The 72,089-nt window shown below is 37.4% G+C and overlaps 3 protein-coding genes across 5 annotated transcripts in view; 2 read left to right on the top strand and 1 right to left on the bottom strand.

The window, feature by feature from the left end:
• Positions 1-16,871, top strand: part of ptprz1b (protein tyrosine phosphatase receptor type Z1b) — a 94,880-nt gene extending 78,009 nt beyond the window's left edge. For 2 of the 3 annotated variants that reach the window (XM_059325500.1, XM_059325498.1), the window contains 18 exons: positions 317-461; positions 551-642; positions 747-832; positions 2,755-2,775; positions 4,293-4,389; positions 4,485-4,567; positions 4,816-4,950; positions 9,477-9,608; positions 9,767-9,924; positions 10,379-10,514; positions 10,612-10,758; positions 10,886-10,979; positions 12,364-12,437; positions 12,543-12,671; positions 12,962-13,114; positions 13,228-13,370; positions 13,493-13,628; positions 15,266-16,871. In XM_059325500.1, coding sequence (XP_059181483.1) covers positions 317-461; positions 551-642; positions 747-832; positions 2,755-2,775; positions 4,293-4,389; positions 4,485-4,567; positions 4,816-4,950; positions 9,477-9,608; positions 9,767-9,924; positions 10,379-10,514; positions 10,612-10,758; positions 10,886-10,979; positions 12,364-12,437; positions 12,543-12,671; positions 12,962-13,114; positions 13,228-13,370; positions 13,493-13,628; positions 15,266-15,409 — 2,105 coding nt within the window. In that variant the 3' untranslated portion in view covers positions 15,410-16,871. The remainder of the gene's footprint in view (positions 1-316; positions 462-550; positions 643-746; positions 833-2,754; positions 2,776-4,292; positions 4,390-4,484; positions 4,568-4,815; positions 4,951-9,476; positions 9,609-9,766; positions 9,925-10,378; positions 10,515-10,611; positions 10,759-10,885; positions 10,980-12,363; positions 12,438-12,542; positions 12,672-12,961; positions 13,115-13,227; positions 13,371-13,492; positions 13,629-15,265) is intronic. The other variant, XM_059325499.1, reaches the window with a different exon arrangement.
• Positions 16,872-20,522: 3,651 nt separating this feature from the next.
• LOC131960326 (HMG box-containing protein 1-like) lies at positions 20,523-34,283 on the bottom strand. The gene is made up of 13 exons (XM_059325501.1): positions 34,191-34,283; positions 33,099-33,203; positions 31,064-31,171; positions 30,752-30,953; positions 29,514-29,640; positions 28,426-28,537; positions 27,376-27,485; positions 25,751-25,907; positions 25,527-25,671; positions 25,324-25,442; positions 24,154-24,340; positions 23,925-24,066; positions 20,523-23,065 (listed from the first exon to the last, which is right to left on the bottom strand). The coding sequence occupies exons 2-13, from the start codon at positions 33,187-33,189 to the stop codon at positions 23,048-23,050; spliced, it is 1,518 nt and encodes a 505-aa protein (XP_059181484.1). The 5' UTR covers positions 33,190-33,203; positions 34,191-34,283; the 3' UTR covers positions 20,523-23,047.
• A 1,876-nt stretch (positions 34,284-36,159) lies between these two features.
• pik3cg (phosphatidylinositol-4,5-bisphosphate 3-kinase, catalytic subunit gamma) lies at positions 36,160-59,215 on the top strand. The gene is made up of 24 exons (XM_059326330.1): positions 36,160-36,300; positions 39,246-39,465; positions 40,369-40,540; positions 42,181-42,443; positions 42,552-42,638; positions 42,717-42,817; positions 42,925-43,094; positions 43,233-43,420; positions 43,906-44,013; positions 45,110-45,197; positions 45,297-45,729; positions 46,653-46,751; positions 46,840-46,975; positions 50,380-50,445; positions 50,839-50,982; positions 51,090-51,171; positions 52,326-52,429; positions 52,529-52,675; positions 52,754-52,844; positions 53,475-53,605; positions 55,372-55,483; positions 56,655-56,812; positions 57,021-57,102; positions 57,693-59,215. Exons 2-24 carry the CDS (start codon positions 39,253-39,255, stop codon positions 57,890-57,892), a joined length of 3,375 nt encoding a protein of 1,124 aa, XP_059182313.1. The 5' UTR covers positions 36,160-36,300; positions 39,246-39,252; the 3' UTR covers positions 57,893-59,215.
• Positions 59,216-72,089: the final 12,874 nt, after the last annotated feature.

The following is a 72,089-nucleotide window of genomic DNA, read 5'->3' as shown; positions in this document are numbered from 1 at the left end:
TGAGGAACTGGCAGAGATGCAAACTGAAATAAAAGAGCAGTAAATATTGGACTTACATTAGCCAGTGAGCCAAAAAGTCAAAATGAATGCAAAGGTCATTCTATTTCTTTCTTTTTGTTATTAACTGTGTAAATCAACTATATAAGGCTATTATATCTTAATATTCTCTTTACACCTTGCTGTGCTGCCCCAAGTGACCAAAAAACAATTAAGGCAGGTTTAATGTGTGATAATTTCTCTTTGAAAAGTTTGAGTAACCATTTTATAATCTCACCCATAACTCCACCCTTCTTCCTCCGCCTCTCGTCTCTGTCAGAGGGCAGCAACAGCAGCCACGAGTCTCGTGTCGGGCTGGTGGGAGGCGTAGAGCGGGAGAAGAGGACAGTCGTTCCTCTGGCTGTCGTCTCCACTCTCACCATCCTCTGTCTGCTGGTACTGGTGGGCATACTCGTCTACTGGAGGTACACACACTCGCACAATAGCACACGAACACACAAGTATAAATTTAACCTGTGTACTTCACTTGAATTCTGATTTGTTTGTGTCACAGAAACTGTTTCCAGGCGGCTAATTTCTACCCAGATGACAGTGCGTCACCTAAAGTCATATCAGCTCCATCTACACCCCTGCTGCTGGCTACAGGTAACACACACACACACACACTCATAGGACTTTATTACATTATTATTTACACTACAGAGCCACCATTGGAAGCTTGCAGTTAAGCGTTCATTCTCTTGTTGCAGACGGTCACGAGCCACTGACAGTGAAGCAGTTTGTGAAGCATGTCCTGGAGCTGCACACCACCAACACTTTCTCCAAGGAGTTTGAGGTGTGTGGATTGTTTATGGCTTAAATAAAAAGTCTTCTGAAAAACTTTCTTCACAAGGGAAACATAAACAGCCAAAAGATATTATGAAAAAAGATTGTAGATAGATGCACTGTTGGGAGATCCTGGTTACATAAGATAAAGGGACCTCTTAGTTTTGGTTCATGTGCATACATAGACAGTAACTCATTTGTCATAGCTTCTTAATGCTCTTCCATATCTCTATTAACATCATGTTTTTTAGCAATATATATAAGTTATAGTATGTAACTTGTGCTGTATGCAGAAAGGGTGTTTGGTACTAACCATGGCGGGCTCCAAATTCAAATATGCGAACACATCAAACTGACGACAGGACTTTGTTCAATAAAAGCGTCTTATCTCAAGCTTGTCATATGAATGTAAAACAAGGCTTGAGAAGTGTGGAGTAATGACATAACTTACAAATCCCCTCCGCTCAGTAATGTTTATGTCCCCTAAAATGTCGACCTTGCCTATACTGACTCGTGTCTGCGCAAAGATTATCACTTGTGACAGGGCACTTCCCTAAAACCTGCCTTAAAAAGCTAAATCAGGCATGTCACTACTTCAAAAAGTTAATCAAAAGCTGTAAAAGAAACCTGAAATTTTCACTGTAGATTGGACACAAACACACTTTAACATCGAATCAGATATTATTGAATGTTTCACAACCACTAACACTGTGTCAGCCACTGTCAGTTGCAAGCTAAATATGCTAACTACCATTTACCATAACTTACCATTCTGATACGTCTGCTAGTTGCAGAATTTGTTGCAAAACTGACTCCTTATCTCAGTCTGCATGCACAAACATGTATGACTGAAGGTGCACTGCTTTTTCAGTGGTCAACCTGGCTCCAAGCCAGATCCAGAATTTCTCAATGAAAGAGAAAGAGTAGATGTGCTTTATTTATTTAGTAATTCTTCGTACTTTAAAATATCCCTGGAGGGGAGGGTTTAATGTTGTTACATACACCAGCCACTTCATTAGGTACACCAGTGCAATGTAATGTTATGTAATACAACAGCTCTGCCACTAACTCTACTATTAAAAAGAGTGTAGTTTTTCAGGTTTTATTTACTGTCAGAATTGTAATAATTCTACTTTTTATTATTGAGGTCACAGTGGGTGGTGGTGGTGTACTGAAGTGCATTATATTGGCAGGTGTGTATAATATTATAACACTACCATGTATGTAAACTGGGTAGCAAAAATTTCTGCAAACTACAACTTATATAATGGAGATATAGTTAAATGAATAACTCTCCAATCAAAAGTGAACATTATTATTATTGTGAAAGCAAAATTTCAGAATGGAGATGTTGTATTGGATCCCATTAGTGGACCTAAAAAAAGTGGCCAGTCGGTGTATTTACCCTTTATAACAGTCTGTGGATGCGTTATAACAATAGGTACATCTGCATGACATTCGTCACCTGTTTCCTAGCATGAACCTCCTGAGTAACACACACACATATAGGAATCATTGAAATGTATTTCTCCTGTGTAACTGTCAATGTGCTTTCCCTCATTTTGTTAGTGTTTCTGCTTTTGCTCTAGCTGCAGTAACAAACCTACATTTCACATCAGTCGTAATAAAGAGCTTACATTCAATGAGCACATCACAGACTTGTAAACACACAAAAGCCTTTGCAGTGCTGTACAGTGTAGAACTAAAGGCCATGACTAGTATGGTTGGAAGCTAAATGTCTGCAGCTCAGTTAGGAATATTAGTGTATTTCCCACTTAGCACCGCCTCTGTGTGTGTATCTGAACCCCATATTCCTGTACCTGCACTGACTCCCTGTCTGTCTGTCTGTCATCTTATCCCCGCCTTCCACTCTCCTTTCACCACCTCCACCACCATCGTCGTGCTTTCTGCATCCTCACCACCCTCCATTAGATTGTCAAAGAATCCTATGAGGTAAGACACCTACAGTATCAGCCCTCCCCAGCTCCAGAGGTGTGCCTTTCTTTTCCTTTCTTACAAATCTAAAAGTTTTGTTTAGAATGAAATCTCCCTTGTTTGACACTGTTGATAAACCAGTCGGCTTATAGGCTGTATCATCTGTATTTCAGATGTGATATTGAATGTTAACCTGGTAAATAATATAACTTATTTTTAAATGGATACAGTCATGGAAAAAAATATTAGATCACCCTTTTTCTTCACTTTCTTGTTAATTTTAATGCCTGGTACAGCTAAAGGTACATTTTTAGGACACATTTAATAATAAGAACAAAAATAGCTGATAAGAGTTTAATTTAAGAGCTGATATCTGGACATTTTCCATGGTTTTCTTGATAATAACCAAAATCATTATCAAGAAAACCATTGAAAATGGCTAGATATCAGGGTGGTCTTATATATTTTTCCATGACTGTAGGCTTTTTCATATAATTATGTAAAATGTGATTTTGACTTAACGTCTGAAGCAGAGCTGACTAACTCTGCTTCTTCAAATTTCCGTCTGTATCGAAAAGGCAATTTACCACTTGGAATGTAACTAAGTACATTTTCTCAAGTCCTGTACTCAAGTACAATTTTGAGGTACTTGTACTTTACTTTAGTATTTTCATTAATGTAACTTTTTACTTTAACTCCAGTACATTTAGCTGCCAGCTTAAGTTACTTTTCAGGTCGAGATTAAAACACTGCTCACATAAATGCTTCAAGAAATAATAATCCAATGATATATTTGGAATATATGAAACAATCACGAGTACTTTAACTTTTGATACTTTAAGTACATTTTGATGCTGATACTTCTGTACTTTTACTTCAGTAAGTTTTGAATGCAGGACTTTTACTTGTAGTGGAGTAATTTCCACGTGTGGTATCAGTACTTTTACTTTTGTAAAGGATCTGAAAACTTCTTCCATCACTGCAATTTACAGACAAACTGATATGGAGCCAAGGACCATTATAAGCAAAATTTTACGTGTCTTGTAAATCCATATTTATAATAATTTATAGTAGTGAAATAGAAAAAGAAATCCCACCGTCCCTGCAGATGCTCTCTGTCCCATCTTTGTTGAATATCAGGCTATAATACAGCTCACATACAGTAACATGAGTCTCCTGCATGGATTGTGAAACAGCCTTAGCATATTTAAATCAGGGATTAATGTAACCTGTTATTCTTTCTATCACAAGATCTGTATGTTCCTCCCAACACAATTCATTAATGTAGTTACAGCTTCATTCGCAAGTGCTTATTTCTTTGTTGTTTTGTCTTCACTGTAGACATTTAACTGTTGTATTGCAGTACTATAGGTAGCTGTAGACCAGTAGAATATAAAAAAGGAAAAAAAACTACTTATCAAGAAGAAAAACAGACACATTTCATATTCACTCCGGTCTTAATTGTGCTAATTAGCATGCTTAGCTTCCTCTGAGCGACTAACCGGAGTCTTGTTTGTGTTTATGTTGTTTTTCAGGAGGTGCAGGCGTGCACGGTGGACATGGGCATCACTGCAGACAGCTCCAATCACCCTGACAACAAAAGCAAGAACAGATACATAAACATACTGGCCTGTACGTCACTTTTCACTGATTACCGTTCAATATTTATATATTATTTTTTTTTTAAAACTGCTGTTATAAAGCTGATTAACCCTTTGTTCTCCCAGATGACCACAGTAGAGTGAAACTCTCCAACAGTCTGGACAGAGATGGGAGATGTGGAGACTACATTAATGCTAACTTTGTAGATGTAAGTATCAATCTGTATGAAAGTCACATTGGATGAAAGAGGGCGGAAATCCCTACATTTTGGTGTATAAGTTGTACATATAGAATAAAGTAATTCATTTTGATTTGCTTGATTTTTGATTGTATGTTAATATTTATACTGACACAGGAATGTAGTCAAATCAAAACCAGAACACATGATAGGTCAGGTGTCAGGTCTTGTAGATTCCATCCAGGGTTTTCTTGACTACATAGTCCTTTCCTCTGCAGGGTTACGAGCGAACGAGGGCGTACATCGCAGCTCAGGGGCCTCTCCGAGCGGGCAGGGAGGACTTCTGGAGGATGATCTGGCAGCAGAATATTGGAGTTATCGTCATGATCACCAACCTCAAGGAGAAAGGACGGGTAGGTCATAATAAACTCCAACTTCTAGACAGAAATCAGTGCAGTGACATCATGTACAGTACCAGGCAAAAGTTTGGACACACTTTCTCTTTCAATGTTTTTTCTTTATTTTTTATTATTTTCAACATTGTAGATTTATACTGAAGACATCAAAACTATGAAAACACATGGAAATATGTAATAAAAAAAACCTGTTAAACATACCAGAATATGTTTTATATTTTAGATTCTTCAAAGTTGCCATTACATAGTTTTACTACGTAGTTCCATATGTGTTTCATCATATTTACAATCTAGAAAATATAATAATCTACAATGTAGAACATTTAATAAAAATAAAGAAAACCCATTGAATGAAAAGGTGAAACTTTTGATCTGATGGCTATTTCAGTAGCCATCTAACTTTTGATCATCAAGCTTGAGTTTTCTGACATCGTTTTGCTTGTAGAATATGGAAAACTTCCTCTCAGGGTAAAAATATTTAAACAATAACAATAAAACAACAGATTAAAGATTCCATGGTTGCTATGTTTGTCTCTAGGTAAGTCAAGTACATAAGATCAGAATTTAAACAAAAACAACTTCAACAACAAAAAACATCTTTCTGAACTTTCACTCGACCATTTCTCTGAAATGATCTCGTCAACTCTGAACTTTTTGCATCCTGTCAAGAGTTAAAGAGCCAAAGTGAAAAGTTACAGCGAGAAAAGTGACTTCCATCATGGAAAATGTGAGATTTTAACTTAATCTGCTTTGTTTTCTATGTATTTTCCCGTTGAGATGTTGAGATCTGTCACAGTTTACTGATGTTTAGTCAATCTGCTGTGTTTAAACCCTCCTCCACCCCAGGGCCACTCACACTAGATATTAAAGTGGAAATTAATAAACTACATTATAAATAATGTAAGAGAGGATCATTTTTACCGTAATAAAGCACAAAACTGCATTTATTATATTCAATATAAAGTGATATAGTATATATTTATATAGGCCTTAAAAATGAATACAAAATATGGTAACACTTTACAATAACCAACTAAATAATGTTTATAGATGGTTTATAAACCAATTATTAACATTTACAAAGTGCTATACATATTTAATCTTAAAAAAAATGTATATGAATAATTTAAAAAATCATTAACATACTTAATATGGTGTTAAAAGTGTTAAAATGAGTGCAACTAAAACTATTGATAAAATTAATTATAATTGAATTGTTTGTTAATAGTAAAGAAACTATAAACTTACATTAATATACCATCTATTTGCCATTTATAAATGATGTAGTTAGTTAAACATTAATAAATTATGCATTTACCATTCTAAATGGCCTATATACGGTTTATAAATGATGATTAAACATTAACAAACTATCTGTTTACCATTTATAAATGATGGTTATTGTAAAAATATTTATTTATCATCTAACTGCCAGCCCACATATGCTGATATTTTCAATTTAAATGTAGCCATAAGCTAGCAGCTCTGAAGTGTTTGAGCTTTACAGATATGTAATTTGGTACATTTTCTATCAACATGTGTAACATAATATATGCAGTTTAGTGGTGGAGGAAGCTCTCAGACACACTCAAAAAAATAATACTGCATATTACTTAATTCAATCAATGCAACATTTTTACACTAAAAATATTGAGTTGTTTGAAAGCTCTCAGAGCGGTTAAACAAAACATGAGCAATGAGTAAATTTAAGTAATATTTTCAAGTACGTCTGAATGAATTGACTTGGCTCAATTACCACATAAATTGAGTAAATGTAACTGAAATATTATGTTAACCATATGGAAAACATGAGTAGAAATCATTAAACAAACTGAATAAATATACTCGAAAACATTTGTAGGATATAACTGAAAATTTGCTTATGATTTACTCGAAAAATGTGTTGTACTGACTGATTTTACACTTATTGTTCACATATTTTTTACAAATATTTAAACCATGTAATCTGTGAGTCAAATACTAATTCATTTTGAAGAAGTCAACTTAATTTATATATGGATATTTTACACAAAGATTCCTGTTGGAGTTCTTCTAATAAATTTTGATGTAGTCAACTCAAATACTCACCATGATGATATTCAGCATTTTTTTTAGTATGCATACATATATATTACTGTCACATTTACAGGCTCTTACAGGCTCTTACAGGATATTTTTATATCTTTCCATGAAATTATTGTGACATTGTAATTTATTATTGACTGATAAAGTGAATATCTTCTCAAAACTTGATTAATCAATCTCTTCCAAACATATCACAATGAAAATGAAAGCACAGTTAACAGGATTGTGTCTGAAAACTAAATGATTCCAACTTTATGGGCGACCTAGGAATATATTTTCTGTATGTATGTCATGTTATTCAAAACAGTGATGTTAAATAGTAATAAAAAGGATGTTAGCACTATAAACCGGCAGCTTGAACATCATGCTCATGTAATTCATATGAAGGCAAAATATTATAATGAGAAATTATTATTTGAGATAATCATTCAGATACACATTCAAAATAAAATAAATTCAAATATAAATTTGTTAAAGACAAATTACAGCAGAACTCCACTAATATATTTCTATATTAACAATATAGAAACTAAAACCAAACGTATACAAGACAACAGAGGACTGAGGCAGATTCATAGTTATATGGACTTGATCACAGGAGAAAGATATTTAAACAATAACAATAAAACAACAGATTAAAGATTCCATGGTTGCTATGTTTGTCTCTAGGTAAGTCAAGTACATAAGATCAGAATTTAAACAAAAACAACTTCTCAAATGGTCAAAAAAACATCTTTCTGAACTTTCACTTGACCATTTCTCCTAAATGATCTCTTCACCTCTGGACTTTTTCTTCACCATCCTGTCAAGAGCTAAAGAGCCAAAGTGAAAAGTGACTTCCATCATGGAAAATGTGAGATTTGAATGTATTGCAATGTATTTTACCGTTGAGACATTCAGATCTGTCACAGTTTACTGATGTTTAGTCAATCTGCTGTGTTTAAACCCTCCTCCACCCCGGGGCCACTCACACACTAGATATTAAAGAGGAAATTAATAAACTACATGATAAATAATGTAAGAGAGGATGGTTTTTACCGTAATAAAGCACAAAACTCTGCATTTATTTTATTCAATATAAAATGATATTTTATATATTTATATAACAGGGCTCCAGACTAACTCTAGAAGCACTGGTGCTCTTTACTTAAAATTTTTAGGGGCACAAGCAGAAAATGTAGTGGCACCCCTTAAATCGCCCTGCAACACAATTATTCACATTCACCATTTGAACTATATAAGGCCTACTAATAAATGCTCCCGTAATGAATGAACAACTACTTTAAGAATATGACAAATATTTAATTTTATTTTGAGGATACAAATAAATTAGAATTAAATAAATTACATTTTACATCCTTAAGAATTCAATATGCCCCTTAAATTTTGTGAAAGGAAGCAATAAATTATATAGTATTACATTTTGCTAATTATTTCTGCCTTATCTGCAGACTGAACCGTTGTTTCTTGCGGGTAAAAGGCTGTGAGTAGGGGCAATGCGCTTTTTTTTTTTTTTTTTAAATCATGAATAGTTTTTTTTGCCATCATCAAAGAAGACTGTTACTTAAAGACCCAAATACAGCATGATGGACAGTGAAAGAGATAAGGGGATGAATGAAGGTGATGTAGGGCTGGGCGATATGGACCAAAAGTATATATTATATAAGTATATATTTAGGCTGAATGTAGATATACAATATATATCACAATATTTTTATCGCAAAGTGATAGCAAATGTTCAGTCAAAGTCAAAGTCAAATATGACATGTCACAAGTAGTTTTATTTAAGTGAACATAAATACTGTATAACAGGAGTACTTTTTTAAAATCAAAGCTCCGTAAAGTGCACATTTATATAAAAAAATACTTTAAATAAAAATAGTCTATGAAATAAAATAGGCCAATCTTTTTTCTGTATAAATATATTTACATGAAAAAATAAATAACGAACATTACAAAATAACTAAATATGACAAACCCTAGTAAGGGCTTCATTTATATATAAAGAAAGAAAAAAAATACCTATATCGATATATGTGATATTGTCTAATTCCATATCACATTTAAAAATATATTGATATATCTTTTATATCGATATATCGCCCAGCCCTAAGATGACGTGTTCCGTGCTGTCTATAACGTCACTTCTGGACCCTCCACTCTATGCCATAGGCTGTATAAAATACGTTCTATGCTCACAGACACACACACACACACACACACACACCTCATACATTCATGACATAGACACACACTTTTTACTCGCAAAATGCGAGCATTAGGTTGCAGCCTGGAGCCCTGGTCTTATGGTTTGGATCGATCATGTCAGCTACAGTTAATTTTTTCACATCAGAACAGTGAGGGAAATGTGTTAATTGTTCTCTAGCTCATCTCTGTTGGACATCTGCTCTTGCTTTACCTTTGTCACCTCTCCACAGACAAAATGTGACCAGTACTGGCCGGAGGACAACCAGGAAGAATACGGTCCGTACCAGGTGACCCTAAAAAGCAGCAAGACACTCGCTTACTACACACTGCGAGCGTTCACTGTCAGAGATACCACAAATAAGGTATGTCACACACACACATACACCAACATATAATAATACTGACTAGAGATGGTCCATAGTGGGCTCAGTTCCAATCAGCTCTATTCAAACTTAAATAGAGAATAAAGATAGGATATTTCTTCCATAGCTTTATAATAACAGTCTTTGTGGTCCTCCAGGCTTCTCAGAGGAGAGTTGAACACACAGTCCTCCATTACCACTACACCCAGTGGCCAGACATGGGCGTCCCAGAATACACCCTGCCCGTCCTGTCCTTCATCAGAGCATCCTCCCGGGCGAGGACACAGGAGATGGGACCTGTGCTGGTTCACTGCAGGTAAACTGTGAATGTGTGTGTAGCATCATCCTCTTTAATAACAAAAAGAGAGCTACTGTTTCACATACAGGTGCATCTCAATAAACTAGAATATCATAGAAAAGTTTATTTAGGTCAGTAATTCAATCCAAAAAGTGAAAATAACACATTATATAGATCCATTACACACAGAATGAAACATTTCATGTCTTAATTTAGTTAATTTCTTCTAATTATAATGATTATGGCTTACATTTAATGAAGACCTAAAGATTCAGTGTCTCCAAAAAAATTAATATTACAAAAGACCAATTTTAAAAAGTATGTTTAATATGGAAATGTTGTCTTCTGAAAAGTATGTCCATCTGTATATGACTCAATACTGTTTGACTTGAACTACTGGAAACTGACTTTTCAATCATATTCTAATTGATTGAGATGCACCTGTATGTATTTGACATGTGATGTGCCACAGTGCCGGTGTAGGAAGGACAGGAACCTACATAGTGATAGACAGCATGCTGCAGCAGATCCAGGATCAGGGCATGGTGAACGTTCTTGGTTTCCTAAAACACGTTCGGACTCAGAGGAACTTCCTGGTTCAGACTGAGGTAAACAAACTGACACACACTCTCAGTGATGTCAATGTCCATCTAGTCAGTCCTTCTGACCACAGACTGTCTCTTTGTTTCTGTTGATCCTCTGCAGGAGCAGTACGTCTTCATCCATGACACTCTGGTGGAGGCCATCCTGAGCCGTGGCACCTTGGTGACCTCTGACCTCCTCCACACTTATGTGTCAGACCTCCTGACCCCAGGGGCGTCAGGCAGGACGCGCATGGACAAACAGTTTAAGGTATAGCATGGAGGCATTTTATGGCCCTTTGTTTTAATAAACCAACGCTGGTTTTTGATCATATTATTACCATGCAAGGGTAGACACTGGATTCTAGAAAAGTAAACGGCTCTTTGTTGTGTTTCAGTTGATCAGTCAGCGTCAGGCAAAGCACGCAGACTACAGCACGGCCCTGAGAGACGGCAACGCTGAGAGGAACAGAGCCAGAGCTCTGATGCCCGGTGAGCAGCCTGTTCACAAATGACACATGAACACAACCTTAAAGGGTTTTTTTCTGCTCCTTTTCAAATTGGACTCCATTTTCTCATGCTTATCTTGTGTCTAAGTGACTAATGGGGACAACATTTTTTAAATTGCTGCAGTATTGAGAAAGAAGAAGTTTGCCACTGATGGGCTAAGATTGTTAAGAGGACAGGGGTTCCCAAAGGACCCACATATAGCATCAGCCTCTGGTTAAGACTCCCCTGATGCAAATTATTTTGAAATGAAAGGTACATTATGATGGCAAATATCAAAAATCAACAAACAGCTTCTCACTAAATTTTCCTTATTTTTATTTTAATAATCAGTCTTTCTTCTGTTTTAAACAGTCCTTGTCATTTCTTACAGTAATATTACCAGTAAAAATATTTTCTTTTAGAATTTTAGACCTATTTATTGATTCCATTCAGTGTCTTCAGGTATAGTAGACACACTAAAAATGATCTAGTAAATGAGACAATAACGTTGCCACAAGATTTTAATAAATCAAGTGAGGAGTCGTCTCATTTTGTATTGAGATAGATAGGACCGGAGTTCTTGTGCAGTGGTCGCTGTTGGCGACCCCTGTTGGATTTTTGAAAGGATGCAGGCTTAAGGCACTTCCACATTTGCTTCACTGCTCAGACCGGGAGGTTGCCACCTGGTCTGGACCCACACTTTGAAAAACAGTGTATTGAGACAACATTATGGAAAGATGGAGAAGTCTTGTTGACTAGTTGCCATTGGAAACATGAGTGAGAAGAGTGCCGGTGAAAGTTAGAGAAAGCGTTGCTCTGTGCTTTCTAAAAGATTTTCTATAAAAACACTGGTTATTGTTTGGGACCATCAGATTGGCAAGACGACCATTTTGACCAGGATGAGTACATCCAGCCAAAAAGGAGAAGAAATCCTATACTAAAGCATTTTTCCCAAAGAAAAATGCTTTTCCAAGAGTGGGGCGAGACCTGCTGCAGACAGAGTGGACGTGGGCTAATTATTAACTATCGATAACGGCAACTTCTCCATCTTTCCATAATGTTGTCAGACACATCTAAAGACAAACCTGTCAGTGGCAAGAACAAGTACTTTACCTAAACGCATATTGACGTTGCAAAGTTGCCCCCTGCGATTACATTTTAGCTAATTTTACGGTGTCCGGCTGCAGTGCTCTCAGTCAATACTGGAGCAGTTTAAAAACTGTTATCCCCAGAAGTCACTCAGACACAAAAAGCATGGTTGAAAACTATGGGAATTCCCCTTTAAGTGTGTGGTAGATTGAGGTACATATGACTGTTGTTGTGACTGGTTAGCCTACCTGTGTGGTGAAAACAGGCTCTTGACTCGTGTCTTTGTGTTTTTCTACAGTGGAAAGATCAAGAGTGTGTCTGTCCGCTTCAGAGACAAACTCCACAGGATACATCAACGCCTCCTACGTCATGGTGAGACAACTGGGAATGGTGTTGTTTTATTAAATCGCACTTCTGATGTTTATAAGACGTCAACAAAACATCTTCTGATAGTTTGATGCTGCTGCTGTTTGACAGGGACACCACCACAGTAAGGAGTTCATAGTGAGCCAGACTCCTCTGAGCAGCACCGTGGCAGACTTCTGGAGAATGATCTGGGAACACGGCACACACACTGTTGTCCGTCTGCCAGACACACACTGTCAGGTACAACACACACATACTTTACTCTGCAGCACTTGAAGTAAAATTCTGCCAGTTTTCAACCGGCTTTGTTTCATACAAGTGCAGGTGGTATCAAGCATTTAATTTCATCTGGTGGACTTTAGCAAATGACCTGGAGGCTCTGCAAGCTGCTATCATGGAGGGAAGCCAAACACCATTCATCTGCACATACCCACAATGCAAAGACATAAAGCTGGTTGAAAATTGGCAAAGTTTCCCTTTAATGATTGTATAAAAACACAAACTCTGGCATGTTTTCCTGTTTATGTCAGAGTGAAGAGGGGGAGTCTACTGTTTACTGGCCCAGCAAAGACCAGCCAATGAGCTTTGAGGGTTTCACTGTGTCATACTTGGGGGAGGAGCATGTGTGTCTGTCCAACGACGAAAGACTTTTGGTGCAGGACTTTACAATGCACTCTCCACAGGTAATACACACACAGTCTGCTGTTTATTGCCAGTAAAGGAAGTAATTTGAGATACTGCTGCTGTCTCTCTCTCACATCTCCCTGATTTTCTGCTATTCTCCACCTCTTTGTAGAACAATTATGAGTTCGAGGTGCGTCAGTACAGCGCCCCCTGCTGGCCCAACCCAGACAGTCCCATCAGGAACAGCTTTGATGTGGTCAGCACAGTCAGAGAGCACAGCAGACACTCTGACTGTCCTACAGTGGTGTATGACCCGTGAGTACAACACAGACAGGCATTCATATGACATTTTGTTGATTCGTTGTGAGGGTAAATCTGTGTGTGTGTGTGTGTGTGTGTGTGGGTGTGTGTGTGTGTGTGTGTGTGTGTGTGTGTAGGTTGGGAGGTGCTACATCAGGGCTGTTCTGTGCCCTCACCACTCTGTCCAGTCAGCTCGAAGAGGAGGGAGCAGTAGATGTTTACCAGGTAGCACGGATGACCAACCTCATGAGGCCTGGGGTGTTTAATGATATTGTAAGTAGGAATGTAGCTTATAGTAATCATATGCATAATATAGATAGATAGATAGATAGATAGATAGATAGATAGATAGATAGATAGATAGATAGATAGATAGATACATACATACATACGTACATACATACATACGTACATACATACATACATACATACATACACACATACATACATACAGGAGTTTATTGTCCACCGTGGTGGTCTTTGGCTTCTCCAATATATAAGATACAAACATGACACTATTAAAAACATACAATCTATGAATATACATAAATACACTAATAATACACTACACACCAATAAAAATATACAGCAACAAACAATTGTGCAAATGGGCAGGAACCAGCAGCAGCAGGTGAACACTTTTGATGTGAAGAATCTACAAATATCTGTTTAGCCTTCCCTGCAGTCTGTTGTGCAGACTGCAGGGAAGATTTTCACAAGAATTGTGAAAATCTTGTTCTTGTCCTTCACACTCAAATTACCAAACCAAGAAGTTTTATCAGACTTTAAAATGCTTTCAACCAGTCCCTCGTAAGCCATCTCAAGAATTTGTTGGCTTAACACCAAAGCTTCTCAGCTTCCTGATTAAAAACAGTTGCTGGTTGGCTATCATAAAAAAAACTCAATTTTCGAATTTTCATGAAAACTTAGTTTGATCTAAAATCGTGCCCAGGTACTTAAAATGCTCCACTACTTCCACAGGCTGGTTGTTAGTACAACAGGGGCCATGTTACTGACACCCCTTTTAGTTTGTACAAATAGTTATTTGGTTTTCACACACAAGGTACTCTTTTCTCTCCGTCAACACATTATGAATATTAAAATGACAATGCCGTAAGCAACTTCAGTAGCTGGTAAGGGCTATTTCTAAAGATATTTTTTGAAGTGTTGTTGTGTGAGGGACTTACCCACAGTCAGTGTGTTACCTGCAGTAAATGAATACGGTTGCTTTGGACTTTACAACATCAGAAAAATCAGACCTTACCTAACTCAACATGCTACTCAACTCCTGACACAAGCTGTCATCATCTCAAAACTTGGCTACTGCAACGCCCTCCTGACGGCCTGTCAGCCTCCATAGTAAAACCGATTCAGATGATCCAGAACGCGGCGGCGCACCTGGTCTACAACCAGCCAAAAAGGTCACATTTCACACCCCTGCTGCAGCCCGCATCAAATTCAAATCTCTAATGCTCCCTACTAAGTTGTCTCCGGTACTGCACCCACCTACCTGAACGCTCTAATACAGGCATACGCTACCTCACGACTGTTGCACTCTTCCAATGAAGAGGTTTCCCGTTGGTGGAACCACTACCAGTTCCTACCAGAGCAGGGGCGTCCCTCTCTACCTTTAAAAACCTCCTGAAGACCCAGCTCTTCAGAGCGCATCTTCTCTCCTAGCACCACACCACAACTCTAGTCCTTAAAGAATCCTCACTAGACCTTATTGCTGCACTAATGGCTCTTATCGATCTATACCTTGTTTGTTCCCCTTTTTCCTGTAAGTCGCTTTTGGATAAAAGCGTTTGGTAAATGACTAAATCTAAATGTAAAAACCACTTAAAAAAATCTAAACTATCGCTGTAAAATAAGATATAGTTCAATCTTGAATGTGTGTTTTGCCCCCACAGGAGCAGTACCAGTATCTGTACCGAGCCGTGCTGAGTCTGGTGAGCAGTCAGGAGGACCAGAGAGCACTGCAGAGTCCAGAAACCAACGGATCTGTACCTCTGGGACAGACTAACATCGCTGAGAGCCTGGAGTCACTCATGTAGACTCTCTCTCACACACACACACACACACACACACACACGTATAGGTGGCTGAGGTTTGTCCTGACATGAGATGAGAGCATGTGTGTGTGGTTCAGCTGTGTCCACTGGGCCTGTGGCAGCTTCAGACAGCTCAGTAAAAGTGACAACATTTAGTTATCAAACTGTCAGTGTATGAAAGCTCAGCAGACTCAGCTACAGAATCAGCAGACACAGCTCATTCTGATGTTCACCCTCATGTCAGATAAAGGGACCAACCGGCCATGATGTGAATCATCCTCTAACAGAGAAAAGGTACCATTTTCTAATAGGGCGCTGTTTATAAAAGATTCATTTTAGTTAACTAATAGTGTTATTAATGGTTACTGGAGCAGTGTGTAGGATTTAGGAGGATCCAGTGGCAGACGTTGAATATCCATTATAATGTTTTCATTAGGGTCTAATCACATGAAACTAAGAATTGTTGTGTTATCGTTAGCTTGTCATATCTACACAGGGAGCAGGTCCTATACCGGTTTTCGACCAACGCTAGTTCTTCTGCTGGGCCGATGCCAGGGCACATTTGCAGTTGGTTCAACTTGCGAACCTTCTCAGAACCTGCATGCTTTTCCACAAGCTCAAGAGCCACACCATTACATCTCTCAGCTAGCATAATAACAACAACAACGTCTCTTTACAAATGTTGCTCTTAGCTTGGCGAACCTAAATTGGCATCCAAACACCACTGATACAACACATTTTTTCTGTTCATCTTGATCAATTTGGACAGCGATTATTTTTTTATTAACGCTGAACGTGAGATGTTAATGTGAGACTTTGTTACCAGCTAATGTTAGCCTGCTTATGCTAGCCTGTATCGTAGCCAGTTAAACAAATTAAATTAAATAGATGATACATGTTTTAGTTGGTCTTGTTGGTCATGATAATCCCGCCCCCAGCCCCTGTCGTAAGTGGTTCATGGTTTGAGACCAGCAAAGAGTTGGTGCCTCTCTGGAACCAGTTTTCCTGGCCGAGAGCCGGTTCTTTAGCTGTCGAAACGCGAGGAACTGGTTCAAGATTAGGCACCGGCTCCAACTGGCTCTGGAACTGCCTTGGTCGTAAATTTGTATTAAAGGAGTCCCTCATGTTGCACTATCATGTTTCTACTGTAGCCCAGAATGGACAAACCAAACATTGGCTCTAGAGGGGGCCTTTAGGAGTTTTATGTTACCTGTAGGCCACCGTAGGTTCTCCGTTGGAAACGGAGGGGTATTCAGTTAGTCGCAATGTGTAACCTCACTGCAAGATGCCACAATTATTAAATGGTTTACTAATGCCTCATAGATCAGTTATAGGACTTTGGATTAACTGTGCTGACAGGTTGTGAAACCTTGCTTTCACTGGTCAGCCAGTTCTTTTTGGAAAAATGCTGTGGATGATAAAAGCCAACGTCCATTTAGTTAAATTATTACTTAATTCTTGATAGCTTATGAATTAAGTGAGCATTTATTTATGAATTACTAAGATTTTTAACTGCATTTCTACCAAGTAGGAAGGATCAACACCAGTCAGGTCAGGTAACTGATTTAAAAACACATTACGAAATTACTTATTAACCATTAATAAAGCCATTGGTTACAGTTCAGGAATCCTTTATAACAGATCCATTGTTAGAAAGTGGTACCAAAAAAACTTCACTGCCTTTCCAACAAGAAACTACAAACTTTCAAATGTCAGATCTGTTGCCGGTCAGCATGGAGCCTAAAGCTGCAGAGCTCCAACAAAAACCTTTTCAAAGGTGTTTAAATAAAACAAAATTAAGTTGAAATCAACAAAGAATTTCTACTGAAACATTTCTTGATTGTTTAATTATCGAAATGAAAATTTTCCATTGAATTATTTTCCATTACAGACTACCTTAAATGCATATTTTCTGTCTGTTTTAATATTTCAATAACACTAACTCTTGTCTTCTGGAAGACAGGAATAAATATGATATTAAAAAAATCAATTCGCAAACAGGCAAAACAAATAAACACAAATTAGAAACAACTGAAAGAAAACAGGATGACTTCAATGATGAAAAAGGGAAATGATGCTTAACTCTTGATTTCCTTTATATTTTATGCACTGCATTAACCAGCAGATTTTGGGGCTCAAACTACCACTTATCCTTATTACGATAATATTTTGAATAACCAAAATCTCTTCAGGCCTCACTAGTGACTCTAAACTGACTGCTGGTATTAACTGCTGTTGAGTTTCTCTGTTTGTCTTGTTGCCACTGGCTCCATGGTCTCTGGTACCCCGTGCCTTTTGTAATTCATGTTATTGTACTTTACACCTGTTTTGATACAACAGCCGTGTGACTAATATGCCAAAATAATTATCCGTCATTTTTTTCTCTTAAAGTCTTGTTGCGCTCGTTACTTTTGTACGTAAATGTCGGAGAGGAAACATGTCGCCAGATGTTTTGTCAAAGATACAATCCACAGTCCCTGTAAGCATGACAGGTGGCTGCAAAACGTTGAATTTATGTCAGTTAACAATGGATTCAAATGGTAACAAGTTTTTATAATCAGCTCGAAGAAAACAAATACAACATTCATCTAAGACAGAGGTCACTTTGTTACAGAGAGTTATGCTGCGGTTAAATAGTCAAAGAAATGACTTTGTCTTTTCCTCGCCACCTTTCCTTGATTCCTTTTCCTTGATTTTCCTCGATAGGAAAATGTAACGCTACGTAAAACATACGCTACATAATTATGCAACAGTGTGTTCTCCTTAAAATGTTTATTGAAGTTGATCTGCCATGTAAAAACTACAATATTCTGAAGTTTGTCTGTTTTTACCACATAAGCGTGGACAATCCAGGAAAAATTATGAATTCATTATTAAGAATTGAAACAAAAAAGGAATATATGCTACCAGTCTTAAAAGCAGTGGTGGAATGTTAGTAAATACATTTATTAAATTACTAATCTACATTTTTTAGGTACTTGTACTTTACTTTATTTCCATTTTATATAACTTTATACTTCTACTCCACTACATTTAGCCGACTGCTTTAGTTACTTTTCAGGTCGAGATTGAACATAAAAAAATACGATCAATTTCAAATTATTCTGCATGTTAATAGATCAAAGCATGTTAATAGATCAAAGCATACATTATATTAAGTATTTATCTATCTTAATTATAATTAGCCCAACCTTTACATACTATGATAACATAAATGAATAAAAAATGATAATACATTTGGAAAATATAAAACAATCGGAGTGGGACCATTCTGCATATGAAATACTTTTACTTTGGATACTTAAAGTACATTTTGAACTTTTTGTCCTTTTAACATGTAGTAGAGTATTTCCGCAGTGTAGTATTAGTACTTTAACTTGAGTAAAGGATCTGAATACTTGTTCCACCACTGCACAAAAGTGAAACCAAATGGTTGTTACACTGAAGAAGTTCACGAACTCTCCTGTCCACACATATTAATTGACATGAATCCTAGTGAGTATGATTGTATCAAAATGATAATTATTTTATAAAAGATAGGCGTATTTTTTTGATGATGATTTCATGATCCGTCACTTTAACCTTCCTCTAGTGTTCTGGTCGCCACCGACCCCTTTTAGGTTTTAAATACGTAAAAGTACCACACAACTTTTGCTTATGGCATCAGGACTTTTTTGACTTTGTCAGAAACCTCTAACAAAAAATCAATTTCACTAAATTATAAAATTCTCTGGCGAAAATTATAACGTTTGTGTTGTTTCAGTTAGAATATAAAATTATAAAACAATATTTAGTCAAATATATACAGGTAAAAATTGACCCGTAACACCATAGATGTTACTTTAGTTAATATTAAAATAAAACATTTATTTGAGATGTCTTCTAATACCCCTCAGTAATAGTCAGGTAACTAACAACCTTTTATTTTATATAATCTCTTGAGGTTCATTTTACGATTTTTTAAATTGAAAATGAGGGGTACGCTGCCAAAAAGGCCCACAAAAATATTAAAACTAATCTTTTAATGTATAAGGAAGCCTACCAAGGTCACCAAGAAACAAATTGGATGATAAATAATTGTTTTCAGGGTATTTTATGGATCATTTAAGGGTCCAAACCAACCCGTTAACATAAGAGATAGTAACAGAAAGCTAACACAAGAGGAATGTTAAATGCCACCACCGTGAGGACATTATTTCCTTCCCTTTAAAGGATAATTTAGTGTATCCTGTGCAAAAGGAGATAAGAAAAGAAGCATTACAGCACCTTTCCTTAATGTTTAGAGAACTTAACCACTCAGTCAGGAACCTCCTGAAGCTAAAAGGACTATTTGACCGCAGCCGTAGTGGAGAGAAAGACAAAGAGCTGAACTCACTGATGTTCTGTTGACCCTCAGACCGCACAATCTGAAAACTCAGAATCTGAGAGCCGTGACATCCTCTGCATCCCTGTGCCACTAGCTATGACTGTTCTACTTTAAGGGAGTCCAAATGTTTCCATTGCGTCCGACACGATCAGTCGACCTCTGAATCACTTTCAAACACTGTTGCAGCTTCTATCTGTGGCCGTTTTGCGTCCACTGTGCAATTTGTTGTGATGCAAAACGGCTCAAACCATAGAGGCTCCAGCAACTGAGCCAGACGGTGATTCAAACCAGATCTAAGTGTAAAATGTCTCAACTCTTTCTGTGTAAATATCCCTGAATACATCAAAAGGCCAAATTACTGTATGTTTATACTGTACCTCTATATATTTTCTATTTTACTATAAAAAGTGATTTTCTAGTCATTTACACATATACAGTATAACTGTGTGGATTCTATTTGATAATTTTAGCCTGGACATATTGATCATGTTTATAGTTTTAATGGAATGTTCTCTTTTTATCTTTATGATTACAGTAGCAGCTTAATGTCTACACCTGTATCTCCAGCCGTACACTGGTGCAGTTTGTATATAGCAACAGGTCGAAACAGCAGCATTTAGCATTTGTTTCCAAACTTGTTTATGATTTTAAACTTGTCTCTTTTTTTCGGGAGGGAAAAAAAATAAACTTCTTGTTTCGACCCAAACTCAAACTTTCATTTTCTTCAGCACATAAAGACCCAACACAAGTAGATGAAAGATTTACCATGCGTTTATTTATATTATAATACACTGTATTGCATTGTCTCCCCTGATCAACCTGTACATGACATGATAGTAAAGACAAACAGAAGTTAAATAATCAATGCACAACCATCAAAGGTTAACAAAGATTAAGTCTAAACCAAAAATATATATTTCTATATGATCATATTAATATTCTCATTACACATTATACTGTAGCAGTCACATAAGATAAAGTGTATATAGTGCATGAACAATAAACCTCGTTATGCAGTGAGAATATGAGTGCCCACCCTAGGAATATTTCTCTTTTTTTTTTTAACTATTTCTGTAGAAATGTCAAGCACTTAAACACCAAGTAGATCCCCGTCCTCCCTCACACTCTGCTGGGACTGAACTTGCTAAAGCCTCACACATCTGGGTTTCCACATCTGTCAGTTTTCACATAATGTTCATGTTTGCAGTGGTTGTGTTTGCATGAATAAGTACTTGCAATAATATCACATTACAGAGATGAATCATATCTAGCTGACAGGTGTTTCGCTTTGCCAAATGTCTGGTTCAAGTACAAAACACAATAGATGTCTAGAAAACAGCCATGATGCTGGAGGCTTCATTTCAGGTATTAATGGTTTTAAGCCTGATCAGTTTGGAGAAAATAAGAACATTAGGCGATTCTTTTTTGGGATCAGCATTCATGTACTCGAAACAAAAGGTACTGTGTGTAAGCTAGTTATGTAACATTTCTGTCATGTCTCGTCTTTCACCTGGAAGAAAACCTGAATAATTGAGTCCTATTTAGAACATGGGGTAGTTTGACACTTTGGCCTCTGTTGACACTTTTCACCTGGCAAAACTTTTTTCTTTTCATAAAAACCGAGCTAAACTTCTTCTCCATCTGTTTTAAAAATTAATTAACAATTTAGATCAGACTTTTACTGTCCTTAATGGGTTTTTTCCTTCAAACTATGCAAGAATCAATAACCAAACATTTAGACTTCCATCATCTGAGCCAAAGGTGCTACTTTAAGAGTAGATTATCCATAATATCAAAGTTAAAAACACAACTTTTTCTCTTCCTGTTCTGTCCCAAAACATTTTGAAGTTATCAGTGTGGCCACTACCTGCCCGACAGAAGCTAGAAACTGTTTTGTTATCTTTTCCTATTTAAAATAAAAAAAGAATTTAAAGGAAAGTCATCAAAGCTTATTGGAGTAGATCAAGCTTAAATGTGTTTGCTTGCTTTTCTTGTATATTATTGTATCATTTCATAAGACAAATACTATTTCCATTTCACTCTTTAAAGCCAGTGGAAACGCCTTGAGTGAAACAAGCCTCACGTGTATTAATGTCCTTTGATTAGCATAATTTGATAAAACACAGCTAGGAAATTTGATTATGGCACATAAAGATGTTGGAATCAAGGACACTTGATGATGGCTGATGAATCCAAATCAAATTAGTTCGTGTCTTGCTGTTGTTTGCTGCTATAATGGCAATTTTTTGTAACATACCCATGTGATTCTATATCCTTTATGACAATATGTGATAATTACCCTAAATTCTCAAATAAAAGCAATAAAACAAAGGCCAGGGGAAATTTCTGTTGCTAGTATATATACATCCATTCAACTTAATAAAACCACTGCCTTAAATCTACCAGGAAATTTTTTATTTTATTTTATTTTCCCAACAAACTGTCAGGGAAGTTGATACCAATCTCCATTTTCAAAATAAAGCTCTTCCAGTGAAGTGACAGGATGCTGTCGCCTGAACCACTGGAAATTTTAAAAAGAAAATTGTAATAAGGGCTTTGTCTCTCTTCGAGTCGAGGTAAATAAAACCCAGAGGCCACTATTTGAGAATTCATGGTTTACATGTGTTAATAACCAAATATTACATGAAAGCAATGTTAATATGTGTAGTCTTGTGCAATATAATGTGTGCAAATGCAAGTAATACAGGCAAGAAAATACTCAATATATTTCTTTATATATAATATATAATTTTGGGAAAATAGCTACATTCTCTACTTTAAATGCTACAGCACCACAACTTCCACCTGTTTCAAGCACATGATGAGAAACTGAGTGAAAATGACCAGAATCTCTTTTTTTAGTTATTGTCACAGTCGAAAATAAAACCCAGTTGACCTGCTTAGAAAATGTAATTTGGAAAAAAATATTACTCTCTGGAGGGAGACACTACGGTGCTCTGTGGCATTAAAATGTAATCTTTTATAACTTGATGTAATTATTATAAAGAGATAATAATTGATAGCATTTAAAATGTTACATTAAGCACCTTTTAAAAGCAATAGAAAGAAGTGACATTTTTTAAGAGCAGGTCAAAATGTCTCACTGCTGTGAGAACCTTAAAAAGACTGAATGAAACCCTCACTATAGGAGAAATATATGGAAGCGTTGTGTTAGGTTACACATTGCTCTCTTTGTCTTTTTCTCCTCGTCACGTCTGTGTGTGTGAGCGTGTGTGTGTGTGTCCCACAGTCCTCTTGTCTTCTTGTCTGCAGCCTTAATTTCCCTGACAACCCTGATGGACACAGAGGAGACATTAGACAGCAGTATAAAGCACAGAGTTAAGCTGTGTGCGTGCGTGTTCTTGTACTTCCTAGTGAGGAGCAGAACATGTTTTTAACCAACAGAGTGAGGACATTTTTGTGAAGTGAGGACATTTCAGCCGGTCCTCACTTCTTTAAAGGCCTGTTTGAGAGTTCAGACTCTGTTTTAGGGTGAAGGTTGCATTCATGTTTATGTTAGGGTTAGTGTGAAAGTTAGGTTAAGGGTATGGGCTGAAATATGTGCCACAAGAAACTGAATTTGAATTATTTATATTTGATTTTGAATTGCTTAACTTGAAAAATTGCATTAAAAAACTGAATTTGAATCACATAATTTGAATTTGTATTGTTCAATTTGAATCAGTGCATTGAAAAACTTTATTAAAAATACTAAATCTTCAATTTTCTGCGACGAAGATACACAGAGCGCCTCTTCGGCCAATCAGCACCTCCGTTTTTTTGGTAACATTTGTTGCCACCCGGTTGCCATGGCGCTCTTCAGCCAATCAGCACTTCCGTTCTGTTCCAGCCTCATCCATGGTCAAGCCAGTCTAACTTCTTCCTCCGTTTCGTGGCGAGTGGCAACAAATGTTACAAAAGAAAAACGGAAGTGCTGATTGGCCGAAGAGGCGCTCTGTGTATCTGCGCTCGATTGCTCTGCCTCAACTACCCTACGAAGTTAAGCAATTCAAATTCAAAGATAGATAATTCAAATTCAGTTTCTAGTGGCATATATTTCAGCCCATATACGGGTTAGGGAATTAACTATTCCAATGAGGGCAATCACAAAGATAGAAGTACAAGGATGTCTGTGTGTGTGTGTCTCCTTACAGAGTTGGTTCGTTTGCGTTTCCAGCAGTCTGGGTTGATTCGTTTCTGTTCGTCTGCGAGGGCTTTGGCCTGTACGGTGAACGTCCGCCGCTCCTCACTTCGCATTTTCTTCCACCGCTCCCCGAGGAGGACACTGATCGCTCTGAAACAAACACACACACACACACACACACACATTATTTACGTCAAACAATGAAACGCCACACGTGCAGACACGGGTCACTCCTACCTGTTGTCTTTGCCTGGGTACATCTGTGTGTACTCCACCCTGAATTTCTTGGCAAACAGCATGAAGGCGTTCATTGGCCGCTTGCACTTGTTGGCTGTGGCGTTATTATTACTTCCTGCTGTGCTGGCTGGTTGGCTTTTGGTTGTCGTATGGCAAGGAGAGTGGGAGGCACCTGGACTGTGGGAGCCTGCAGGTTTCAAGAAGATCCATAATTTACAGCTTTGCTTTCTTTCTTTTTTGAATTGCTGTCTCTGTGTTGCTTGAGTGATTTTGAACAGTTCTTTCTTAAAGGGGTAGTTTGGAGTTTTTGAAATGTGGTTGTATGAGATACTTACCCACAGTCAGTGTATTACTGCAGTAGTAACCACCTAAACAAAGGCCAACCCTAAGAATGTTATACCCGTTTATATGTACGTTATATTTAGAATATGTCAGCTGATTTTTGTTGCTATGCCCAGAAGTATCATTTGGCACTACTTTTTCGGAGCCTTAGAACTTCCATGTTCCTACACATAAGTTCACTTATATGCTTTGAGCACTGCCGGTCAAATGCGTAAGAGTACAGTTAAGTGTTATAGTTTGGTCTTGAATGTGTGCTTTGTGTCCACTATTTTTTGTTGTTATCCACAGCCGTTTCAATTGGCACTACTTTTTCTCAACCGTAGAACTCAACTGTATTTCTACGCATTGTGACCGAACATGCTGATCTGCGGCAGTGCATGGAGCACATCAGTGCACTCGTGTAGGAAAATGGAAGTGACGGTTGACACGGTTTTGGATAGCAACAAAAATCTGTGAAAATATTGTAAATATAGCATACACATAAATGGGTATAACATTTTTAAACCTTTGTTTAGGTCAGGGATGGGCAGATTAATGCTGGAGGGGGCCACAATTTTTCATGGACACTGCAACAGGGCCACATATAGGACCGTGCACTTCACCAGATATGATGAAACTGCAATTTTAAATATATTTACAGTGCAGTAAATTAACATATTTCATGCTCAAATGCATGTTTAACACTCCATTATCTACTGCAGTAACACACTGACTGTGAGTAAGTACCTCATACAACCACACTTCAAAACATCCAAACGCTCCCTTTAATGTTTCTGCTTATTCACACAATGGAGTATGTTAAAATGCAGGAGATATGCAGTAGAGTACCTTGTGACGTGTCTCTGTCTGGAGAAACAGCTCCCCCACTGGACTGGGAGGCACGCCGCCGTCTGGCCATGCTGCTCAACACGTAAACGGCAGAGGAGTCCAGAGGAGTGAAGTCATAACTAAGGGGGAAACAGAAAACAAAAGGTGTTTAACACACAATAACCAGTCTGATACTTCAGGTTGACAACAGGTGCGTGTTTTACCTCCTGAATGTGTCAAAGACGGGCGAGTCATCAGTGTGTTTGGCATCCCTGTGTCCTGGAGGAAGGCACACATCTCCCACCTCCATTTCATAGCACGGTATCCCATAACGCACCACGGTCAGGCTCGGGTGAAAAGACGACCAGCCTAACATGAAGTAAGAGAGCAGAACGACGTCAATATCATGTTTTTAACAGTTGCAGTGTTGTCTAGTCGTCCTTCCTACCTTTGACTTTGACGTAGAAGGGGTGGTCAAGTTGGCAGCGGGCGGTTACGGCTGAATGTCCGAATGCCCCGGGGTCAAAGGTCAGCTGTAGGACAGCCTGGCCAGACGACACCGTCTCTGAATGCTCCACCAGCTGCAGACCCTCAGAGCCGTAACTCTACAAAAGTTACAATGAGTTAAAGCAAACAGTGCTTTAACTCATTCTGGACAGTGACACTGGATCTTTTCTTTGACTTCAATTCAACATAATAACAATAAACTAAACTGACATGCTGCTGTTGCTGCTTTCCTTCATAGGATCGCCAAAAATACAGTGTATTATTGTGGCGAGAATCTGTAAAAACAGGCATCATCGTCAAAATTTGAACTTTCTTTGTCTTTGAACAGATCAAAGCTTACAAAAGTTTCCCTTAGAAAAAGTGGTCAAAATTAAACTCAAAATTGTGATATTTCTGTCAAAATCACTTTATTCTACATGTCTAATTTAATATGTCACAAAAAAGTGTTTGGAGTAACTAGAAACTGTTAAAAACATTCAATTCTGTGCTCCTCAGCAACACTGGGAAGTAATGATTCATTCTGCTGAGATGAACGGTCACTAGGTTTGTCACCATAATTACTATATCGACTTATCATTATATATATATATATATATATATAAAAATGGACACTATAGTTTTTTTCTGGATTCAATACATTATCGTTTATATGCGTGACTTTTTGTGTTGTGTTTAAAGTAATGCCAAAAAATACCCCCTATATTTCCCAAGCAGCCATTCCAGCTGTTTATATGTTATTTTAATAATAAAATAATATAATACATAATGATTATCTCATTGCAATGTTTTGTTAACAGAGCCTGAAAATCTTATTTGTTTTGGTTGTAGTTTATTTATTTATGTTTTATTTATTAAGGATATCTTAATATTTATTTTCCACATTTCAATTCCAATGTTTAATATTCTCTGAGATTTAAAAATACACTGCTGTGGAAAAGGATGTAATTATTATTTCGTTATAAACTAAAACAACATCGATACAACGATACTATCGTTTATCGTTTCTGGGAAAATATATCATCCTTAAAAATGCGTTATGGTGACAGGCCTAATGGTCATGTGACAAATATTCACTGAAAATGAGACAGAACTGCAGGCTGTTTACACAGATCAGAGAGGAGAGGACAGGAGAGGCTGTAAGTAGAGGTTGTAAAAATGCAAACAGTTCAATATGTATAGCATTTGGAGACCAATTTTCCCCCAGGATTCATGACACTTGTGTGCACTTGGAAAAGTGTTAATACATTTATAAATTCAATTTTTTTCCAGTTTTAGAAAAAAAATGATCAGAGAAATTGTGTTTTTTCTTTTTTATGATGTATGTTATAACTGTTATTCTGCACAAAAGACATTTTTGAGTTGTTCACACTTCTAGCTATGATCATGCTAATTCCATAAAGGTATTTTATATTGCAGTGAAATACATAGCCACAGTGAGTAAATTGTAAAAATCACCCTGAAACAGCTGCTAGTTCAGAGAGATGAGATGGAGGAAATATAAAACAGAACACTTTGAACTCAGAGGCCTGACACTCTGAAGCAGCCACTATCTTTTGCATAATTCACCTTCAGAGATCTGGATTGTTCCTCATCACCAGAGTCTTCATCAGCAGGATCCAGGTCCTCCACGTCCTGCCACGCCACGTTAGAGCCGCTGTGGAAACGCAGATGAGTGCCTGATGACAGAGAATACAGGTGCATCTTAATAAATTAGAATTTTATAGAAAAATGTATTTATGTCAGTAATTCAATTCAAAAAGTGGAAATAACACATTATATAGATCCATTACACACAGAATGAAACATTTCATGTCTTAATTTATTTAGTTTCTTCTAATATAATGATTATGGCTTACATTTAATGAAGACCTAAAATTCAGTGTCTCTAAATGTTTTTAATATTACAAAAGACCAATTTTAAAAAGTATGTTTAATATGTAAATGTTGGCCTCTAAAAAGTATGTCCATCTATATGACTCAATACTTGGTTGGGGCTGTTTGACTTGAACTACTGGAAATGGACTTTTCTATCATATTCTAATTTATTAAGATGAAAAAAAACCAACTAGGCTAGCCTGTCTTGATAACACATTTTTTAGGACGATATCTTTTCCCAGAAACTTTATCACAATAAATGATAGTATCGTTGTTGTTTTAGTTTTAAAATGATATTAGAGCATAATAAGTACATCCTTTTCCACAGCAAAGAATTTTTAAATCTCGAGAATATTAAACACTGGAACTGAAATGTGGAAAAGAAATATTAAAATATCCTAGATAAATAAAACTTAAACAAATAATCTACAACCAAAACAAAACTTTCAGGCGCTGTTAATAAAAAATTGCACTGAGATAAACATTATGTATTATATTATTTAAAATAAAATAAAAGCATAAAAAGTTACGCATGTAAATTATAATATATTGAGTCCAGAAAAAAACTATCGTGTCCATTTTTATATATTGAACGATAAGTCGATGTAATGATTATGGTGACAGGCCTACCTGTAGCTGAGATATAAACAATAGCCTCAAACTATATCTCACATTTATGTCTTCCCGGGAAAGAAAAAAAGAGTGTAGTAGCAACAAAAGGGTTTCTGTGTGTTTGTGTACCTTTGAGAAAGCAGTGCCAGGCGGTGGGAGGACAGGAGAAGCTCCAGCCCATGTCTTCATCATCAGACAGAGAGGATCTGGTGGACACGGCTGAACCACACTCACTGCTCTTCTGTGGAAACATGAAGCAGCGCTGTGAGGCACGACTCGGGAAGAAACAGCTGCCAAACAGCCAGGAAATGTGCTGTACACACAGTACAGCAGCTCATTACTGACACTGCAAAAATGTGTTGTCTAAAAACAAGATAAAAACACTAAATCTGAGGGAAATGATCTTGCTGCATGGACAGATAATTTCACTTGACAAGATTTCTTAAATTAAGATTATTAAATTTAGAAATAAGCGTGTTGAACACTTAAAATAATAAATTAACTCTTAAAACAAGATAAATTAAAGCTGCAAGCAGCGATGAACTGGCCCAAGCAGAGTGCACTGACAATTATTTGTTTCTTACCAAGATAAAAAAAAAACTTTAGATTTAGAAGTGTTAGATAATTTATCTTGTTTTAAGAGTTAATTTCTTATTTTAAGTGTTCTGTCTGATTCCCTCAGATTTAGTGTTTTTATCTTGTTTTTAGACACACCTTTTTTGCAGTGCAGCACATACAGCTTCACTGCAAAAAACATGAAGCTTACCAAGTATTTTATTCTTATATCTAGCAATAGTATCTTAATTATCTTGTTTTGAGTATAATTTACCTACTGACCATAATTTTATGTGCTTATTTAATTATCTTATTGTTTAAAGACTTATTTTTAGGATTGACTGTTACCTAAAATATTGGTTCCAGTTGAGAGTCTTAGTTGCATGTAGTTTGAATGCTATTTTAAAAGCATTTTCTACCACCAAAACGTGCTTGTTTCAAGTATTTCTGGTTTATTTTAATGTTACTACAGTTGGGTTATTCAAGCCGATATTGCTCAAAATAAGTATATTTGGATTTAATTCAAGACATCATTGGTTTTTCCAGTGCCTAGATATGGTCAAGTCAGTTTCAGAAGCCAAAACATGCTAAAAGATATTTTTTGGATCTTGTGTTGACATGAATGAGAGTGAGCGATGGTAGCAGGTAAACATGAGCTGTACCCTGCTGCGCCGACGCTCCCTGCCATGACCTCTGTGGGACGACTGGGTGCTGCCGGGGAGAGGGGGAGGAGGCCGAGCGTAGGAATGTAGATCACTGCTGCTGCTGGTGAGGCACACAGAAGAGGAGCTGGAAATGACAGGCACAAGAGTGGAATGGAGGCTGTGAGTGCTCGGACTTGTTATAACGTATGTAGCAGAATGACACAAGGCTGCTCAAGTGTTGCATATTTAGAAGAAGTACTGAAGCTAAAAGCCTCAAAGTCACTGACCACACCAAAGTCACTTCCTCTCTGTTTTCTCTTTTTTTTAATAATCTGAGGAATAGTTTACATTCTACAATTATATTTTATGACTGACTTTGATATTTTTCAGAGTAAAAACATTTAAATTGTATGTTTTAGATGTAACTTATTATTGACAAATCCCAGACAGTGAAAATAGTAATAAATAAAAATGATTTACTTTCCTTTTTTTCACAATAGCAGTAACATTATCTATACACAGTCATGGAAAAAAATAGTAGACCACCATTGTTTTCTTCAGTTTCTTGTTTACTTTAATGCCTGATACAACTAAAGGTACATTTTGACATAATGATTTCGGTAATTATCAAGAAAAAACAAAGAAAATGGCTAGATATCAGCTCTTAAACTAAACTCCCAAACTATCAATTTTATTTGTCCAAACAAATGTACTTTTAGTTGTACCAGGCTTTAAAATGAACAAGAAACTGAAGAAAACAAGGATGGTCTAATAATTTCTTCCATGACTGTATATTACATATTATCATATATAGTATTTTTTATAGCAGTTACAGGAAGGGGACACTTTTGTCCACAAAGGGGACCGATTAAATATAAAAACAATTATTGACATAACCATTGACATATCCCAGCCAGAAAAAAAATGGAAAATAAAGTTACTAAATTATTTAATGGAAGTTTTCTTGATACCAACATTTTTGTCCTCTAAGACAACAGGCCAACTTTTTTTTAACATAAGAGAGAAGCATTAAACTGTTCAATTGAGTAAATGTAGAAAAATAATGTTTGATCCCCAGGCCAGGGGGAAATTACTTTAAGAAGAAAGTGAAAAAGTTAGAAAAAATAAGAAAAAAATGAACAGGAGCAACCACAACGTGCTGCATGAAGTCGTGCTCTGTTTGGTTCCTTTATTTGTTTGGATCTGTAACATGTTTGTATTAATAATATTCATGTTTCAGCACGAAGCCCACCAACCTGCTGGTAGGAGACTCCTGCAGTAGGGGACTCTGAGGTCCGGTGGCGATATGAGCCAGCTGAGTCAGCCAGTGTGTGTCGGGAGGCGTGTCAGGTGTGTGTGCGTGTCGCTCCTGGTGTGACACACCCACATGCACCTGGTAGACAGGCGGCGCTGCTGGCTCCGCCTCCTCCTGAACCTCCTGCAGGTCTGGGAGGTCATCTGGGAGGACGAGACAAACATTTTAGTGAAACTTTTGCTGCCGAAATGAAACGTCTGCTTTGAAAGAACTGAAGCCATTCATTTGTGCTGTGATAAACCCGCTGCATTACCGTATTCCATGTACGTGTCACTGGTGGGGAAGCCGGGTGAGGAAGGGAGGCGTTCCTCACAGCAGAGCAGGTCATGTGACTGGTCTGCATCTGTGTCCATCATCACTACTGGAGAGAGAGAGAGAGTGAAACACACGTGATAATATCAATAAAGGGAAGAATAGCTTTAGACAGTTGTTTTTGTTATTCCATTCCCACGAGTAATGTCTCACATCTTATGAATTATTAGTATATTAAAGTAGGGCTTCAGTGATTAGCCTGTTAGGAAATAGTTATATGGAAAGATCAACTACTTTAATGACGTCATTGGCTTTATTTCGGCCTGGGTTCAGAAACCACATATTTTAATGGTGTTTTAAAAACAGTCATGGAAAGTATTATTAGATCACCCTTGTTTTCTGCAATTTCTTTTTTCCATTTTCCATGGTTTTCTTGATAATTTTGGTTATTATCAAGAAAACCATGGAAATGTGCCAGGCATTAAGATGAACAAGAAATTGAAGAAAACAATGGTCTAATAATTTTTCCATGACTGTATAAGGATGCAGATGTTGACCAGTTATTGAGAGTCTACCGACACCTAAAATGTACAAACATTTGCACTGAACCTTATCAAACATGTAATGAAACCCAATAATGTAACAGCTTGACCAATAGATAGTCAATGTCCTGAATGATACTGTAACAGCAGCTGTACAGATAATGCAATACTGTTTTACTTTGCAAATTTTGCCTGATGAGGAAAGAAATCGCCAGGCGTTTAAAAATGACCAAGAAAAGATACATCAGTTAAAGCAGTGGCCTTCTAACTTGTATTATAATCCATGGGGGTGCTACTGTGTAAAAAAGTAAAAGCTTCTTCTTTTAAACAGCACTTGAAGTTCTCAGGCGTCGTGCCTAAAGCAGTTTTAAATTCATATAATACTTAATTCAATACAGTGTACACTTTTCACCCCAGAGAACTGCACAGCTTCACAAATCTATTCTTGCTTTAATCTCTGTTCGAATGGACTGAAGTATTAAGGTTAACTTTTTTTCTTCATTTGAAATCCTTTTGAAATACAGACATTTTAGCCACGGCAAAGGAAACACTTTATTCCATAAGAATAAGTTTTAAATCTGATGAAAAAGAACATTTTATGGAGAAATAATGGCGATGGTATCTATTCGAAAATCAACACAATTATTTTTCACTGAGTCAAATGTTTTCAATCAACTAAAATGACAGTAGTTATAAATGTTGTATACTTCCACACTTTTCATTTCCGAAAAAAAAAAGCATACATTTTAAATTTATGACATAATCCTTTCAAATTATTACATAATCAGTTGTGGGGGGAAAAGAAAACACTGAAAGGCATTACAATATCTGCAAAAATGTTATAACAATATCAGTCACTGCGTTTACATGCACAGTTTAATCGAGCTATGCTTTAAAATCGATATTGCCGTCTAATAGGACTTCTGTCCTTGTTCCAGTTTACATGCAACTGAGAAAATCGAATAACTGACAGGAACGTGTCCTCCTCCTCAACACTGGGTGGCGATATGCATCGTTTCAGTGGGTTAATATGGCCCCCTTTCTGGTTGACCTCAGTTCGACACTTTGTGCCGTCGCTTCTGACAGACTAATGTGCGAATGGCTAATCAGACCAGCTAATGCGACAGCTTTCTTGGATGTTTTTGTCCCGGGTTCATACATCAGCGCGGGGGTGGAGCATGCACACATACGTTGTCTTGTCATACATGCTGGCGAAAATCCTATTCCAATCACATTATCTGGGTGTCCTAATTGGATATGGAGAACTCCGACATCAATCGGACTAACACGAATACATGCACTTCAATTGTCCAGTTATAGTCAGATTAAGGCAATAATTCTGTTTTTTCAAGTGTCATGTTAATGTACTGAGTGTTTTGTTACATTTTCAATCAAGTTAAGTAGAAATTTGATTACATTTTCAGGAAATTATAGATGTTTTAGTCTTTCAGTACAAATGCAAGTTAACTCTACAATCTGCTGCTGTGTAGTTACCTGTGTGTTCAGCCTCAGGCTCAGCATGCCGCACGTTCTGATGTTTGGGGTCACTGGAGAGCACAGCTGGGGTCACCACCTCCCACACCATGATGTCCACCGTCACTAAAAAAATTCAGGCAAGTAATTATCTGTGTACTCGATAGCCAACAAGTCTCACTTTATTAGCATGATAGTCTTTAACGTAAATAGTCCAATTAAAGGACATGGGAAGTATTTTTTAGGCAGAAAATATGACTTACAGGTTGCACTAAGCTTAATGTCACTGGCGTCTGTGTCTGTATGAGCTATGTACCAGACTCCCATGGGTCAAGCACCCACTAACGCACACATACAGACAGAAACTCTATCCTCCACTGGGCTGTAATGTATAGGCTATAAATGGTCGAGGTGACATAAGGAGACACAGGGTGACATAAGGTAACACTGGGCTGGTTACCTAATAACAACTAAGTTTAGACATATTCTCAAAGTGTCAGTCTATTTAGTATACGATATAGCTGTAAACAATACAGTAAAGGATCCCGATTCAAACATGTAAACAAGATAAGAGCGTCAGTCTTATCCATTTCACAATATTCTCGTCATGTGACTCACTCTTGTTTATAAACTTTCAGATCCTGCACGCATGCGCATATGAAGCCCATTCATTCAATAGAGAGGACAGCGATAATACATTTGAATCAAGTAGTTTAAAATAAGTAAAAACACGACGTTAACCAGCCAGAATACACTGACTGTGACTGAGTGTAACTGGTGTCATCGTTTTAAACGTCGATAAATTCAGACGAAGCTGTTTTATTTGTTGTCACGTAACAAAGTGCCGTAAAAACACTGAAGTTCCGTCGACGAAAACGACAAAAACGCTTCTGTATTTTTTCTGCGTTTGTACTTTGATGGACACGAACGACGTTAGTGAGCTCCGGGTTTGAAAAACAAGTTTAAATAGATAAAAATGGACGAGCCATTCTGTTGCGCAAATGCAGTTACAACAAAACAACTAACGCTAACGTCAACAATGAAGCTTTACGGAGACGACAGCGAAACTGCATTTCAGGCAAAAATTAAACGTTGTCAGCTTCAAATAATTACCCGTGTGTCAAGTTCAGGGAATACTCGTTCAACTGGTGAAATTACTTTTCAAATGCGACGTTTTAAAACCCATAAATGATTTCAATGAACTTTCCTTAACTCACCAAAACAGTCGCCTTGTACGGGAAAGGGGGCTGGTATAAACACTTTGCCCACGACGATCCTATTGGCCAGGCCTGACGTCAATCTACTGCTTCTCTCATCCTCATTGGTCAGTTCAGTGCAGCTTGTTTTCTTCATTATTATCGCCACAACAATAAAACATTGGGTGGGTTGAGATGATGAAAGATGGCTGAACCAAAAGTGCCACAAGTAACAATTAAAAAAACATCTGATCTTCTATATAAGGAGCAAAGCTTATTTTTAGCACAATGGCGTGTTTTGAACACTGGAATTATCCTGTCACAACAAGAAAGGTAGAAAGCAGCACATTATCTCCTTATCTGTGGGTAAGATCATGTAATGGCAATATGAAGAACTTAAAGTTCATAATGTAATATTCACATTTAAGCCGAAAAGCATATAAGTGCTTATTTGTAATGATAATAAGAACACTAAAAATCAGGTTTGAAAACACTGACAAATGTAAGTATGTGTGTCGCAGACAAATAGCCCTTAGCTAAAATGTTATACTTTAAGTACAACTAGTACAACAGGTAGTTTCAGTCAAGTAACTTGGTCAAGGACAACAGACACATGTTTGTAACCAATTTAACCCTTTGATGTACAACATGGGTCTAAAGTGACCCGATTAAGTTATTTAAAAATATTTTATATCTTTGCAATACATTAATTTCATCATTCAGTATTCCAGGTTTTCCTCAATTAACTTGTTTTTGATCATCATACTTCCTATTTTTGTCTTAATTTCTTACTTTTTGAATAAAAGCCCTTTTTGTATCACTACGCTTCTAATGCACAATGTCATTTTTGACCCATGTGTGTAAATTTGATGTAATAATAGAAAAACTTTTTTATTCATAAAGTATGAAAAGAAAAATGGATATAATGATCTGTTGTAATGGAAAAAAAGACACAGCCAGCATGAAATAACATGGAAAATTAATGCTGGTCATTTTTGACCCATGATGTACATTAGAAGGTGTTTATATGTTGTGCATTAAAGGGTTAACACACACCAAAAGTATACTCTTTACTATAATTACATATGTGTCACTATTGTGAGCGGAAGAGGGCCGAGCTATAATCAGAGGCCCAATACTGTACTTTACTTAATAATAAAAAATAAAAAGTATTTGATCACAACAAGTACTCATGACATTCAAGTAGAAGTTACAGGAAACAGTACAAATAAAAGGGTTTGCAAACAGATGTGGACCAAAGTCGCAGTGGGGGGAGTAAATGCTACCAAGACGAGTTATACCATAGACTGTATAAATAATTATGTATTTATTTATAGTTATACATAGATCAAGAGAAACATCAGCATTGGTTTAATTTTCTAAGAGTTGTTTTAACAGTTTTCTTGACTGGAGATCATACGATCATGTCTGCATTGATCATTGTCATGTTACACACATAGGTTACACAGTAGTATGTTGAATAGTGAATGTTTACTGCCCTCCCGTGGTCACTATTAGGAACTGCATCAATGCAGCAGTCGTCAAGTTAAAATTATAGTAAAGCACTTCTGGTCAATCCTTTCAAAATATATCAATAAGAGCCATGAAAGTACATTTTAATAAATAAACTTCAAACTGAAAGAATCCAGCCATGTTAATTGTTTCTAGTGGCAAAAGGTCATTATTATCATTATCATTAATTAATTATTATCAAGTGAACACTCAACAACAACAACTTCCAGATCATTGAATACTTCAATTCCGCCTGTTACATAATTTTAGAAGAAAGAGCCCTTGTGCGTGGTTTATTTTGAAAGGGAAAGCCGGAAGTGTTGTTGTTATCCGACGTCGGTGAATTTGACAACCTTCATGAGTAGAAGCGCAGCGTTTCCTTTAACCAGAGTTTGCCGACAAACTAAAAAAAAGTATTTTTTTTACTCTGTTTTTAGGTCTTTTCATGTAGCATAAATGCCGAAACTTTCGCCCAAAGCTCCGGGTTCCGTAGCTGTCTGCGTCTGCGTTCATTGGTGAGTCATAAAAAAAAGTTTTATATTTTTGTTTTACTAAATTGACGCCTCTCTTCCGATTATTATGGCAGCTGAACCGTTACATTCAGCGCAGACTCACTATTCCGCTATGGCTGCTGTCAAAAGTTTTATATACTCTTTGTAGACTTGTGCCTGTTAATTTAATTATCTAACAGAGACATAATAAGAACTTCAACGCAGTTGTTTAAACAGCAGACTGTCACTCTGTGCAGTTATAGTAACATCCATGCTGTGTCGAGTTTTGCTTCCTGCTTTTCAAAACTTCCTCTGCTGCTTTGAAAGAAGCAGAAGGGAAACTCCATTAATCCTGTGACTTCAGATGTTTCAGTCGAATAAGGTCATGAGTTTGTTTAATACTTTAGTACTTTAATTGGCCTGCCTGCTTTCTGAAATAATCCTGTTTAAAAGAACTTACTTGGCTTGACTTTTTTCCTCTAAAATTGATCCTTTTATTGTGTTGTCATAGTAGTTTTAGACAAAACAACAACAACAAAAACAATAAGAAAGCATTGCTTTGCTTTGGTACAGTCCCAGTCAATGAATCACCATTTTAGCTACAGTTATTAACAGTTGTTGATTCATGCTTTCCAATAGTCAAACATTAACATAATATAGTATAATATGATAGAGGATGATGGTATAGGATCTGAGATATTGTATAAGGTGAAAGGTAGTTATATAATATAACATAACAGGGGTGTAAATCACACATTTTCTCGCAATATGATACTGTATCAGATACTATATTTGCTGATATCTGCCTTATGATTTCAATTTGATTAAATTCAGGAGCCTGTTGATCAGTATGAAGCAAATTTAACACAATCAGTTACATTTATATCAACTCACAAAAAACAACTAAAGTATAATATAACTATTGCAGACATTAAATTGAAAATGAATCTGTTCTTTTAACAACACGAATGAATGTTTGGTCTAATATAATTAGAATAGTGCAGTAAGTGTGATATAATAAGTTTAGTTCAATATAAAAAAAATATACTACTATAATTAACATATAACAGAATATACCAACATATATCAGAAGTAGGGCTGGGCGATGTATCGATATAAAAAATATATTGATATATTTTTAAATGTGATATGGAATTAGACCATATAGCATATATCGATATAATTCAATTTTTTTTTAACTTTCTTTATATATAAATGCTGCCCTTACTAGGGTTTGTCTTATTTAGTTCTTTTGTAATATTCGTTATTCTTTTCTCATATAAATATATTCATTTCAGGAAAAGATTGGCCTATTTTATTTTCATTGGCCTATTTTTATTTAAGATATTTTTTATTTAAATGTGCACTTTATGGAGCTTTGATTTTAAAAGAAGGTAATCCTGTTGTTATACGGTATTTATGTTCACTTAAATAAAAGGTTTCAATAAAACTACTTGTGACATGTCGTATCTGGCTTTGACTTTGACTGAACATTTGCTCTCACTTTGCGATAAAAATATCGGGATATATATCGTATATCGATATTCAGCCTAAATATATCGGGATATGACTTTTGGTCCATATCGCCCAGCCCCAATCAGAAGTTAATTCACCAATATCCTATTGAGATACAGAGACAAGAGTCATAAAGAGATGAACTGTGATAGTATGTTTGGCACAGATATTAATGTTTGACTATTGGAAAGCATGACTCAATAACTGTTAATAACTGTAGCTAAAATGGTGATTCATGGACTGGGACTGTACCAAAGCAAATCAATGCCTTCTTATTGTTTTTGTTGTTGTTATTCTTGTTTTTTTGTCTAAAACTACTATGACAATGTAGGGTGGACGATATGGACCAAAAGTCATATCCCGATATATTTAGGCTGAATATCTATATACGATAGGCCTATATATCCCAATATTTTTATCCCAAAGTGAGATCAAATGTTCAGTTAAAGTCAAATATGACAGGTCACAAGTAGTTTTATTGCAACCGTTTATTTAAGTGAACATAAATACTGAATACAAAAGCTCCATAAAGCGCACATTTAAATAAATAAAAAATATCTTAAATAAAAGTAGGCTATGAAATAAAAAAAATAATCACATTGTCACAATTATTTCATGGAAAGAGGTGAAAAATAATTTATCCTTACTTTATGGGCGACCATGTAACTAGCTAATTTAGCATGTTTAATGTTAGACTCGCCTTCAAAATAAAAGCAAACCCATATAGCTTTCAAAATAAGAGCACATGGATGTGTTAGCAGAGTCCACCACAGCATATACAAGAAGACTGTCAAAATATGATGCCTTAAATAAAACATATAAGAACCCTTATTCTCCTTTACAATAATTCATTAAAAATATGCAATGATTAAGATGGAGTAGTGGCATTAGAAAGTGTGAGAGGCACCAAATTTAGGCTTGTAGGGCAAAAATGTTCTCCGGGGGAGTATGCCCCCGAACCCCCCTACTTGTTTGTCCCCATCATAGTCTCATAAAATCCTGACAGACAAGAAAATGCCCAGTAGTATGTTCGGGGTGATGAAAGGAGGAGGGATGTTTTTGGGTCCTTCATTGAGTCAGCTTCAAGTCAGTAAATTTGTTTGGCTGCACTTGGAATTTCATGTACAAACTTCTTTTTAATTGTGTAAATATGTTGGTTGTTGTTTACACTACAGTTCATTTAAAAATGTTTAAATAAAACAAGTTTTGGTTCAGGCATGGAGTGGATAAATTACTCATTGAGTTGAAATAATTTGCTGACAGCTTCGTCCCCCCCAGTTCAAAAATCCCATCTGCACCCCTGCAGGGAGCAGGTATCAAGTACCTATCCCTCTATACATACTGTTTGCATTTAGCTGGTGGTGAATTATTTGCATCAATGGCACTTTGTGTCGTGCTCCAGGAAGCTGGTTACAGGCTCACAGTATGACTGTTTTGAATCTGTCCTCTGCCAGCTAGGCGATGGACGGCCAGCAGATCCAGGTGAGCGACGAAGAGCCCAGAGTCCTGCGAGAAGAGACCCGGAGGAGGAGAAGAAAGAAGGCCATCACGTCGTCCTCCTGCACCTCCATGGATCAGATCACCGTTGAGTTCATCCTGCCCACCGCGACACGGGGCGGGAACAGCCCCGACACGCTGCGGCTGGAGGTGGCTGCGAACTGGACGGTAGAACAGGTAATGTAACGATATTTCTCCAAAATAATGGAGAAACAAAAGTAAATATATTAAGAACAATAATAAATAAAACAACACAAATACAGTATAAAAAAATATATATATTAGGGCCGGGACTTTAACGCATTAATTAAGATTAATTAATTACACAAAAATTAACATGTTAAAAAATTGACGCATTTTAATCGCACTTATTTTTGCACCGCGGAACGTTTCTCACTGGATGAGTTTCAGGCGGACCGATTATACTGGAGCACCAACTAGCGTTCATGAGTTCACAGTCAACATGAAGGAAGAAGTTGATGAGAGTGCTTTGGTTGGCCCCGTGGATGATGGGACATTTTGTTACAAAAAAACAACGGATGGAAGTGTCGATATGAGCATGGTTGTGTTGCTATGCAACAAGGAATTCACATATCACTGCAGCACATCAAGCCTCAAGTATCACCTCAATGCAAAACATCTAGCAGCTAGTGTGGTAGCCAGCGTGGATTGTGTTTTACTTCAAAAACCAAAGTATTATAGTTTACAGAAGGTCTACCTACCTATAGGCTACCTGAATTTCTGAAATGTACTATATTTCTAAATATGCTATTGCTATGCTTAATGCCAAAAATTGCACTGGTCCGTTGGACTTGAACAAAAATAAACATTTTTTTTATTGCTTAAGCTTATGTATTCAGTCATTATTCAATGGTATGCTAAAAATCCATGTGAAAAAAATTACTTCTCACTGTTCTCAGGTCAAATATTTATATGCAATTAAAATGCGATTAATTGCAATTAATTACAAAGCCTCTAATTAATTAGATTCATTTTTTTTATCGAGTCCCGGCCCTAATTATTATTCATTATGGATGGTGAAACTGGACCTCATGCATTCTGTATTTGCTGTATTTGCAGGTGAAAGCTCAGGTGTGGCTGAAGGCGGTGACTTTAAACCTCTGTCCCGACTTCTACCAGCGCTTTTCTCCCGACCACTGCATCCTGCTCTACCAGAAGAAAGGCAACGTGTGTGAGATCTACGATAAGCACCAGGTGTTCCAGACGCTGGACTGCATCCGATACTGGAGAGGTACCAACTGCTGGCAGAATATGGAGTCAGGAACAGAGTTATTCTGTTATAATGATTATAGAGGACAGAAGGTGCCAAAATCAAAAACTAATGACACAGTAAATACATTAAACATTACACATTATATGTTATCAAGTTCAAGTAGTGATAGTTGAAATGATTAGTAGATCAGTGTCAATAATTATTAGATATGATGATTATTAATTTATTTATTTACCTTTATATTTATCCCTACATTTATTTATTTCCTATTTAATTTTCCAATTTATTCATTTATTTAAAATCTAAACCTTATTCGTCTGTTTTTGCTTTTATTTTGTATTTATTTTTTAAAATGTATTTATTAATTTACAGAAACATTTTTTATATTTATTAATGTCCGTATCATATTTCCTTTGCATTTTACTCCCTATTAATTTTCCCTAACTTATATATTTCAGTACTGTTTATTAACCCTCTGGAGTCCATCTATTTATTGAAAATACACACGTTTTATTTACAGTAATAACTTAATTTATATGTGATATGTAGACAAGCTGACAAAGCCAATTGAAAGTGCAATCATAGGAGCTTTCACAGTGTGCCATTTATGTTTCTAGACCATTTTTAAAATGTGAATTTTCTTCTAAAATGAAAACTATTACTATTTTTAATTTATATGCAAATAGACTGTTTTGCAGTTTTTTAATTTAATTTTTCTGCTATTTTTGTGTGTATAAATGGTAAAATAAATACATTTTAAAAAAGGTACATTTCCATAGACACCTGTGTCTTTTGTTTGTATTTTGGGTTCCTGGCAGCTTTATACTTTATTAATTAAAATAAAATGAAAAATCTGACTGGTAGCCAAGTTTGTGTGGAGAAAAAGGAGCCATGCATGTGATGTAAGGACAGACTGAAAGATGCCAAACACAGACAGAAACAAATGCATAGGAAGTTGACCAATTTGAAACAAAATCTCCTGGACTTCAGAGGTTTAAACACATTTCCTTATGCATTCCTTCTTCAACATGTCATATTTTATAAATAAATAAATGCCTACATTTATTTTTAAAATGATCTTTGTTAAATTAACATGCATGTTAACCCTTTGAAATCTTGGGCTATTATGTCCTTTAAAAAATCTGTTAAAAAATCTTTACCATGCCATGTTTGTATCACTTTTTTCAGCGTTACCTCACCTATATGTCCTGATAATTAATGTTTTAACTTTGACTTACTTGATAAAAATGTTCAACCCAAAGGAAACAAAAGAAAACATAAAATCTAATCTTGAAAATTATATTTCAATACACAGAATTTTAAATGTTGCAAATATGAATGCAGGTTGCAAATATTACATAAAGCAGGTAAAATGAGGACAATCCCTAGTTCTATATTTTTATACTAAATATATTTGACATTATTTCTTGTTTTATTTGGCCGAATATAATGCCAAAAAAATCTGGTATGCAGTTTCAAGCCAGAACTTTATTTGGAAGCTGATGAAGAGACTCCATGTTGCTTCATTTTTATGTCTTCATGTCATGAAGAAGTGATGTGCCGGTGGTTTCATGGACTCTAGAGGGTTAATGTATTTATTAAGCTATTTGTTTATTTTGTCACCTTTTGTAAAAGCATGCCTGTTGTGTTTTATAAAGCCCTGAAAAAAGACGTGGGGCGGATCCAGCTGGTCCCCCGTCCTCAGCCCTCAGACGAGTCCCAGCAGTACCAGCGCTACCTCAACTACCTGATCGGCTACGACGTGACTGATGTCAGCAACGTGCACGACGATGAGCTGGAGTTCACCCGCAGGAAGCTGCTGACGCCGCGACGCATCGAGCTGTCTGACCGCGACCCAAAACTCTACTCCATGGACCCCTGGGTGACCCCCAAGCCGCTGCCTGAGCACCTCCTCAGCAAGGTTTGTGTCGGTTCACAGTTGAGTTCAGTGTCTCGCAAACAAAGCTTTATTTATATAATAAGTGCATGTTTTTTATTCATGTGCTTGGTTTACTCGTCTCTCCTTCAGGTCGGTAACGGTCACATCCTGGTGGTGATCCACATCAGAACGACCAGCCAGACCATCAAGGTCTCCATCGATGACACGCCAGCACAGGTAGACCACTACAGTGATCAGAACCATTCATTTCTCTTCTCTTTCTGTATGTTTCTGACATTTTTCCATCTTGTTTAGGTATTAGCGAGCTTTTTCACCAAGACAGCAAATAAGAGAGTCTTGCTGGGCATTCCTGACAACATGTGTGAGGCAGACTTTGTGCTGCGAGTGTGTGGAAGGTATGTCAGAGGCTAAAACACACCATAGCCACTCATACATGGAGCTGATGTGATTAAAGTAAGAGAGTAATGCACTAACAGTAACCTTTGAGTGTCTGTTGGCACAGGGAGGAGTACCTGTATGGGGATAAACCGCTGCAGAACTTCAACTGGATCCGTCAGTGTCTGAAGAACGGGGAGGAAATCCACCTGGTTCTGGAGGCGCCACCTGATCCAGACCTGGATCTGGTTCAGAAGGAGGACTGGGCACAAGTAGACGACTGCACTGGAGTTGCAGGTAACCTGTTAGATTTATGACACTGTGTTGTTTGTGTATTTGATAATGTATGGATTCCAATTTATTGAGATATCACCAACTTTTGATACAGCTGAGAGTTTCTTAATAATAATGATCCTCCTCACTCGTCTTTGCCAGGTACTCATGAGCAGCTGACCATCGATGAGAAGGACCATGAACGCGTGTTCACCATCTCTATGTGGGACTGTAACAGGAAGTTCAGAGTGAAGGTGCTGGGTATTGACATCCCATCCCTCCCTAAAATCCCAGAGTTTGTTGTCTTCATAGAGGCCAGCATCTTCCATGGCCAACAGCTTTTAGCCCAGGTAACTTAAACCTCTAAAAACACAGAAGAAGAAGATCTGATCATGGTGGTCATGATGATGTTTATTTTGTGCAGCTGAATCGTTCACAGTTCGTTTACAGTTCAACGAAAAAAATACTCAATCTGATCATGCTTTATTTTAATAGACACATTTTTGAGGGATGATCACAGTCAGTGCTAACCTTAGCGACAAATACATTGCATTTCTTTTCACAATAGAAGCCATGTGAATGCTTTTAATGTAAAAAAACAGTAGAAAGTAGCAGTTACTTAACGAGTGTTCTCTTTTTTTTGAGACAAAGATGGCAAGCATGGCATACACAGTTAACAGCAACTGCAGTTTTGATGTTAAAAAAAGCCATTAAACAGTCAGGGAATACCCTCCTTAATACAGCTCGACCACAAATGATGTTGATTTGGAAACAACAATTTTTTAAATCACTTGTTTTCCATAAGACATAGTTTAACCAGCGTTTATTCTCTCAGGAGAGGACGTCCTCTAAGACCTTCAATGAAGAAGTGCTATGGAACTGCTGGTTGGAGTTCAGCATTAAGATCAAGGACCTGCCTAAAGGAGCACGCCTCAACCTCCAGGTGAAGATTTCATTAAAGGACCAATGTACGGTGGCTCACAGCGCTGCAACTTAAGAAAACACATGCTGATACACAAAACAAAAGCAAATTCAGAAAACATAGTCAATTTGACAACAGGAGCGCAGCATTTAGGTAACGCGCTGCAAAGACCTCAACACAATAAGAAAACACACAAGATAATGATAATTTACGATCATAGCGTGCTAACATTAGCAGCCAATCGATAGCATGCTAACTTTAGCAGCCGGTCATAGCGTACTTACGTTAGCCGGCATTTATCATGCTTTTTTTGATTTGTTTAACTGCAATGTTATTGATATGGGCTAGCGGGCTAATGCTAGCAGGCTAACGTTAATATATCACGTTATAACACAAAATTATCATTAACTTGAAAATATCACATGTGCGTCTGGACGTAAATGGTAAATGGACCTGCACTTATATAGCGCTTTTCTAGTCGCTTTGCGACCACTCAAAGCGCTTTACACTACAGACTGCGCTCATTCACCCTTTCACACACACATTCATACTGGTGGCAGAGGCTACCCTAAACGGTGCCACCTGCCACCATTGGGAATTCATTCACACACCGATGAACACAGCATCGGGAGCAATTTGGGGTTCAGTATCTTGCTCAAGGATACTTCGACATGTAGGCCGCGACGGTCAGGGATCGAACCGCCAACCCTTCGATTGGGGGCCAACCGACTCTACCAGCTGAGCCACAGCCGTGTGCATCATTCATCCAAAGTGTCCCCTGGAAACACTTCTGTTGTGTTGTGGTATATTTGCATCGCTTTTTGTTATTGTGTTGTGGTCTTTGCAGCGTGTTTTCTAAATGCTGCGCTTGTGTTGTCAAGTTGATGAAGATGTTTTCTCAATTTGCTTGTGTTTTGTGTATTTGCATGTGTTTTCTTGCAGTGCTGTGAGCTCTCGGGGCCACCGTACCAATTGGACTATTTTACAGTGCTTAGTTGTTTCAACAATCATCATCAATCTATAAATATATATATATTGGTTTTAGGGAAATAGTTTGTTCATGCTGTGAGTGAAGATGAATAAAAGATCTTTATACTGCCCTATATTTCCCACTCAGGTGGTCTGTGGGAAGCAGTCAACGACCCCAAACCCCAAGGGAGCGTCTGCCTACCAGGATAATACAGCAGGGACAGGCAGCCATGAAGGTAAGGTCGACCAACATTTGGTTTCCCACTGTGTCATGCTGGCAGTCGCCAGAGAAGAGAAAAGCAAGGCTTGTATCTTTCTTTCTGTCCATCTTTCAGGAAAGATGAAGAGCCGTCTTCTGTACTACGTCAACCTGCTGCTGATCGACCACCGCTCGCTGCTGCGCCAGGGCGAGTTCATCCTCCACATGTGGAAAATGCCAGAGAAGAGCGACGAGAGCAGCAGCAGCATCAACGCAGACAAGCTCACCTCAGCCACCAACCCAGACAAAGCCTCCGCCATGGCCATCGCCATTCTGCTCGACAAGTACTGCTACCCCGTGGTGCTGCCCAAGAGCCGGGACATCGGGGGCCGGGACGTCGCGGTCGGGAGCGAGGAGGCGGAGGGAGGGGAGCGCGGTCAGAGGGAGATGCCCAACCACCTGAAGAAACAGTTTGCAGCTATCGTAGCCACTGACCCCCTGCACCCACTCAGCCCTGAGGACAAAGAGCTGCTGTGGCACTTCAGGCAGGAGTGTATGCGCGACCCCAGGTACTTCTTTATTCTTGTCCAAGGGAAACAGGCTACAAAATATGGAAGCCCATTTTCTTCCAGTAAAAGAAAAAAACAAGATGAAAACAAAGCCTTGTGATTAAAAAAAAGTCATTATATAGTAAATAATATATTATCCCTTATCTAAAAATAAAAACTTAGTGTCTCAGGAGAAGGTATGTTTTGAAACAGTTTCTCATTGTTGCGAGATACTAAATCATAATTTCAATTTTTTTTCTCATAATTAGATACTAAGTTACTTTAAGATAAGTAAAAAATTCTCATTGTTTTGAAAAAAGTCTTTTTGAGAAAATTTCTCTTGTGAAAAAGTACCTCATTATTTTAAGATATTAAGTCATTATTTTGGAGGTACTAAGTTATTTCGACATTAGTAAAACATAATTTTGAGAAAGTTTCTCATTATTTGGAGGAAAAAATCTCATTATGTCCAGACAAGTAAGTCATATTTTGAGAACATTTCTCATTATTAATACAAAGTTTCACACATGAGCTTCTCATTATTTTGAAAAAAATTATCAGTCTTATGAGATACTAAGTTTTTATTTTGAGACACGTAAGTCGTATAAGTATAAGTCATATTTTGAGAAATTGTCTCATGATTTTGACAAAGTACCTCATTATTTTTGAGATATTAAGTTATCATTTTGAGATAGTTTCTCGTCATTTGAAAAAGTATCTCATTTGAGATGCTAAGTAATTATTTCAAGGTAAACAGGTCATTATTTTTAATGAACTAAGTCAATATTTAGAGAAATTTTGTCATTTTAATGATGACTTTTCTTCTCCCTGACATTGGCAGAAATGGGCCTCCATAACAAAATGTTACACCATAACGGTATGGTTTTTGTTGTTGCTGAATATTTAGTTATTTCACCAATCTCTCCATGCCTCCCTGTCTCCAGGGCCTACCCGAAGCTTCTGGGTTCAGTGAGGTGGGGGAAACAGGAAGATGTTTTGGCAACGCACCGTCTGTTGGAGCGCAGCAGTGCATGGGACAGCAGGTAAAAGGGCCTTCACACTGCCACTACATGTATCTGTCCTCAGTAGGCTCAGTGTCCCACCACCTGTCATCATGTTGTTCCTGTTCAGTGGTCTGGATGTGGGTCTGGCCATGCAGCTGCTGGACTGTCACTACTCTGATGCTCAGGTTCGCTCCATGGCTGTCAGGAAGCTGGAGACGCTGGAAGACGACGATGTGCTCAGATACCTTCTGCAACTTGTACAGGTGTGTGTCACAGTTACAATATTTCACACTGCAAAAAAGTGTGTCTAAAAACAAGATAAAAACACATTATCACATTATAACGTTCACAGCGTGCTAACATTTGCGGCCGATCGATGGCATGCTACATAAGCGGCCGATCTTAGCTTGCTAACGTTTAGCCGGCGATCAATAGCGTGCTAGCGTTAGCGGGTTAGCAAGACCAAGACCAAGACCAACTTGGTGCCGTTAAGAGAGGAGTTAGGAGGAGGAACTAAAATGCGTATCATTCATTTATTTGATTTGTTTAACTGTAATGTGATTGATATGGGCTAGCGGGCTAACGCTATATATCACGTTATAACATGAAAATATCATTATCATAAAATAACGTGATAATTTCACGTTATAACATTATAACGTTATAACATGAATTATAATTATCTTGAAATAACGTGATAATATATATAAAATATATATATATATAAAAAAGTGTGTCCAGACGTGTGTGTCACAGTTACAATATTTCACACTGCAAAAAAGGTGTGTCTAAAAACAAGATAAAAACACTAAATCTGAGGGAAATGATCTTGCTGCATGGACAGATAATTTCACTTGACAAGATTACTTAAATTAAGATTATTAAATCTAGAAATAAGCATGTTGAATGCTTAAAATAAGAAATTAACTCTTAAAACAAGATAAATTAAAGCTGCAAGCAGCGATGAACTGGCCCGAGCAGAGTGCACAATTATTTGGTTCTTACCAAGATAAAAAAAACTTCAGATTTAGAAGTGTTAGATAATTTATCTTGTTTTAAGAGTTAATTTCTTATTTTAAGCATTCAACATGCTTTTTCTAGATTTAATAATCTTAATTTAAGAAATCTTGTCAAGTGAAATTATCTGTCCATGCAGCAAGGTCATTTTCCTCACATTTAGTGTTTTTATCTTGTTTTTAGACACACCTTTTTTGCAGTACACAAGCTGCTGGAGAGAGGCAGCTCAGCAGATACTCCCAGCATGTTTGTCTTCTGACATGTTTCCATATTTGACTCTGTGGTCAGCTTTGCATGAGCAATATGAATATGATACGAGGCCAACAAAAGGCCCTTTGGTCTGATAGGAAAATTTTCAAGAGAGTGAGAACTTATTTTGAAAAGGTATTACACTGACTCAGAGCAGGTAGGTGTTGGTCTGTTTGATCTATTTTCAAATAAACACTGCAAAACCAAACAGATGAAAACTGAATTTAAGGACAGTGTTAGAGCCAATTAGCGCTTTTGGCATAAATAGGAACGAATCTTTGGTGCCCCCGGTGCTACCCCGAAGCACATACAGTTTTTGACTACACACACGCACGCACGCACGCACGCACGCACGCACGCACGCACACACACACACACACACACACACACACACACACACACACACACACACACATTCTTGTACTTCTATCTTTGTGAGGACCCTCATTGGAATAATGAATTCCCTGCCAAGGTTTGGATTTTTCATTAGTTTTAGTTTTGATTTTTGTTTTCAAATTCAGTTAGTTTTAATGAGTTTTTAGAGTGAGTTTGCTAGTTTTAGTATAGTATTTATTTTTTGAAATGCTTTAGTTTTAGTTCAGTTTTTATTAGTTTTAGTGTCATATTTAGTTTTTTGTAATGGGGTATTTGTTGGGTGGGAGACTAAAAGAGGTTACAGTAAATTTTGCCTTTATTTCCTTTGCCCTATACATCTTCATTATGTATGAAAAAAGTTGATAAAAACGAAAACGAAGGCCATTTTCACTACAATTTTAGCTAGTTTTGTAACCACACAATACAGTTTCAGTTAATTATCATTTTTTTATCATATTTTTTAACCTTAAAAATCCAAAAAAAGCCTTTAAAGAAGTGAGGACTGGCCGAAATGTCCTCACTTTGCAAAGATGTCCTCACTCTGTTGGTTAAAAACGTGTTCTGGTCCTCACTATGTAGGAAGTACAAGAACACACACACACACACACACACACACACACAGGCAGACCTCACCACTACCCAGTCATATACAAGCCACACTTTGCCTGAATAAACAAAGGAAAATGGAATGAAATAAATGCATCCAGTGGTTTTAAATGCAAATATGACTTATCAGAGACTACAAAAAAGGTAAAAAGTGTGTCAAATATTCTACCCATGGATCAGCACCTCAGGGGCTTAAAGCTTGGGCTTAGCCTCTACAGACAGTAATGAAGTCATTATGTAATTTTTAATCAAAGAGTTTTTATATAGTGGGGTTGGATGAGGTACTTATCCACAAAGAATAAAATTCAGTTTAAGTATGCGCTATAATTAGAATATTTTTCCACTTTACCTTACCATCAAACAGCCCTTTCTGACTGGGAACTGAGGCTGTCTTCAGTCACCAGACTCCATTGATAAAAGCAGTAATTTTACCTCCCAGAGCACATGAGTTGGTGGTCTACAGCTGCCTCAATGTTCAGTTTGTGTGTGGTATTGATCATGTGATCATGCCGTTAAGGACAGATTAACTGCACTACCGTCGTCTTCTTTGCTCCTCTTTCTACTCTCTGTCTGTCCAGCAAGTCTCTACTTCCTTCACTTCCAAATAAAATACAGTCCTGTGGGAGCACAGCCAGCTCTGTGTTTTCACTGCACTTCCTGTATTGCCACTGTCCATGTCCTGCCTCATCACACTAAAAACTCTGAACCAGCACCCTTTAAACATTTTAGGGTAATTTTTTTGGTAAATATTGTTTGTTCTTTTAATTTTTCATGCACTTCCTACTAGGGCTGTGACTTTGTTTTAAGTGCATTTGGTCTCATTTTTTGATAAATAAATTCTACTTAAAATATGAGTGTAGGAAGGTGGAGAGAGAGTTTGTAACCATAGCGATAGAACAAAGCAAGAATGGAAGCAAACAGACATATGCAATATAGGCATATGAGTATTATTGACATGATTACAATATTTCATTGTTTAATATCAGTTATTGTCAATACCAGTATAACGCAACGCCCTTCCTTCCTCATAATTTTTTTTTTACAAAGACTGATTTGGCAATGTCTTTAATGTGAATTTGTTCAAATCAACTAAAGACACTTCTTCTTCTTCTTCTCCTCCTTCTTCTTCTTCTTCTTCTTCTTCTTCTTGTATCTTTTGGCACTCTTGTGGCTCTGTAGCTTCACCATCATATCAAAATATCCACACATTACCCATTAAATCAGAATTTACAAAATGTGAATCCTCCTCTTCCCATATGTCAACTTAAAAAAAAGAAAGAAAGAAAAACAGCTTATTTTCAAATTTCCACCATGTGGTTTGAAGTATAACCTGAGGTGTTTTCAATTGGTTTCACATGACAGCAGTAATAGCTTCTAATAGAAGGTGTGTGTGTGTGTGTGTGTGTGTGTGTGTGTGCAGGCGGTCAAGTTTGAGCCGTACCATGACAGCGCCCTGGTCAGGTTCCTGCTGAAGACAGCTCTGAGGGTAAGAAGGACCAACATCTGTCAGTATTATTGTCTGTCTATTAGTTTATTATTGTTTCATCTGATGCCAGCTGCAGAAAGACATTTCATTATATCATAATAATGATAATAATAATAACTTTGTTTGTTTAGCACTTTTTAAAACAGCAGTTACAAAGTGGTTCACAGGTATTAATGAAAAATGCGTAAAAGTACAATGCATGGCACTTACAAAAAGTACAATTTAGAAACAGCAATGTGACAAATATAACAATGCATAATAGTACACAGAAATGCAAAATCATATACAGCATAAAACACAGTATGACATGGATACCACTAAACTGCAAGTTATTAATATGATGATGATGATGACAGTTTAATCTTTTCTCCTTGTTGTGTTTCCTCTCCACAGAGTAAGCGTATCGGTCATTTTCTCTTCTGGTTCCTGCGCAGTGAGATTGCCCAGTCCATGCACTACCAGCAAAGGTATGCGGTCCTGCTGGAGGCCTACCTCCGAGGCTGTGGTGAAAACATGCTGCAGGACTACAGGAAACAGGTGAGGCATGAATCATGTCATACACATGGCTCCTTAAACAATATGGTGTGTGTAGATTAGTTAATAAGCTCTTTCGCTAACTGACATGATGAACTGATGGTCTCCAGGTGGAGATGACGGAGGCTCTGCAGAAAGTCACCCGTGAGATGAAGACCATGTCCGCCGAAAAGTACGACATTACTGCACAAGGTGAGGAGGGGAAATGAGACTTTCAGACCATCCCACAGCTCTGTAGCAAAGAACTGAAAACTACAATATCTACATTCTATTAAGCTAAATCCTTTTTATAGTCCCTGTAGTTCCTATATTAGTTCCTGCCTTAAAGGTACGATGTGTAACTTTTGGAAAATCCTTGTTATTAATGACACCGATGTCCTGTCATGGCCATGTATCATCAGGGTTCTAACTAGCATGTCTTTTGTAAATTAATTTATCAGCTAATGTCACAAAGCAACCAATGGCAGATCCTTGCTACACAGCTAAGCTACAGCTAGCTGGCTAACCTTAGCTTAGCTTAGATAACAGTTAACTAGTTGGACACCCCTGCCTTTCATCACTCTTGGCTAGTAGAAAGTAATTTCTACTCAGGTAGTATTTTGCTAGCAATAACCTTAGCAAGCAAGCAAGCCACGACAAAGGGGCAAAAAAACAACAACTAGGGTTTGGTTCTGAGCCCTAAAACGTTCCCTCTGTAAAAATGCCCTACTGATTTGGACACTAGTTTTTACTTGAATTCCATCACATTCTTGTTTGACTGGATACGCCTCACTAGATAAAACTTTTCTTGTGCGTACAAGGTCTCTGTGTTGGATACTGGTTGTTTGTTGATGTTAGTGAGCGCCACCACTAGCAGTTGGTGCACACTGTTAGACCTGTTTGACCTGAAGAGAGGCAAGGAACTTAGGAGCATACACACACATCACATCCTTTGGATTTTCTTTACTTATTAGTCCACAGGTTGTTATAGGCAACTGAGAAAGTCGGGGAAGATCTCAGTTTTTATGTTACATTACAATCCGTTAACACATTGGCACTCCTCACGTGTGCTGTATTTCTCTCTCTTCCTCCCTGTCGTCCTGTCCTGTTCACCTCTGTCTTATTGTTTGTGTGTGTTGTATACGTTTGGAGGGGATGATGGCTCATTTCGTTACCCTAGTACTTGTTACTCTGTTCAATGACAATAAAGTTGAATCTCATCTCTTGAATCTCGTCTAATCTCAATTAAAACTTGAGAATTTCTTCACAAAGTACCCTTAAATGTGGCCAATAAGACTGGAGTATTCATTCAAATGAAACCTCTCCATATTGTGAAACTAAAGCTGTGTGTGTTGTGTGCTTCTTAGTTGTGTTTCAGTTGCGTCAGAAGCTGGAGACTCTGCAGTCGTCCGGTCTGCCAGAGAGTTTCAGAGTCCCTTACGATCCTGGACTAAGAGCTGGAGCCCTGATGGTGAGGGATAAACACACACACACTAGCGGTAAAGAAAACCGTACACACTGATATGAACATGACTGATATTCAAGATTATTCATGTTTTTAAACATTTAGATCGAGCAGTGTAAAGTGATGGCATCTAAGAAGAAGCCACTGTGGCTACAGTTTAAAAGGGCCGACCCCACCACTCTGTCCAAAGACCCCATCGGCATCATCTTTAAAGATGGCGATGACCTCAGACAGGATATGCTTATCCTGCAGGTGAGTACCAACACAGTGTCTAACACAGACAATAAGATATTCATGCAGAAGACTCAGTTTTCTCTTGTGTCCCTTCAGATTCTGCTGATAATGGAGTCCATCTGGGAGACAGAATCTCTAGATCTCTGTCTGTTACCTTACGGCTGCATCTCCACTGGAAACAGAATAGGTCTGATACTACAACAAATGAGTTGAATATTACGGTTATTTAGGCCTGTCACGATAACACATTTTTTAAGGACGATATATTTTCCAAGAAACTATCACGATAAACGATAGTATCGTTGTATCAGTGTCGTTGTAGTTTTTAAACGATATTAAAGCATAATAAGTAGATCCTTTTCCACAGCAATGAATTTTTAAATCTCGAGAATATTAAACATTGGAATTGGAAAGTGGAAAAGAAATATTAAAATATCCTAGATAAATAAAACTTAAACAAATAAACTACAACCAAAACAAATAAAATAGACTTTCAGGCTGTGTTAATAAAACATTGCAATGAGATTATCATTATGTATTATATTGTTTTATTATTAAAATAATGTATAAACAGCTGGAATGGCTGCTTGGGAAATATAGGGTTTTTTTTCTCCAGAAATTCGTACTGCCTGTCAAATATTTGCAGCATTACTTTAAACACAACACAAAAAAGCACAAAAAGTCACAAATGTAAACAACGATATGAGTCTAGAAAAAAACTATTGTGTCCATTTTCATATATCGAACGATAAATGAATATAGTAATTATCATAACAGGCCTAGTTATTCTGTGAGATTAACTCCTTCTGTCTTGTAGGTATGATTGAGATTGTGAAGGACGCCACCACCATCGCTAACATCCAGCAGAGTGTTGTGGGAAGCACCGGAGCCTTTAAAGATGAAATCCTCCATCAGTGGCTGCGGGACAAGTGTGTCAGCGAGGACAAGGTACACGTCACAACCAGCACACCAGATCACCTGCAAAATAATATTTGATTAATTTATGGACTATAGCACAAAAACAATCCAATGCATATAATAAATTCAGTTACAAAACACTTTTAAACATGCAAACATCTTTTAAGGATTGCGCAGCTTTTGTGGTTGCTAAACATGCACAAATAAGGCAAAAACAAATGGTATGTTTCTCAAAGCACCCGCAAAAAGTGAATTGCATCCCTAACTGTGCTGCCATGCAAATTGCGTCTCTGTGCTCCGGTTCTATTTGCACATATTTATATGAGGTAATATCCTTTTTATGCCAATGAGCCTTATTGCTTTCTGGCTCAGTCTGACTCTTGTGATGTCCACAGCAGATCTGCACACTTAAGCTCACTGTGTGAAAGTGGACTGTGTGTGTGTATGTGTGTGTGTGTGTGTGTGTGTGTGTGTGTGTGTCGATATACGATATATATCCTGCAAAGTGAGAGCAAATGTTCAGTCAAAGTCAAAGCCAAATATGACATGTCACAAGTAGTTTTATTGAAACCTTTTATTTAAGTGAACATAAATACTGTATAACGACAGGAGTACCTTTTTTTTTTAAATCAAAGCTCCATTAAGTGCACATTTAAATAAAAAAATCTGAAATAAAAATAGCCTATGAAATCAAATAAGCCAATCTTTTTCTGAAATAAATATATTCATATGAGAAAAGAATAAGAAACATTACAAAAGAACTAAATATGACAAACCTTAGTAAGGGCAGCATTTATATATAAAGATAGAAAAAACAATTGAACTATATCATACATGCGATATGGTCTTATTCCATATCACATTTAAAAAACTTAAAAAATATCTTTCATATCGATATATCGCCCAGCCCTATGTGTGTATGTTATTTTTTGGATGTGTGGAAGAACACAGAACATTAATTAAAATTAGTTCCAGACAAGTCGACTGGTCTGACTCTGGAGATTGAAATAATCAGTGCAGACCTACTGTTGTGCCTTGTGCGTAAATACACACTGTGTATCTCTTATCTCTGAAGACACACTTACTGTATCTTTGTGGTTAATAAGCGGAGTCCAACCTACAACATGAGCCCAACCCAAGTACAGTAGAGTTATTCAGGGCTTCACCCCACACAACCCACACTCTAACCTCTGGTGCAATCATGTGTAAAAATGAATGCTTCAAAACTTTATGGGCGTGTGATGCACAATTTATGGTGCTATCAGAGGCTGCAATCCATTCTTTGTGAATCCGCCTCTTTGTCTCAGCTGCTCTGTTCATCAGACGTTAGAGGAAGTGGCAGTGCGACAGACAGGAAGGAAACAACCCTTAGGGGATTTCCTGTCATCACAAACCTCACACAAGCACTACTTTTAGCTGTGACACCTGCAGCCCCAGCGTCTAAATATTATTTTTTTTCATTTGTCTGCTCTGTCTTTTAGAATCAGCTGTGCAACATTTCATCTAGAGTGAAAGCTTTAATGGATGAGTGCAGTCTCAGACATTTGCATAGCTGTTTAGTTTACAGCACCAAACCACAGTTCCCTATTCTTACCCACGTAGCAGCTCTCCTGAAACACAGAGTACATTCAGTGGCTTGTTCATGGACACATTAATTGAATCTGACATTTCAAAGCAAAAACCTTCTTCCCCAAAGCCAACCTCTAGGTTACAGCCAGTGGAAGAATACTTGCATGAAATACTAGCTTAAAGTTGTTTTATTGTGTGACCAACAGTTTTTCTCTCTCTATCTGTAGTTCCAGCAGGCTGTGGAGAGGTTCCTGTATTCCTGTGGTGGTTACTGTGTGGCTACCTACGTTTTGGGTATTGGGGATCGTCACAATGACAACATCATGATCACTGAATCTGGTAATGACATCTCTTGTCCGTTGTTATCATAGAGTGTATATAAATAATGGACGTAGTCACCGTGACGTCACCCATTGGTTTGGGGCCCGTTGGAAGCATCGAGTTCAGTGTTACACTGGTCGACATCTTGTGTCGCCATCTTGTGTCGCCATCTTGTTTCCGATACGGGGAGCAGACCATATCTGGACTGTGGAGGAGCGAGAGGGATCTGATCACTGACTACATGCCTCTCTACACCTCAACCTGACTGAGAGAAGCTGCTGCTAATTCATGTTAGCATTAACTGGAGCATTAACTGGGATGTTAGTTTTGGCTAGCAAAAAACAAAATGTTTTTTACAGACCTCAGAAAACTGAACAGCGACTCCTTGGAGTGTCTGTTAGTTCAACCAAACGCTGAACAAGACATTTTACTGAACAAAACGTTCAAATAAACTGTCATTAAGTGAAAATACAGTGAAAGGGTCAAAGTTATGAGACCAAACCGCTAAACGTCCTTTTTTATATCTATATAACGTTATATATAACTTTATTGACATGTTGCCGTGGATACACATTACTCTGCTTCTCTCCTGATGACGGCTCACCTTGTTAGTGACCTGTCAATCAAAGGTAGTTAGCCCCAAATCATACGATTCTTTATCTTCTATTTTCTTCTAAATGGGGCCATTATTAGAACTATTGACATCAAATTGTCTTGAAGAAGATTTTTTACTAGTGATTGAGACCATAGTGTTGTCCTAAGAAACATTTCTGAGGTAATAAATCAAGTGAGAAGTTTTCTCATTTTGCATTGAAATGAATGGACAGGATTTTTTTGCAGCCAAACTTAGGTTCCTTCCTTCAGCTTAAGGCACTTAACCTGGTTTGCCTCCTTGCTCAGACCCGGAGGTTGCCGCCTGGTAGTTATACACTCACCTGCCACTCAAATGCATGTAGACATGGTGAAGACGAGCTGCTGAAGTTCAAAGCATCAGAATGGAGAAGAATGGTGATTTAAGGCACTTTGAACGTGGCATGGTTGTTGTTCTGAGTATTTCACAAACTGCTGATCTAACAGCCATCTCTAGTGTTTACAGAGAATGGTCCTACAAAGAGAAAATATCCAGTGAGCAGCAGCTCTCTGGGCCCAAATGGGACACTGAGAACTAATGCCCTTTGTGTTTCTGCAGGGAATCTCTTCCACATCGACTTCGGTCACATCCTGGGGAATTACAAGAGTTTCATGGGAATCAGTAAGGAGTGGGTTCCCTTTGTGCTCACACCAGACTTCCTGTACGTCATGGGAACATCAGGAAAGAAAAGCAGCCCCCACTTCCAGAAATTCCAGGTGCAGTAAATGGGATTTCTTCATGTGAACTATCCATTAAACATGCTGCAGGTTGAGAGGGAGTTCTGTTCATCCACATGCATGAGATACATTTACAGAAATCGACCAGGGATCTAGTCAGTTTTAAGCTGAACACAGCAGCTGTTGCCAAGAGCGACCCCCAATATGTCAAATCTCCTGAATTTATTTGTCTCTTTTTGTGTCTCAGGACGTGTGTGTGAAGGCTTACCTCGCTCTTCGGCACCACACCAACCTGCTCATCATCCTCTTCTCCATGATGCTGATGACTGGTACCACCTCCAAGCTTTTTGTGTTTTGTGCTTTTTTACAGCACCAATTTATTTAAAAACCATGTCATTTTCCACACTGACACAGTTGGGCTCATTTTAAAGTTGAGGGGTTTTTTTTTTAGATTTTTTTATGCTTTATTTTAGGCTACAATCATACAGTCATTGAAAAAATTATTAGACCACCTTTATCCTTCAATTTCTTGTTCATTTTAATGCCTGGTACAACTAAGGTACATTTGTTTGGACAAATATAATGATAACAACAATAACAGCTCATAAGAGTTTAATTTAAAATTTGATATCTAGCCATTTTCCATGGTTTTCTATATAATAACCAAAATCATTATCAAGAAAAACATGAAAAAAAGGCTAGATTTCAGCTCTTAAATTAACCTTTTATGATCTATTGTTGTTGTTATCATTATATTTGTCCAAACAAATGTACCTTTAGTTGTACCAAGCATTAAAATGAACAATAAAGTGAAGAGAGGGGTCTAATATTTTTTTCCATGACTGTATGTATCTAAGATAATAAATCAGTAGATCGATGCTGGTAGATGCTCCCTCTCTTATTTGTTGCTCATTAACAGGCATGCCCCAGCTGACCAGTAAGGAGGACATCGAGTATATCCGTGAGGCGCTGACTGTCGGCCGCAGCGAGGACGAGGCACAGCGCCACCTACTGGACCAGATCGAGATCTGCAGGGAAAAGGGCTGGATGGTTCAGATCAACTGGTTTGTTCATCTGGTGCTGGGGATCAAGCAGGGTGTGGAGAAACGCTCCACTTAGGACACTGAGCAAAGATGAAGGTTTCCTTTCTGGTTTTTATTTCATGTAAATAAGTCTTACAATATGGTTCCAACAGAAGACTAAAAAGTGTGTAAAGCTATAAAAATGGTCGCACAAAAAGTAATCTCAGATACAGTATAAAGATATTTTTATGGAGAATAATGACAGAAGATGAATAACTAAGAGATGGATGAAAGCAAACATTTCAACTATGTTAAAAGGTTTGAAAAACTGCAAAAGTGACTGATTTCAACCTGTGAAACTGCATTTATACAGACTTGGCAACGAGATGCATCAGTGCTAAATATAGCAAATATATATTATTATCATACTCTATAGTGAGGAGACTGGGAGCAGAATTTTTTTTTAATTTTTATTTTTTTACAGGAGTGACTGTTTTCATTGCACTGCCTTAACCAAGTCAAACATTTATTCAAGTTTTTTTCTCTTATGCTTAAATCAAAATTACTATGACAATCATTGCACAGGTCTTTAACTGTTCACAGTTTTCTGCACATTTTTAACTTTCTCAGATTAAAAAAAAAAAAGGTTTACTATCTGCTTAACCAACTAAAACAGTTCATGCTTATGATTTTTGTGATTAAATTAGAAACAGTGGAAACAGGAATCGGTTCTCTACGCCCTCTGGTTTCATCCTTTACAAAGTCAAACTACTTCCTCTTTCTAGTTGTCTCATTCAAAGTCATTTCCTGCTGAGGAAACACATTTCTGTAATATTTCCTTCGCATTGTTTTAACTTTAAAACATGACATGTCACGCTGTTTATTGGATTCCTGCTGAAGTAGCGCTGCAGACTGTTGGATTGAGCATCGAAGGCTCAGTCTGTTAGATAGATAGAAAATGTTTAATATTCAAAACTTTTAGTTTTATTGAATACTATGCAAGGACTAGTGAAATTAGTTGGATTCTCCCGGTCAGAGATATAAATTATGTAATATTACTGAAGTGTTCAAGGTGAGAGTTTATTATTTATATTATTAACATCTTTTTGTTTGCACTGATTGTTCAGGAATACTTCTTTAATGTCTGAAAGACTTGGTGCTTATGAAACTTAAATTCCAAAAATATATATTAAAAGTCAAATGTGATGATGATAATTTATACCTCTTGTTAGATGCTGTAGGTCCTGACCTGTTGGTGACATTTAGCACATGCTGGTCAGTGCTGTGGATTATAGGAAGGTTTTTTTGCCTTCTACCTACTGATTAGAAATATTTCCATTATATCATCAAGAGAGTGAGAATTAAAATAATTCTGTAACATGATCACTGGAGTTTAAAATCTCTGTGTGATCTCATTATGTCTTAAACTGTTTTTATGCCAGGTCACATTTTCAACAAAAAAAAACAGACATCAATACAAGCTTTCAGTCTTCAGTCTTTGACTGAAAGCATCTTTTTTAGAAATATATTTTGTAATAAAACCTTTTTGACTGTAAATGCTTTCAATCATTGAATAAAATATCTACGTAATAATATCAAGTTTTTTCATGAGTCAGATTTGCTACTTGTTTGCACTTCATAGTTCAAATAATTCACATCTCCCTCACTCATTTCTTGACAGGCAAGTGGTGGTCTATTTACTGACCTTCCAAAAATAAAATCAGGTCAAACTGTCTTCCTCACAGTGACTTTGACTGGACACTAATGACACTCTTAGACTTGAACTTTTATCGCCTTAAACAGACTAAACATCTGATCTTGTTTTGATGTTCTTTTGAACTTCATTACCTTTATTTTGTTTAGTTTAGGTGTTTTGGCCATGTCGTGAAGGGAAGCCCCGAGAGGCAAGTGAAAAAAAAAAAATCTAATGAACCATTTTCAGATCTAAATAGTTTTCTCTTATTTGGGATGTTTTTTAATAGTCATGAGGAACTTTTCCGGATTAACTTTCTTAAATTCCTTATATAAGTTTAAAAGTTTTGCCGGGACCATTTTTCCAAATTCCTTTTTTTTAACCGGTGGAAACAGGTGCAGGAAAAGTTTTGTCGGAATCATCACTATAGCCGTGTTTCCACTAGGGGGAAATGTGGCCACTGGGAAAGTCTCAGGCCACACCCTCTCAAAAGTCTGCTCACTCTGTGTGTCTCCACTACAAAAAGGCCCCCAGAGGGATTTAGAGACTCTGGAGGTGACGTATGGTTTTCGACCGTCGCATAATCACTTAGCGTCGCTAACTGTGCACAACGTCAGCAGCTGATAATAAACAAAGCAGTATGGCTTTGCGTCTCCGCTGATCATAAACATAGTGATCTTGAATTAACCGGCATCGCTAACTGTGCAGAAAGTGTCCGGTGCTTGTTGTAGACAAACAGAGATCGCTAAGTGAACACCTCCTGCAGCAGCAGCACATACACACGGTACTGCTAACTGTTAGCCTATTAGCAATTTGCAGACTGGATGCTAAAGGGTTAACATCCCCTCCGGCTCTCCAGCTGGGAGAGACTGCTGCAGGAGGACTGTGCCGATTCGACTCCTTCTTACTCTTCCTAACGAGCCACTGGCCCACGGCTTGCTAAGAAGAGTAAGAACGAGTCTCCAAAAGTCTCCAATAACTCCAGAAAAAGTCGCTGGATTTGTCTACAGTCGTTTTCTGGAAAAATAGTTGCTAAGGGGGTCTGAAAAGTCACTATATGTAGCAACAAAGTCGTTAAGTTGCCAACACTGCTTCGCCGGCTTTTACAAATGGTGCGTGTTGTTGTGGCGTTGAGTACTACGTCACATCCTGCTTAGTGTTCTATCCAATCAGTAGCCGGGCTTTTTTCAGGGGAGAAAAAACGAAAAAATTCCCAACAAAAGTCAGCTCTCAAATAAGGGGTGTTTCAGCAAGTGAGACCCACCAAGTGTTTGTTGTTGTAATACTTATTTCGGCCATAAAAAGGCTGAAGTGCACCACTACCCATGTTCTAAATAAGACTAAATGCATTCATGCTTAAATTTTTCCATGCACTTTGAATACAATGTCTTGTTGCCTAAATGAGTATTACAACATCATACCTTTTCCCACCAGTTTGACAGAAACAACTTAGAAAATTAGAAAGATTTCCTGGCAAAACCTTTTTTTTAAAAATTGTTCTAAAGGTATAAACGCTGCAGCAAAAGCAATTTAGATCAGACTTACAAAATGGATCATCAGAATTTTTTTTCTCACTTGCCTCTCAGGGCTTCCATAAACATCATTACATGCTTGTCTTGAAAAGTCTGCCAATAAGAAGGATTATTCTGACCCTGAACCAGATCCAATTTGAAACTTATAAGCTGTATAAACTGACTTTATCCACAAGATGGGGATACACCACAAGCCTTTCCCCAGTAACAAGTTCAACACTGACACCTATTGAGTGTTTCATTCTCTCCTCTTCTCTTTTGCCTCCTATTTCTCGACCTCTCATAGTGCCCTCCTTCCCTCCTGTCAGTTTCCCATTCATCTCTTCATCCTGCTCCTCTTCCTCTCCCTTTTTTCCGGCATTATTTGAAGACAAAAGTATGAGTGGGTGTAAATGCACTGCACGAAGAATGCATCTCTTTCATGTTAGTCTGTTCTGTGGCTGTGAACTGCTGTATATGTTTTGATGTACAGGATGTTGAGGGTCTAAATGGATTAGACAGATAAGCCTCCTCATTCCCCACAGCTGTAAGGCATCTTTCTATACTGTTACTCTGCTTAATGTAAGCTTTTTAACATGCATGTGAACTGTGTGGAGGCTTATCCAGGAAGTGATGGGAGTGCATAGAGCCAAATGTGAATGAATGGCAGAACCTCCCTTTGTTTCTCTTCAGCATTCTGATTGTTGCAGCTGCATTTGTTTGTGATTTTACGTATGGTACCTCTGAATGCCAACCACACATAAAAAATAATCATACATCTTCAAGGATTTAGATTATATGAAAAATTAAGAGAGAACGCTTCATTTTTTAACCAGCCACAAGTCCATCGAAGAAATTACACAGACGGATTTTAATTTGTTTTCACTGACACCTGGGTTGTGCTGTGTGGAATATGACAAAAAACAACCAACAACAATCTTATGTATTTTTTTAAAAAAAGGAAAAAAGCACATTAAATAAAATGTAGTCAGGTCAAACAATGAAAAATCTAGTGTAAACCTTATTTACAATTCAATTAATAGTACGCAAGGGCACTAATGGAAACTGAAACATCTACTATGGAAGTCCTTAGTGGCAACCGAGAAAAAAAGTCTGAACTAAATAGTTTTCTGTCCTCTTTTTATGAGATAAGAGCAGAAAAAAGATTTTCCTGGAATATTAAGCTCCCTAATTTAAAGGTATTTATTTACCCTGGTTAATTTTTCTAACTTACTTTATTCATCTGTACATGTGCAGATTAATGTTATGATTATGATTAAGGGTTATTTTATTTTTATTTATTTATTTATTTATTTATTATTGTGTGTGTATGTGTGTGTGTGTGTGTGTGTGTGTGTGTGTGTTTGTGTTTGTTGTTGTTGTAGTTGTACTAATTTTGCCCACAAGACGCTGAAGTTCTACTCCAAATCTTTTCTTCCAGGTGAGTTATTTTCTCCATGCACTCTTAACACAAGGTACATATATTGTGTGTTAGCAAGGCATGTAACATAACTGTAATCTTACTATAACTACAGTTTTGTGACATAACTTGACAAATGATCCTGACGACACCCGTTTTGCAGTTAAAAAAACTATGGAAATTAGAAAGATAATCCTTGCAAAACATTCTTTCACCTTTTCTTAAGTCACAGACAACGGAGAGAAAGCCCTTTTTATCAGATTTAAATCTATCACAAGACTATTATTTTTTTTGCCTCTCTGAGCTTCCATACACTATACGCCCCAAGCACCGAAAAACAAAGCAAAATCAAGTTAATTAAGTTCAAAAGCACATAAAACAAGTGCTGCTGACGTAGACCAGATTAAGTCTTTTTAAAGCCATAATAGCTCGAAGTCTAAGAGACAAGTCATTACTGTACAGTCAAAGTCATTGTGAAGAAAAGAGAGTTTGACCTGATTTTATTTTGGAAGGTCAGTTTTTCTGTTTTAGACTGAAATCACTGATGCTAAAAATTTGGTGCTAGTTACACTCAGTAATTTGTCTTTTGTCAGGGTGAAAAATTCTCTTCTGAATTGTAGCCTACATCTTACTGACCCATTTGCAGTTAATGATATTCAGTCGGGAGCTTAAAGGTACACTGGAGTTTTTGATAGAACATTTCATATGACAGGTGGAAACTCAATGTCCCAATAAATTAAAAGCAAAAAGGCAAATATCACACATGACAAAAACTTATAAGATAAGAAGGTTTTATATACTGCACATAAAAATAAATAAGATACTAATAAATAAGATAACCATAGTTTGTGTGGTAGAGCATTTCGAAGAACAGGAACATGATAACTGGAGGCATAGTAAGCTGATTTCATATTTATTCTATGTATAGTGAGGAGAAGCTTACTAATCCCTGGAGTCTGGCTGGTGCGTATTCAGTAGGGCTACATGACTTGGAAAACATAAAGCATTGTGATTATTTTGGCTGATATTTTAATATGCAATTGTTATATGATTCATGATATTAGATGGAATGATATTTTTTAATGAAAAAAAAAACAATTAAAATGTTAATGGTATGATCTCTATTAAACCGAAATTTGTACTTTGTAGTTTGGAGCTCCCCCTACAGCTTTGTGGTGTATATTTCAAAAAACTGTAGTAAAACAACCCACTTGCCGCACCCCTCCCCCTTCCAAATGCACATGCCCCCTGGCCATGTGCATTTGTTTTGCATTTATCTGAGGGATTATCATAGGTTATTATGTAGCACTGTAAGGCCCAAAGTGAAATGCAATCCTGAATTTGTCCCATCTAGGAGACATACAGTGAACAAATACATAACCTGTATTACCAGGTTACCATGTTACCATGCAACAGTCGATTAGCAGATTGGTAGATTAGGCTTTTGCCAAATCCTGTCGGAAGCAAGGCTACAACATCCTTTTTCGTGGTGAAACAGGAGTGTAAAGTCAAACATTGTTCTTCTTTTAAAATAAACTCTACTCTAAACTCTAAACTATCTAGAACACTGTCTACAGCTAGAACAAAAGAGAGCTTCGCGTCTGCTGCAGCCATGTTGGATCCGTAAGAAAACTACAAAACTACAAGCTTCCGTCTGTCGAGTAGTACGCGTCATCGTCTTGTCGCCCCTCCCCGTTCTGTAATTGGATCCCTAAAACAGGGCTAAGAAACGGCCTTAAACACCAGACGGTCTTGCGGATTGAAATGAAATCAACCGCGCATGGCAATATGGGTAGGCTATACCCAGGCTAACAATCGATAGCAATGTTCGATGATGGTAATGGATGGAACACAATTACAAACACCACTATAAGAAATAAGTAGAAAATAATGTGCTACTTAGAATTCCATAAGCAGAATCGCCAGGTCAGCGTCTATTTTGGATCCCTCTGCTTCCCGTAGCTCTTGGTGAACGAGGTTCACAATTGTGCACTGCAAAAAAGGGTGTGTCTAAAAACAAGATAAAAGCACTGAATCTGAGGGAAATGATTTTGCTGCATGGACAGATAATTTCATTTGACAAGATTTCTTAAATTAAGATTATTAAATCTAGAAATAAGCATGTTGTACGCTTAAAATAAGAAATTAACTCTTTTACAGCGATGAACTGGGCCGGAACAATTAGATTTAGAATTGTTAGATAATTTATTATCAATTTCTTATTTTAAGCATTCAACATTGTTATTTCTAGATTTAAAAATCAAGAAACTTTGTGTGTATGTGTGGGGGTGGGGGTGGTGGTGGTGGTGGTGGGGTGTAGAATTGCCATAAAGCATTTTGTTTTCTCACTTATTCTCCAATCCTCTAATGACGGGATGCTAGTGTGGATCTTGCAAGGCTGGTTTTCCGCGAGGGGACAGCAGGGGGGTTTACGCCGACATAAGTTATTTTACCATCACAGTGATTTCTAAGCTGTTTTATTAAGTTGAAGATGCTGTATAGTTCTGCTTAATGACCTGGACATGTAATACTTAATTCAGAAGGTATTTTGCCTGCGATTTGAATATCACACTTGTACATATTTTGTTTAATTGTGCAGTCCTAGTATTCAGTGAGCTGAGTTGTTTTACTGGTAGCCAGTGAAAATAATTTTAAAAAGAAGTGATTTGTTCATTCCATTGGTTTTAGTCAGTACTGGCTGCAGCAGTCTGAATACGCTGTAGTTTATTTCACACTTTATCAGTCCAGCAGAAAGTGCAATCTATTGGAAAAATGAATACTGCATGAACCAGCTTTTCAGAATGTGACTGTGACAGGAAGCGCCTAACTTTAGATATAATAATTTCCAAGATGATAAAAGGCAGTCTTGGAAATATTAGATATGTGCTTCTGGAAGTTAAGATCAGCATCCAAAATCACAACCAAGGTTTTGGCACGCTCATAAGCTTTTACTGACAGGGGAGTTAACAAACAGTGAATGTGGTGCCTCAAAGCTTTGGGACGTACTAAAAGAATCTCTTTTGTCCTCATTTACCTGTAAAAAAAAACAAAAAAAAAACAGTTGGCCCTTAATTATCTGAGATCAGCAGTGCATGAGATGAGGTAATGCTTTGGACCAATGTTTTTATGAGTGAGTCCATTTTTTTCATGTTACATGAAAGCTAGCAAATACATAAACTCTGCATTATTTGTTATTTGTTATTATGTAAGCGTTTCAAAAAAATTAAGGTTAAACTTTTAGCAAATTAGACACCGCTATGGCAGCAGCACGCTACAACTAGCTTACTAACTAGCCACTCAGCTTTAGCACGTATGCTGCAGACTAATCAGGCAGGGAAGTGTCTTAAGCTGCATTCTACCGAAAATTCCAGCAGGGGGCGTTAAGTTTGGCTGCAATAAAAATCTGTCCATTTATTTCAATGCAAAATTTGAAAACTTCTCACTTGATTTATTACCTCAGAATTTTTTTTAGGACAACTAGAGCTGCAACAATTAGTCGATTAATCAAACAATAATTGATTATTAAATTAATCGTCAACTATTTTGATAATAAAATAATTGGTTTGAGCAGTTTTTTAAAGACAATCAGTCCAAATTCTCTGATTTCAGCTTCTTCATAGTGAATATTTCTGGTTTCTTTGTTCCTTTATGACAATGAACTGAATATCTCTTTGGTTTGTGGACAAAACGAGAGATTTGAGGACGTCATCTCGTGGTTTGGGAAACACTGATTGATATTTTTCAACATTTTATTGACCAAATAACTAATCGATTAATCGTTTAAATAATCAACAGATTAATCTATAATGAAAAAAATCGTTAGTTGCAGCCCTAAGGACAACACTATGGTCTCAATAACAAGTAAAAGATCTTCTTCAAGACAATTTGATGTTAATAATTCAAATAATGGTGGCTACCTTTGATTGACAGGTCATTAACAAGGCGAGCCGTCATCAGGAGAGAAGCAGAGCAATGCGTATCCATGGCAACGTGTCAATAAAGTTATGTATAACGTTATATATATATATATATATATATATATATATATATATATATATATATATATATATATATATATATATAAAAGGACATTTACCGGTTTGGTCTCATAGCTTTGACCCTTTCACTGTATTTTCACTTAATGACAGTTTGTTTGAACATTTTGTTCAGTAAAAATGTCTTGTTCAGCGTTTGGTTGGACTAACAGACACTCCAAGGAGTCGCTGGTCAGTTTTCTGAGGTAAGTAACATAAGTTTTGTTTTTGTTTTTTACTAGCCAAAACTAACATCCCAGTTAATGCTAACGTGAATTAGCAGCGACTTCTCTCAGTCAGGTTGAGGTGTAGAGAGGCTGTAGTCAGTGATCAGATCCCTCTCGCTCCTCCACAGTCCAGATATGGTCTGCTCTCCGTATCAGAAACATGATGGCGACGAGTGTAACGATGAACTCGATGCTTCCGACGGGCCACAAACCAGTGGGTGACATCACGGTGACTACGCCCATTATTTATAGTCTATGAGACTAATACAGCTAGCAATGTAGCATGCTCTGAATCAGCTAGCTAAAATGCTAATGGTATTAGTGGTGCCAAATCATGACTCTTAAAATATAAACTATAATATCTTGGTGGAATAAAATGGCTATTCTCACAGGTTTCACAGTTTCAGAACATTTATTACAAAACCTGAAAATCTGTGTTTTTCTCATAGAAAATTTAAGTCAAGTGGATTACTACCAAGGTTAAAAATCACTTTAAGTTGCTTAATACAAAAATATTTTTGTGAGAGGTACTTCAACTTTTGAAATAGTGATTGAGTGATTCTCAAGAAGCACTTTTTCCTTGTGCACTGTAGCTTTTATGGAATCAGCCTCAGCTCTGACAGGTGTGTGAGGTTGGTGTGGGAGGAAACTGGAAGAAACTGGAAGAAACTGGAGCGTCGAGAATCGATTCACTCTCTTTCTCTATTATCTCTGGTTCCTCTCCAGGAAGACATGAACCAGATCAGACGACGGGGGAAATCACTCTGCCTCTGTGTGTGTGTGTGTGTGTGTGTGTGCGCGCTCATATGTACCCTGTGTGACTTTGTGTTATCATGAGAAACAATTTGAGTTTCAGATCTTCAGGGTTAGAACATCTAGCCGGTCCTCATTTCTCCAAGGGGTTATTTTCGGGTCAGGACTTGGGTTGAGGTTAATTGGAGTGAGTTAGTATATATTAAGCTATGGATCTGTCGAGCTTAGGGTCAAAAGCTAGGGACGGCACATAGAAAATCACGGTCCTCACAACTACTGAGATCATGCATGTGTATGTGAGATATTTGCATTCACGTGTGGACACATCTGTGAATACATCAGTGTAAATTCTGATATATTGTATGTACATATGATTATGATGTGTGGGTGTGATACACTTCAGTCTATTTATGGTGGCTGCCTTTCAGTGCTTTATAGAATATAAATTCAGATTGAATGCTTGCTTTTGAAATCAGTGTGTTGGTGTAACCTGCGTAGCTGTTGAAGATGTCTCCATTCATGCATTTACATCATCTTCCTTCTTATCGCAGCATGCTTTTTTTTTTTTTAAATGTTAGCAGAGAAATGCTAACAGCTAAATGCATTGGAAAAGGCATATGAGCTATTTACCAAATGATAACTAGCATATAAACTTATTTGTCCTCTATGATGCTATTTCATGTTAAAATCCCCAAACTGTTTGCCAAGTTTAGTGCTTTTAGATAGAATGCGAAATTCATACCTTACTTTATTTGTTCAGATTCACCCCTTAGATTATTTGGGGAAACTCTGTTTATAGCTAATGGGCCAACTGGCCAGGTTATAGCAGTTAAACCAAAATGTACGTTACTTACCTCAGAAAACTGACCAGCGACTCCATGGAGTGTCTGTTAGTCCAACCAAACGCTGAACAAGACATTTTTACTGAACAAAACATTCAAATAAACTGTCATTAAGTGAAGATACAGTGAAAGGGTCAAAGTTATGAGACCAAATCGGTAAATTTCCTTTTTTTCATATCTATATAACGTTATATATAACTTTATTGACACTTTGCCGTGGATATGCATTGTTCTGCTTCTCTCCTGATGACGGCTCGCCTTGTTAGTGACCTGTCAATCAAAGGTAGCCACGCCCCAAATCATACGATTCTTTATCTTCTATTTTCTTCAAAATGGGGCCATTGTTTACACTATTAACATCAAATTGTCTTGAAGAAGATTTTTTACTAGCAATTGAGACCATAGTGTTGTCCTTAAAAACATTCTGAGGTAATAAATCAACTTTTCTCATTTAGCACTGAAATGAAAGGAAATAATTGTTTTGCAGCCAAACTTAGCGCCCCCTGCTGGAATTTTTGGTAGAATGCAGCTTAAGGCACTTCCTGGTTTGCCTCCTTGCTCAGACCCGGAGGTTGCCGCCTGGTCAGAACTTACCAGGAACTCCATTGTTCATTTCTCTATTTTTTTTTTTTACCCTTTTGTGGCTGTCATTTAACCTTTTTTCAACTCACTGTGACATGACCTTTGCCCTCTACTTGCGTCCACCTCTGTTTCAGATTCAGTTCCAACCCCATCCATGGGCCTTTGCAGCATGTCATACTTCTCTCTCTGCACAATAAAGACAACAACAAAAAAATGCCCTAAAATATTTTTAAAAAAAAGGAATAGTTTGACATTTCCATTGCTTTACACTCGCCATACACTGTACAGATTAATCCCAATTTAAACTCTGAATTATTCACCCCTGACTAAGTTTAGAATCAGGCCGGATTTCTGCAATTTCCGTTGTCATTTGACTTGTAATTTCAGTGAGGTCAAGACACCTGAAAAATTGCCTGAATGATTAATGATGCAATGTAAGAAATTAGCACTGTCTTGCAGTTTGAGCAGTCCTGCTATCCAATTTCCTTAATGGCTGAGGTTGAAAAGTTTGTTATAAGGTGCAGTGAGAGCGGAGTCAGATTTTAGTCTGGAGTCTTCTCTAGGCTGCTGTGTAATATATTTGAACTCAGCTGACGCAACAGATGATATACGGTCTGCATATACAAGCTCCAGCTCGATATTTTTTTTCCACATTTTTGTTATTCTTGTTAAAATAAACATTTTTGGAACTGTCACTAGACTAAACTATAGACCTAACATGCGTGCTTATGCTCAGTGTGCTTCACAGTTGGTCAGTTGATCCGTACAATGAGATTTTGTAACCAGGCCAGTCTAGCCCTTGCCCAGTTTCCAGTCTTTGTACTAAGTTAACCACCTTATGGCTGTAGACTTGTTCTTACACGAGCGTGGTATCAATCTTTGCATCTAGGCACATTTCCCACAACCAGTGCATGAGAGAGCAAATGTAAAACAAAACATTAAATCACAGATCTACGTCAGAAAATTTTGCTCAGTGTGGTGATTCCTGCTTTTGCCATCTTGGCAGTGTCTGACTCCTTGTAACTCCCGACGAATCCAGAAATGGGCTCACACTGGTAGAGCATGTACTATTTAGGCTGAATCCTTGCTGCAGCGGACCCGGGTTTGAATCCCACCTGAGATCCCTTTGCCGCATGTCTTCCCCTCTGTCTCCCCCTTTCTATCTGACACCATCTAATAAAGCAGTAAAATGCCAAAAAATAATCTTAAAAAAAAAAAAAGAGGTTGAGCTGCAGTGAGCTGATGTGGTTCAAATATAGCTTTATTGTTAAAAGACTCCATCTGGGAGAGCACACACCTGTCAATCAAAGCAGCCACGCCGTTAATTCTGCATAACATTAAGAATTAATATAATTTAAAATTATGATTTTAAAAAATATATAAATTCACCCCTAGTACAGTTGTCATGATTTGGGAAATTATCTATAGAGACCAGAACAGTTTATTGTACCAGGCTGTAAACATGTTTATTTCTGCTGTAAAGTTGGGCATTTTAAAATGGTGCTCTATGGGGACTGACTTACTTTTGGAACCAGCCTCAAGTGGCGAGTTGAGGAACTGCAGTTTTTAGCACTTCAATGTTGGCTTCATTTTTCAAACCCAGAGGTTGCTGCTTTGTAACACTCTGGTCAGTCTAAAATATATGTATATGGTTATAGGATTAACCTGAACCCTTAATCTAATCTAATGCATCTTAAATGTAAAAACATGGCTGCTGGCATGTTTAGACATTTAAAAAAATCATTCAACAGTCATTCAATGGCTTATTATTTTCTTTTATCTTTTTTATTTAATGGAGTGTTTCTAAGTGTGCCTCTGTGAAGCTGGACTGCAGATCTAAGAAAGCAAAGTGAGCAACAATACGGCAGATACGATCGATTGAGCCAGAAATAATCCTACATCCCTTCTTTGATCTTGAGAGACACGTCCCATCATCCACCTGTGTCTTCCCAGATCTATTCTACCCACAGGGGCTTACTTTGATCATGAAGCTATGTCTCCAATTGAGTAAACATTGAACTTAACCCCAACAAGTCCACATTAAAGCAGTGCTAGCTGGGAAAGCTTTATAAAGTGGTCAGCACATGACCACAGAGCAGCCTGTAGTCTGAACTTGACCTTTTAGCGGTTTCCTCGATTACAACACTTAGCCGTTAATATTACAGCCTTTAATATTTAACACCGTGAGCGTATCTGTACCCGCTGTAACTGGACACTGAAAGTGAAGGTGTGTTTGGGTGTGTGTGTGTGTGTGTGTGTGTGTGTGTGTGGCCGCTGTCGGTCCGTGTGCCACATCAGATACCCTTACTGACAGAATAAGAGGGTGTATGGTAGTGTGTATTAGAGTGGCACGCTTGTGTGTGTGCAACCTGACACTGCCTCTCACACTCTATCTGTATTTAGCATCAGTTACCATCAGGTAGAACAATTAGCTGCTGAGGAGGTTGTCCAAGCAATTAGACTGGGAGGAAGTAGAATGTGCAACACACAACCCTGCAGCAAATGTGATCATTTATTTCATTAATTACTTTCCTTATAGTGCTGGAAAAGAAACTAATGACTTGGCAGTCAGATGGAAGGTAGCACACATTAATTAATATGCAAATGACACGAAATTCGCCTTGCTTCATGCTAAATGCTAATGCTAGTGTTACACTCGTGCACAGTATGTCAGACATGGTAACTTTATTTTAATAGTACATTTATTTCACAGATAAAATAGTGTAACTGATTAAAATGTTTTTACTTTGATTTCAAAGTAATAAGCATCAAAGTAAGATTTTCTGAACATATATCATGTTCTTTGATAAAAAGATGGTACAAGCCTGTTTTCAGTCTACATTACTCGACAAACTCAACTCGCAATGTGCATTTCAGCAACAAATGTCAGCCATGCCCAAATGGAAGCCACAACATGGTTTCTCAGAAACAAAGTTGAGAACATTAAAACTTGCTAGGAGAGTCCTGAGTTTCTATGTTAACTAAAATTGAGATTATTGCTTCAAGAAAAGTTTGAAATGGTAAGACAGCATGGGGAAAAAAACTTTAAATAGGAAAATAACCTGTGACTCATCAGTCCTCTCCTTTCTTTTCTTTCACTGGAGAGTTGCTACGTTTCTTGGTGCAAAACTGCAACCATTTGTTAATCAGTACAATGGTGTTTAATGTGTTACCTATGTGCTTTCGGCTGTTGTCATCTTCTTCTTTTTTTAAGCCACAATGACCATAATGG

Source organism: Centropristis striata, chromosome 22 (genome assembly GCF_030273125.1).
Source record: "Centropristis striata isolate RG_2023a ecotype Rhode Island chromosome 22, C.striata_1.0, whole genome shotgun sequence".
Taxonomy (NCBI): Eukaryota; Metazoa; Chordata; class Actinopteri; order Perciformes; family Serranidae; genus Centropristis; species Centropristis striata.
Note: the sequence above shows the minus strand (reverse complement) of the source record. Positions and strands in the feature narration are given on the sequence as shown.

Coding starts and splice junctions, on each gene's coding strand:
- pik3cg (XM_059326330.1), top strand. CDS start 39,253: ATGGACGGCCAGCAGATCCAGGTGAGCGACGAAGAGCCCAGAGTCCTG. Junction 52,430..52,528: donor TAAGAGCTGGAGCCCTGATG/GTGAGGGATAAA, acceptor TTAAACATTTAG/ATCGAGCAGTGTAAAGTGAT. Junction 52,845..53,474: donor CTCCACTGGAAACAGAATAG/GTCTGATACTAC, acceptor TCTGTCTTGTAG/GTATGATTGAGATTGTGAAG.
- LOC131960326 (XM_059325501.1), bottom strand. CDS start 33,189: ATGGTGTGGGAGGTGGTGACCCCAGCTGTGCTCTCCAGTGACCCCAAA. Junction 28,538..29,513: donor GGGAGCGTCGGCGCAGCAGG/GTACAGCTCATG, acceptor ATGTTTCCACAG/AAGAGCAGTGAGTGTGGTTC. Junction 27,486..28,425: donor CTGGCACTGCTTTCTCAAAG/GTACACAAACAC, acceptor CTCTGTCATCAG/GCACTCATCTGCGTTTCCAC.